At 46.7% G+C, this 72,089-nt stretch overlaps 2 protein-coding genes across 4 annotated transcripts; one reads left to right on the plus strand and one right to left on the minus strand.

Moving 5' to 3' along the window:
• Positions 1–892: 892 nt before the first annotated feature.
• On the plus strand, positions 893–21,859 carry LOC142584947 (dnaJ homolog subfamily B member 9-like). 2 transcript variants are annotated; one of them, XM_075695312.1, is made up of 4 exons: positions 893–1,008; positions 5,072–5,300; positions 9,565–10,008; positions 18,414–21,859. In XM_075695312.1, the coding sequence occupies exons 2-4, from the start codon at positions 5,090–5,092 to the stop codon at positions 18,482–18,484; spliced, it is 726 nt and encodes a 241-aa protein (XP_075551427.1). In that variant the 5' UTR covers positions 893–1,008; positions 5,072–5,089; the 3' UTR covers positions 18,485–21,859. The 2 variants fall into 2 exon arrangements, with proteins under 2 accessions (XP_075551427.1, XP_075551428.1); XM_075695313.1 differs by lacking the exon at positions 893–1,008 and adding an exon at positions 1,303–1,489.
• Positions 21,860–44,238: 22,379 nt separating this feature from the next.
• LOC142584948 (uncharacterized) lies at positions 44,239–68,193 on the minus strand. 2 transcript variants are annotated; one of them, XM_075695315.1, is made up of 7 exons: positions 67,992–68,193; positions 53,952–54,029; positions 51,670–52,092; positions 49,109–49,405; positions 48,163–48,473; positions 46,866–47,093; positions 44,239–44,512 (listed from the first exon to the last, which is right to left on the minus strand). In XM_075695315.1, exons 1-7 carry the CDS (start codon positions 68,004–68,006, stop codon positions 44,392–44,394), a joined length of 1,473 nt encoding a protein of 490 aa, XP_075551430.1. In that variant the 5' UTR covers positions 68,007–68,193; the 3' UTR covers positions 44,239–44,391. The 2 variants fall into 2 exon arrangements, with proteins under 2 accessions (XP_075551430.1, XP_075551429.1); XM_075695314.1 differs by having other exon boundaries at positions 51,670–52,134; positions 67,992–68,192.
• Positions 68,194–72,089: the final 3,896 nt, after the last annotated feature.

Here is a 72,089-nt window from a genome sequence, read left to right on the forward strand (position 1 = left end):
TCTGCCTTGCTTGCGTTTCCTTTCTTGAAAACGCTGCGCCCGCTACTTTCTTGTCGGCAATGCTATGTCATGCTAATAACGCACATGCCGTTCGTTACTGGGAAGTATGCTCGCAGCGTTAAAGAAATTAAGGAAATGCGGACAAGACAGATTACGTTTGTTGTTGTGTGGCAAGATACTACCCAAAGGGTGTAATTTTGTTTTACACTCTTAAAACGGTTGCATCCTTTGGGGTGCATATTTGTCCCACAACGATAATCGTCATCTGCCTTGCTTGCGTTTCCTTTCTTGAAACTCGGCGCTCGCTACTTTCCTGTCGAGAATGCTGCGTCACACTGATAACGCGCATGCCGTTCGTGACTGGGAAGTACCAGGCTCGCAGCGTTAAAGAAAGGAAACGCGGGCAAGACAGATGACGATTATCGTTGTGGGACAAGATACGCCCCAAAGGGTGTACATTTTTCTAAGAGAGTAGTGTGTGTCGTTGTGGGACAAGATAGGCCCCAAATGGTGCGTACAGATAATATCAGGACGCGCAAACAGGATCGACGAAGAAACGCCGGGGGGATGATATCGTGCACCTGTTCGTGCGCATTATTCATGGAATGATATATTCTATGCCCACTACAGTGTAACCTTGCTGAAGATGTTTTGACAACTGATCTGTACTGTGTTTTATACAGATCAGTGGCTCTAGCACATAAAAAGAAAAGAAGAAATGCCGCTTATTTGTTGAGTTACAATCGCAGTAGCTGACCAGCAAACCTCAGTAACTAGAACCAGTTCGCTAGTAAGTGCGAAAGAAATTCATCTATATAAACATTCATTTTACCGTTACAAGTGCTGCCCGCTGAAACTGCAGCCAGCCCGATAACGTCATCGCCATAGGTATCAGCCCCAAAATCGAAACAAAATTTGGTGGCCGCGGCCGCTTTCAGGTTCCCTATTCTGTTTTCCGCGCATGTCGTGGGCCTCTAAATTGTCGAAACAGGAGCTCTGAGTGACTCGGTGAGTTACAACGAAACGCGTTTTCTGGCGCACAACTTTCTTGCAGCTGTTTTGTGACTGAATCCCCGTGTCGTTCGTGCCCTGCCCACCCAATTAAGGCGCCTCAGGGTTTTCGCGCCAGTCGCCCCAATAAGCACGCTACGACGGCCCGCACTGGACCAAGAGACGTGGACAACAAAAATCGAGCGCCATTTCGGGCGTTGTTTTGGTTTTGTGCGCCCGAGTCGCCGCGCCGGCCTATATTTCCCTCTTCTCCTCACCGCTTCTCTCGACCGAGGCGTAGGCCAATGGGAAAAGACTTCGTGTCCCAAGGCTTCTTGGCAGCGCGGATATCACCTGTTCTGCTGTGAGTCCGCGAGTCGTTTGGCATTCCGGTCGAAGACGCTCGTTCCGGGAATACCTGCGCGTGCCTGCTACTTACTGTTTGGTATTCAGCGATTGTCGCTGTGGTAGCCCCGATAGTTGTCATCGCACTGTCAAGGTGAGACCGACGCGCGCGTCGTTTGAGTGTGCATCCCCAGCGCTTTCAAGATCTCTTGAGAGCGCGCCGCCGTTTTGTAATTTCTCCAAGCTTTATTTATGCGCATGTGCTTGCTTTATCCTACGAGTAACACGTCAACTTTGCAAGATTCTCTTCGCGTTATGTTTTTTTGTTCTGCTGTAGAGCACATGTATTAAATGTCACTGCTGCAAAACAATCCGTGCGTGTAGTAACGAGAGCTACTACAGTTTTGGGTGATCAGTGTTTCCGCGCAGGATGGGGCGCAGTGCTATATATCAAGCGCCCCTTCTCTTATCCCAGAGACAGTCATCCCCACCTGCGACTGACAACGGTGTCGTTTTATGGGGTGCGCTGATCGTATTAGCCCATTCAGTGGACGCGCCTGACGCAATCAACATCCCAGCTGTACCGTCAGCTGTGACCAGATTCAGACTCGAGTCCATTAAGTAGTACGTACGTGGCGTAAGCCGCGCAAGTAACGCAGGCGCCTTAAAAAAAAGAAATACGATGTAGAGCATTTCTCTCTCGATCGAAGGCTGGGTTTGTATTACTCTGTAATAATATTACAGCAAACGACTGGTACTGACCGAATAATATTCTAGTAATAATAATAATAAAAAGAAAAGAAAAGTGGCTCGTGTGACGAATATGTGTTTTAACTATTAGTATTTCTATATACCACAAAATCCTTTCTGTGGGAGGCCTGCGACCTTTGTTTGCAGTTTATCAGAAGGTTGTGCTATAAATAATCTTGACTTCGCCAGGTTGCGGCAAAAAAATAGCAAAAATTCACACTTACCTTAATGAGCCATTCACCGATTATCTCACACCTATTGTGTAAGGGTTTAAGTGCTGAAGTGATGCAAAGTGATAGATCCTTTGGGTTTATGTAGCACATTTAAGCATGAATTGAACTTTACTGTGGGTTTTTCGCTTGCCATTCCAATTTGTATTTTCATTTTGGGTGCAATGGAAATGTTAAACTTCGTTCTTTGTGCATGACAGGTAATAACTTGTGTGCATAAATTTTATGTTAGCTTATGATGCCAGTTTGTGCCACTCATCATTTGTGGCCTTCTTTAATGTCCATTTCACATTTCTGTAATTTTGCTTTCAACACCTTTTTATTTTTAAATATTATGGTAGCCCATATGTTAAGCAGAATTTTGGCTGTGAGGTTAGTTTGGCGATTGTGCAATGGGAATTGACATTCATAAGTAAATATTACAGTGATGTAATGAATATTCTGATGAAGACGCCTCATGTAATCCTCATCTCATCTTTCATCTCTGGGACCTTTGAGGTATAATAAATATATAAATTAAATAATTTTGGGCAAACAATCATTCCTTGGTGCACAAGAAGTTTCGTGTAAAGAAAAGCACTAGACCTTGTTCTTTTAACTGTAACTTCAAATCACGGAAATCTGGCAGATAGGTATGTGTTAGTCTAATTAGACGACATTCTGCTTGACAATCCTTCATTTGTGCTGAGACACAGTTTCACTTTTCGTGCACTTCCGGGACTGACCCATTAAATCTTGCATCAGCAGCGGTGGTTGTAGCTGGGCAACCTCTTAAGCGGCTATAAATAGGTCGTCTCATAAAAAGTGGGCCGGGCCTGCGGAGACAGGAAAGTGCTTTGGGCACGTGTGGACGGCTGTATATCATTTATACACTCAGTGCTTGCTGGCTATATGCACAAAAAGAAAAAACAACTTTCATTTAGCTTTAAATTAAACTGCTATCTCACAGCACAAGTAACTTTAAAATTGATAACTTGCAACTAATGTAGCAGTCATTTAGAGATGTGTATTGTGCAGTCTGTATTGTCAGTTTTATATTCACCTTTAGCGTTATTTTTTGTTTTTTTAACTCTGCACACGAAAAAGATGCCTCCCTATGTCTCATAATTGTTTCAATAACTATTCATTTCAGTTGTCAGTCAATCTGGCTTGAAGAAATTGCAGTTTGTGTTAGTAAACATACATAAACCATTCTGTATGTCAAACTAAGTTAACAATGACCAGAGTGCGAATTAAGAGTGTGAAACTACATAATAGTGATATGTTGATTATATGTAATGCTTATTAAGCGGCACAAATTAAATGTTAGTCCTGTGTGACTTTGTTCCAATCAGGAACTCTCACCTCCAGACCTGAAGCATGCTGCACTCAAGATTCATCGGGAAAGCCCAGTTATATACTGCTGGTCTGCATTGTATAGCTAAAGTTGTACTTCCTTACTTTAATAACCATTAACCTGTGAATGTAATTCTGTTGCTGACCATTGTGTGCTGTACACGCCCTATCAGTTACCATTTCATACTTTACCTTGATGGATAATCACTGATGCATGCAAGTCATTATCCAGTGCAACATTCAAGTTGCAGCATGCTTTACTTGAAGTGTTAGTATCTAAAACAGCACACGAGCAATCATGCATTTTTATTATGACCTTTCCATCAAATCTTCATATGGTGGCTATCTGTAAAACCAAAGTTTATTCTTCCCAATTCTCAAGTGTCTAAAACCACCCTTCAGAGGGAGGAGTCAGAATGATTTGTTACTCTTACTGTCAGCTTGTCAGTTGCAGCGCTGAGTATCGCAATGTTTGCCTCTTGATCGCCAATCACTTGTGCAAATATTTTTCTGTTGCCATTGCATCTTTCATATGCTACAGTGAAGCACCCGTACTTGGCAGGAGGCACATAATTGTTTCAAGTTATCTGGTGTTAGAATTGAACGAAGTGCTTAAAATGGATGGGTGCTTGATGAGACGTTGAACACAGTTGAAATAAATAAAAAGGGTAGTTTGAATTGACTGGTGCCAAATTGTAAAAAGTTCACTGCACAAGTTTTTGTCTTGGACTTGACTGCGTCTTGGTATTGGTATTGTCATTGGTATTGGTATTGGTGTCTGTCATGGCATGTTGCACCATCCGCCTGCTCTAGTGCATGAGAGTCATGAATAATGATTTATGAGAACTTCCACTGGTCATTTGAAAGGAGCCACTTAAGTCAGCAAGTGAGTGTGCAGGTGACTTTATGCATGTGGAAACTTTCAATTGAATTTCTACCTCAATGGTGGAGCAAAGAGGGAGTGATATATCTCGGAGCAATTTAGTCTGGAACGGTGAGAAATATGAATCTGCTCTGACATGACCAGCGTAGAACAAATTCTCAGCCGCAGTGCTAATGTATTCTGCTCCATGCTGGCTGGCGGCATTTAGCTTTAGTGAAGCAGACAAACACCTGCCGCAGTAGCTCAGTGGCTGTGGTGTTGCGCTGCTAAGCACAAGACCGTGAGTTTGACTCTAGCCGTGGCAGTTGCATTTCGGGGGGGTTGAAATGCAAAAACACTCATGTGCCATGCTTTGGGTGCTTGCTGAAGTGGGCCAGCTGGTTAAAATTAATCTGGAGCCCTCCACTACAATGTCTCTCATATCCCATTGTGCGTTTCCGGGATGTTAAACAGCTCAATTTAATTTTGAGTAGGTAGGCAGCAAACTGACAAATGCGTTTGTGACAAGGCACTTTCCTTTTCACTGACATTCTTGCAGATCCATTCTGCACGTACCATGAAGTGGTGGCCGGTGCTTCTTTTGGCGTGGGCGGCAGTCTTAGCGGTGAGCGCGGCTGAGGAGGAGGACTACTACAAGCTGTTGGGTGTCAAGCGCACAGCCACTGAACGGGAGATCAAGAAGGCATTCCGCAAGCTGGCCCTCAAGTACCACCCAGACAAGAACAAGGAGCCAGGCGCGGAGGAGAAGTTCAAGAATATTGCGCAGGGCAAGTGGACCACGGACTTTGTCTCGTTGTTTTGTTTCACTTCGTTCACAATTCTCATAGTGCAGATAAAGCAGGGGGGTACTTGTAATGGTTGGCCCAGTAATCAAGGCTCAAAGATGTTATAGAGGGGAGCCGTAGAACTCGGAAATTTAGTAAGAGAAAATTTAAAATTACTGGTTATCTAATACTAGCTAGTAATTCATGAAAATGAATGTCTTGCATATATGTAATTGATCGTGGAATGCTGTTCAAATCCTCCAAAGTTTGTCGGACGATTGAGTACAAGCAAACTTTTGTGTGACGTGTTAGTACCGAGTTTAATACTGAAATCGATACGGCAAGAAACAAAGGGTGGGGAAATCAGATCTAGGTGGAGCTGTAGGATTTGATAATAGATTTTGTGAAAATAAAGAAAGCCTGCAGTGTATGTGGTAGGATGCAACAGGGGGCACTTCAAGGGTGCTTTTTATGTACATGACAGCAGCTGTGCGGTTATAGATGTTAAAAACAAGTCTGTCTGCAATATTTTGAACAAAATCACTTGTACCTAAAAATGGCATCTTGTTACTAGGAAATGAATTCCATGTAGAAGCCGCACATGCAAGTTTCGTTCCGAAGTAGTAGCTTATGGTATTCTGCTGTGTACGAGGGCACAGGTTCGATTCACAGTTGCTGCGGCTGCATTTTGTTGGAGGCGGCATGCGAGAACATTCATGGAAGTAGGTTTATGTGCATAGTTAAAGAATGCAGCTAGTGAAAAAAAATCTGGAGCCTTCCAGCACGGTGTCTGTCAGAGCTCAGGTGTTGCTTTGCAATGTTAAACCTAAATCAGTCAATTCAACCGCCATCATAGAATGGGCGATAGAAAAGAACAATACAGTAGGTACGTTTGAAAACTGTTCCCAACTAACTTCGCAGTCTACAGTGTGGTCTACTGTTTAAGGGAACATTAAATTAATATTTCGGGACCACTTACAGCTCACTTGAGACATGCAAGGTTAGTAGTTTTATCGGCTGCATAAACTGTAGTAAAGATTCATTTATTTACTAAATTTACAGCCATGGTGTCACGCATGAACAGGCAAACATAAACAAATCTCACTCAATGGCCATGGATGCTCGCCGTCAGAACATTACCGTGAGGAAAAGCGGTGACAGCGGGGGAACGAACGCTTCTTACTGCCTTTAGCCTCGACATGGCTTCGAAACTTGAGATTAGACGACCTCCAACACTAGGTGCGCACACAAAGCCACAAGCCAACTTGCCTTTGTACCTGCCGCAGATTACCTACAAAATGTGGCCTGCATGGTTGTGCTCATCCGCGCCATGCGCAGCGATAGCCTGGCTAGTGTGCTCACGTGCCACCCTCCCTCCCCCTTAGTGCGCACTCCGTCATCCCTTTTCGCTTTCGTGCACAACAACAGGTAAGCAGGAAGACAGCACCTGTCAAGTGACCATCCTTCTGTGCTCGCCCTCTCACGACTTCCCTCATGCCTACCGCAAACAGCGTAGCCTTTGCAGTAATGCTTTACCTACAAAGATCTACCTAACTTCCTGCATCAAGCACATCTTTGCTATGAAGTTGGGCACTACTTCTGCTGTGTTGTTCACTGGAGCACAGATTAGGTGTTCTCACATTGCTGCACCCTGTACCAAACTGTGTTATTTGCACCACGCAAGTGCTCGAAAAGTGGCATCCTGCTTTGGTGAATGTGTACAAACTGCCGTATTGTTTCTGACCGCCCATATTCGAGCAAATTGACAGTCTGGTGTGTTGGTGTTGCAAAAAAAGTTGCAGTTTTGGCGAAGCATTGATTGCGATAGCAAACTAGTGAACAGCTAGCTATACGAAGTAAGAATAGTAGTCTTATCGGCCGTATGAACTTGTAAACATAGGCACACTAAATAAATTAACAAGCATGGTGCCATGCACACCCAAGCAAATATGAACACATCTCGCTCGACTATAGAAACTCGTCAAAATGCTGGAGTGAGGAAACGCGGCAGCAGCAGTGAGCGAGTTGACTTTTGTGCTGCGTCTTGCATCAACACGAACTAAGCTGTGAAAACACAGCGCGAGGCATACTTTGTCCCTGTCACAGATGGCTTTCCAGATATAGCGGCCCGGGCGGGTGCAGGTGGCTGCACGGGCTATCTGTAGTAGTATGCCTGCTCCCTACCTTACTGCCGGAGCGTTGCGTGCGACGGAAGACGGCACGCTTCCTCCCCGCTTTCCTCACCTGTGTGCATGAGGTTGAGCCATGATTGCCGGCACGCCCTAGCACACTTTCACTCGCATGTGGAGCACATGGTGCGCGGAAAAAGTTTTATCGCCTTTGGACTTTATACAGAACCTCATAGCAATGGCAGAAATACACCTGGAATGTCTGTACAATTGCTGTCTCAGTAAAACAGCAATATAGTGTGTAGGCACAGGTACATAGCCTTATGCATACCTATACTGTAAATTAGTCCATAACAGGCTTTTCTTGTGCATCCTGATTGCAAAAATTATTACTAATGGCAAGATATTGTGCTATTGATGAAAGATCTGAACTTCTCAATCGGGTATCAGTGCAAGGCAGCATGCCTTCCTTCTGCATTCTGTGTAGAAAGAAGGATTAAGGTGCTCAGATTGAATAAGCAGTCATTTAACCAGGACATTATGTCCGTGTGCAAGGTTGTGAAATTCTAGCAATGCTAAAATCTGGTTATCATAACTAGTACAGTGGAACCTTGGTAAAAAAAATTAATGAGGCGAAATTGCTGCTTAAACGGAGCAGCAGCCTCTAAATTGCTTGGTTTTGTAAAGAGGCAATGCAAGAAAAAAAGAAAAAATTTGTAAATCGGAACCATAATTCTTTAACTTTCTGTAACTGGAAAGCCAAATGCAAGCTCTAAAGGATTTTCGCACAGAACCAGGACCTGAATTTCTTTTCTTTTTTTTTTTTTGTGACACCTGTCGTCTGTGAAGAAAGGCACCCTTAAAGAGAGGTAGTAAGAAGTGATACATTGTTCATTCAAGCATATACTGTACATGTCGATTTGTACTGTGGGTAATGAAATAAAGGAAACTAGAGTGTGGCTGACATCTCTTCGACAGGAGATGGAGATCTGGTGCATACATTTACCGTAGTTTCGTCTATCTGTAACACTAGCATGGCAATGGTCGAAGTACGGGCTGACCAAGTCATATGTGCATGCAGGAGTTTCTTTTACTACTCTTCTTTGTTTTAGAGATGGGGCTCACTTCAAGAATAATGTTGCCTATGTTCTGGTGAATTAATTTCTTCAGACTTCCGTTTATTAATTCTTGTATGCAGTTCCCACTGAGTCACAATTATTGGTCAGTGACTGTATTGGTTCCACATTAAACTTTTAAAGGCACTTTGTCATTTTCTTTTCTTTTTGTAAAGAACTTGCTGCCAGATTCACTTCTTGAGCCTTGACATTTCTGAAAGCTATGTTAACCAGGTGTACAACATATAGTGCTTACACTGCTGTACACATCTGTACATATTTCTCAGTAAGTGTTAATTGGAGAATATTTCTCCAGTCTCTTGAGGTTTTGCTTGACAAGGTCCTCCTGTAGGCCGTTATATGTGTTGTCTGTATTGCAGCCAAATTTTCATGATACAATTCATGGTTGTCACAAATTTCAGAGTGATAAGATTTTGAAAAGTCCTTGCAAGAATGCATTAGGTGCAGTACTTTCAGTTTCGGGATAACTTAAGCGCTCTTCCAGTTTACAGTGGATTATAGACATTTCTGAGCCACCACAGGGTCTCTCTTGTTCAGAGGAGTACATTTCTGAAGCCGGCATTCGAAATCGTTATCTTTCGGGATCTTAGCAGGGTCCAGCTCACTTGAAAAGCGCTGACTCGGGCATGCAGCAACTACTGGCAACACAGAAAAAGGCATGAACATAAAATTTTGCATTCTACAAGTGTGTTCAGTGCACAGACAACATTGCGGGAATAAAGATTCAGAAAGCCATCAGAGACTTTTCTAACTAAAGATATAAACATAAATGTAGGAAACCCATCTCACCTTCAATTTTATGCTGCAACAAACCTTTGTTACGGACTGTACAAGTTTTGGATGATACAAATAAATTACGAGGCCTCGAGAATATCGTATTATTGGAATTTTTCTGTAGTTTTTGTGGCCATATAACATCTTCATTGTTTTCCTGAAATGGAAAGTACCTTTCAAGCCTGTGTTAACATTCTTTATTTTTTTTTATTTCCCTCGCCTGAACAGCTTACGAGGTCCTGTCGGATACCGAGAAGCGCCAGAAGTACGACCAGTTTGGAAGCTCTGCCTTCAAGCAAGGCGGTGACGGGGGCGGCAGGACGCAGTTCCATGACTTCGACATGCACGACTTCTTCCGTCACTTCGACGATGCCTTCAACTTCCACCAGCAGCAGCACGGCCAAGCGCATTTCCACAATGGCCCTCCCAACTTTGGTCAGCAAAAGCCACACCAACACCATCACCACGGAGGCCAACGCTCTTTCTTTGGCAATGCATTCAACATGGAGGACCTGTTTTCTGACTTTGACGATGAGCGTGAGGACTGGATGGGCGGTGGCGGGGGCGGACCCTTTGGTGAAGTCTTCGGCTCAGGCGACTCCTTTGCACGGTCACACTTCTCACGTCACGCGCAGAACCACCGGGCCAACATGTTTCACCAGCATAGTGATGGTACGTACTCACCCAAGTGGTATACAGTCAAAGCTTAGCGTGATGATAGTCATGATCCAATTAAGAGGCACTGGAGAGCTGTGAAATTGTCAACGAAAGTTAGATTGGCAGATTGTGCTTATAGAATACCAAACGTGTGACTGTTACCACGGCTAACTTCTTTCTGTTTGGTGCCGGTTTATTACTGGCTGATACGCTGTAGTACACACCACAAGCACTTTCTCGTGAGACAATGCTGCTTGGAGCTTTGGAATATAATATGCAAAGTAGTGGTGTCAAACATGGGCATTAACTGCAAATAAATGTTTACCCTGTAAAGGTAGATTCTGCAGGTTTCATCCTTTTCTGATTGCAAGATTGCGAGGTATGCTTAATTGGTGCATTTGTCTTGTTAGAAAATCAGATGCACATTGTTTTCCAATGCCAACCCTTAAGAACTCTATGCACAATATAATTGGGTAAATAATATTGCAAAATAAAGTGGTTGTGTGTTTGAATGCTTATTCAGATTATTCTTTTAATTCGACCCACTGGATAATTCCGTTCCATTGTTCACATCAAGGTCAGCTTAATGGAAGTCGACCGTTTATTTCAAGTTTGGCATGGCATGGGCTACTACAGCAATATTCTGTGGCACCACTGTGAATGCCAGTGAAGGACTGTTACACAACAGCTAGCGATGAAATATGTTGGGTGCTAAGAGATAACTTAGGAATACAGCAATACTTGTGGTCACTTGGCATGTGAATAAGAAAATAAACTTTGTTAAAAAGAATGGTCCGGCAGTTTTGGTTGTAATGGCCTCAGGTGGTGGCATGTAAGACAGACAGAGAACTTTAATTTGATGGCATGTGTACTTCTTTTAATACCATGGCCAGAATGTTCCTTGGGCCTTGCAGGAATAGTTGTGCGATTGCCAGCAATGGCCAGCTTTGAAATCTTTCTATTCTTTTAGTGAACAACAAAGAAATATGATTCGCATAAGGCGTCTGGTGTGTTGACATCACTTTCTTTCTCGCAGAAAAGCGGTTCTCATCAGAAGGGACACTTCATAAATTCCGTAGCAATAAATTTATCTCTAGCTTGACCAAAGAAGGCCAGCTTACCTTTGAACTATGTAAAAAGCCTAGTTTCAGCTAGCGCAGATGACAGTGCAGCTTGCGTACAAAATTTAATGCTAGAAATAAAAGTCATGAAAAGCTTGTAAAAACTGATGGTCTTGATTCTTAAAGTTAAAGAAATGTGGCCATTACTGCTTATCGGAAGCGACGCACCACCCAGAACATTGAGAACCAGCACAGCTCTTCTGCGTGATGGCATGGCCTGTGATATCAGGCAGTGCCCACAGCATACCAGCAATCTCGGAAGCGACATCCTTTAATTTGCGTTATACATTCGCTAACCATCAGGTGCATACATTGTGTGCTCAAATGCTATTGAAAGGCTGTTGACAAGAAGATTGAATGAATACCAACCCTACAGGATTGCCTAGATTGCTTCTTTAGTGTATACTACTCATAGATAACCATCTTAGACAGAGCGAAATTTCTTTGCATTTGGCCTTTAGTTTCCCTCTAATTTAAGGCCTTGTGCGCAATGTGAGAAACAAGCCAGCATTCCATTGATGCCCAAAACGACAATATAAAACTAACTTAATTTTAATACTGCTATATATGTTGTAGGAATTCAGTGTCAAGTGGGTAAAAGTGAACAGCCCGGGTGGCATTCTGCGGCATGGAGGAAAAGGAAGAACGCTATGGTTCTGGTCGGGTCCAGCTGCCCCGGTCTTTGGTGCTGTCACTTCCCCACAATGTGCATATTGAATCGGCAAAACTAAAGCTTACATTGTATAACGGGTTATCTATTTTAGTAGAAACACACTTATCGAATTTCACTAATCTCTATGCGTAATAATCATTGTAAACCACATGGCCCGATTGTAGATTGAAGCCAAGCAGTTATGGAGGGCTTAGGCTTGGTAATATCGATTAACAATTAATTGGTTAAAGGTATCCCGTAAAATTATTAATCTACATCAATGTCCACCTTTCGTTTAATCGATTTAACCAATTAGACACATTTAATTAACCGTTTCTGGGAGTTCGACAAGAGGGGTGCGAAAATTTTGAAATTTCACTAGAATGCAGCTGTGTTAGAGCGACTGTCACTTGTTCTTCCGAGGCCCGACTGATGGCAGGCTGAGCGCTTCCCCTCCTCTTTCTCCCTCTCCCCCGCCACCTATTACGCACACCGCCAGAAGCTTGAAATGCACCCGTAATTCAAGGCATACTATGGCAGCCTAGTCATTGATCGTTGATTTGCACCAGTTTGGAGCATGTATTTGACATAGCGATGGAGTTCATGTCAATTCCAGCGAATCTATAGCTTCCGAGCATCTATACTTGCCTGCTGGTTGTGTGGCCATTTGAAGATGTCAGTTTCACCCACACATCCCAGCCAATTCACATTCCTTCACTCTGTAGGAAAGAGCATGTCGCTTGAAACCCTAAACCAGTAATTTTCTTGTTTCTTGTGATTTTCATATTGCAATTTCTTGCACATTTTATTCGAACTTCACCCTTCATTTTTGCCACTTTTCTTATTTCGTGTTTAAGCGTACATTCTACAGGGATTCCCTAGTGCCATGCATCTTGTTTAATTCTGCTCTAAGTGCCATTTTATAACATATAGTGTTTATCGTTCCATAGGCCACTAGTGCGAACTCTATTTAATCTTGGTCCTGTGTGGAACGCTGCCTTTTTGTCTCTGAGAATTTACAGCTACTTTGTGGGAGACGCCACTCCCTTAACTACGGCGATGGACGTGGAGTCGCCTGGAGAGGTTCCTGGTCCCTCTACGTCAACAGCGACCGCACCGAGAAAGCGGTCTAGTCGCCCGAGTGACACCTACAGCGAGGACACTGTGATCTACTCAGGGACCAGTGATGAAACCTCGGATGACAGCGACTTCGTGCCCGTAGCGAAGCACAAAGCAAAGAGAAGGCTCGTCAGGACGTCTCCTTCCACAAGTAAGGCAACTGTGATCCCGACGCGAAAGCCATCAGACCTCACCATTTTATATGTGCCTGTGGCTGCTAGCGACAATCTGAACCGGATCAACCGCCAAGCCACATCTGTATCGCTCGAGGCACTTGTTCCGGGTCAGATCAAAGATATAAGGATCAACGGCCGTAAGAACATCCTCGCTATAGATGTCACAAACCGCAGCGCGCTAGACATCCTGAGCAACGTTAAGGTGCTGGATAGCATCAACGTACGCTGCTATAAACAAGACCATCATGACTCTACGGCCGGCGTTGTGTATGACGTAGATAATTCCATAAGCGATGCTGACCTGCATATACTCATCAAGCCGGCGACAGAGGGAATTGCCATATTGCAAGCCCGCCGCCTGGGAAACTCGCAGTGTGTCAAGTTAACTTTCAAAGGAGACAGCCTACCGTCCCACGTCAAGGTCGGTCACTTCCGACACATTGTACGGCCTTTTGTGCCAAAGCCGCTTCAGTGCAGGAAGTGTCAAAGGATAGGGCACGTTAGTGCGGTTTGCACAAACGCTGCCGTATGCTCACGGTGCTCTGGTTCGCACAGCTCCGACGCCTGTCGTGCAGAAAACCAAAAGTGCGCAAATTGTCAGGGCTCTCACGATGCAACTTCGAAGAATTGCCCACATGTGAAAAATGAGGCGAAAGTCTTGAGGCAAATGGTCAGGGATGGTTCCTCGCACAGGGAGGCTGCCACTAAGGTGCGACGTCGACGTTCACGTCGCCGGAGATCTAGGAAACCCACTGCTATTGCTAAGGATGCACCGCGTCCACTGACAGTCCAGCAACTTCTGCATACAACTAGCAATAGCAGCACTGAGATTCCTCAGCAGAATGTCTCCCATATCATTGCCTCAAGCGAGGAGTGGCCGCCATTGCCACGGCTAGATCCACCAGCGGAGCGACAAGATGTAGCACGCTCGCCGAATCATGCTTCACCTTCTGGCAGCAACCAAGACAACGACAAACAAGTTGTCACCATGATAAGGGCCCTTATGAACACGCTACGAGCACTGCTGACCGCCATACACACTCCGGCGGCTCGAGGCGCACTTCAAATACTGGATGCCCTGTATCCGGTACTGTCCGGTCTTGAGAAGCACCATGGCTGCTCCTCTACATTCGTTCCTTAAAGAGGTCAAGGAAGCGTCTATCTTCCAATGGAATGTCAGAGGCATTAAATCGCGTATTTCGGACTTTCGTCCGTTTGTTTTTAAGAACAAATTTACAATCATCGTCATTTGTGAACCCAACGTTGAGAGCGCCATCCGCCTATCAGGATATGAAGCTTTCATGTCTGCCACCTGTACCGACCGCAGCAAAGTCATCGTTTATATCAGATGCGATTTCACATATGTTTTACACCCAGTGGCACCTGATGACGACAATCAGTATGTGTGTTTGACTATAAAATGCAAGAACGTCGCACTCACGCTCATAGGTGCCTACATTTCACCTAATAGTCGATTTGACAACGCACGACTGGGTGCAATTTTAACAGCGACACCTGGACCATGGGTTATTACCGGCGACTTCAATGCGCATCATCCGCTATGGGGAAGCTTAAAGATGGACTGTCGAGGCAGACGTGTACTATCCTTCGCGTCGGACCATGAGCTCTGCTGCCTAAATGATGGCAGTCCCACTTTTCTGCGGGGATTCACATACAGCAGCTGCCTGGACTTGACATTTGTTTCAAGATGCCTCAGTGCCAGTGTGAAATGGTTCACGGACAACGAAACGCATGGTAGTGACCACGTTCCAACATATGTCAAAATCGACGGCATACGCAAGTCACACTCTACTACAGTTCTTCATCACATCGACTGGCCTAAATACACATTGCTCATGGAGAAGAATTGCCAAGAGATCCAGGACTGTCTGCCTGGCAACATCGAGAAGCTAATTAACGCTGCTGCTCAAGAAGCCACAAGATCTTTCAGGCCTATTCCTAAATTTTCTGAATTCGAAGCAGAATTGGAGCGGCTTCGAGCAATCCGCCGTCGCGCGGAAAGAAGGTACAGGCGCACCAAGTCCATCTACGACCTACGGGAGGCGAGACGCATACAGAAGAAGATCCAGCGTCGGATCAACTCCCTGCAGTCTCTAAGATGGAAGACCTTCTGTGATACCCTTGATCCACGTAAACCCCTGTCACATATATGGAGAACAGTGCGTGGTCTTCGAACATCACCGCAACAACGCCACCCCTTCAAATGCCTGGCTCTCTACCAAGGTCGCAGAGAGATCGACGTAGCGGAGGACTTCTGTTTCAAAGTTGCTGGTTTACCGCCATCGTTCGCTATACGTGATCCCCGTGATGTTCCAATCTCGCGGGATTCTCGTATGGACAATCTGTTTTCCATCGAGGAGTTGCAGGCGGCGTTGGCAGCGTGCAGACGTTCCTCATCGCCTGGGCCTGACGGGGTGACATACGCAGCTCTTGGAAACCTCGGTCACACAGCCCGGCATGCACTTCTAGACGTGTACAATAATTCATGGCGTGATGGAGAAGTTCCAGCTGCATGGAAGTCCAGCCGCCTTGTGCCTTTGCTCAAGCCAGGTAAATCACCCCTAGATGTGGCGTCTTATCGTCCCATTGCTCTGGCCAGTTGTCTAGGAAAGGTGATGGAGAGGATGGTGCTGACGCGTCTAGAGTGGTATCTAGAACACTACCGGTTATATCCTGACGCTATGGCAGGCTTTCGACGCGGACGCTCTTCTATAGACAACGTTATAGATCTTGTCTCGTCTGTTCAGCACGAAAAAAGCCTCAGGAGACTGTCAGCGGCGATGTTCCTGGATGTCAAAGGCGCATATGACAACGTAACCCATCAAGCCATCCTGGACGCCTTGGGTGAGGTCGGCCTAGGCGGCCTTGTTTTTCGGTGGATATGCAGCTTCTTGAAGGACAGGTCATTCTTTGTGCAAACAGAGGACGGTGCGTCATCACAACGCAACACGTACCGAGGCGTACCACAAGGCGGAGTTTTGAGCCCCACTCTATTTAACCTGGTGCTCATCGACCTGGTCCATACCCTTCCGGAATCCGTCCATGTGTCGATCTATGCAGACGATATATGCATTTGGTCATCAGGAGCGACGCGTCCTCAGGTGCGCGCCAGACTTCAAAAAGCGGCCACACTAACATCAGGTTATCTTCGAGCACGAGGTCTGGAGCTGTCCTGCGAGAAGTGCTCTATAGTCGCTTTCACGCGTAAAGCAATGAAACCGTACGTTATCAGAATTAATGGACAGCCAATTGCCTACGAGAAGACGCACCGGTTTCTAGGAGTGATAATAGATCGCGACCTTTCCTGGAGTCCTCAAATATCCTACCTAAAAAGGAAATTAGTCATGATAACCCACGTGCTCAGATTTCTTGCGGGCAAGTCATGGGGTGCGTCTGTGAGTGCGATGCTCCAACTCTATAACGCACTGTTCCTCGGTCTCCTGCGCTATAGCTTACCTGTACTGGGTGGGACCGGCAAGACCAACCTCCGTGCCCTCCAATCTGTACAAGCGCAAGCTCTGCGAATTTGCCTTGGTCTTCCCAGATGTGCGTCCACGGCAGCAACAATAGCCATCGCGCATGACCACCCCATCAACACGTATCTTCAAGTCGACACTTTAAGGATGCATATCAGGCACTTCGCCCGCCTTCCATCGCATCATCTCGCCTCCCTTCCTGCCGCTCGACCTCGTTCAGCGTTTAGCAAGATTATTGCCGCCAACCATGGAATTTTACCGTCAAACTTCACGCCTGCAGCACGACCACCTCAACCGCTGTGGTGCCTCCATCCACTCCAGGCTCTTCTTGCTATTCCCGGTATCAAAAGGAAAACGGAGATGTCCACTATCGCCCTCAAACAAACCGTGCTTTCAGTGCTACATGAACAGCACAGAGGACGCATCCATGTTTACACAGACGGTTCTGTATCCTCTAATAGTTCAGCTGGAGCAGTGGTGATTCCCGCAGAGTGCGTCACCCTCAAGTTCAAGACATCTCACATTACGTCATCGACGGCTGCAGAACTCGCAGCTATCCGTGCTGCTCTGGAGTTTATAGTTCACAAATCATCACATTCATGGTCCATCTTATGTGACTCAAAGGCAGCTCTTCAGTGTCTGATGTCTCCTTTCAACCATGGACCAAATGAGCACCTAGTCGCAGACATCCGACTGCTCCACCATCACGCAATCAACAAGGGACACAACATCATCTACCAGTGGATACCGGGACACTGTGGAATTTCAGGAAATGACAGTGCGGATGACGCTGCCCGGTCGGCTCATGATGGTGCCCAGATTATACCCATACCGCTGTCAAGAACAGATGCAGCCACAAGTCTTCGTTCCCTCGCCCGCGAGCTTACGCAGAATCTGTGGAACACCAGTGATTTCACGAACGCACGTCTCCACAAATTGGATCCACGTCTGCAACTCCGCCTACCACCAGGGTTGCCACGAGCGGAAGCAACACTTCTGTGCCGCCTGTGGCTCGGCGTGGCATTCACGAACTCATATTCATTCCGCATTGGCATGGCCGACAGCCCTACTTGTGACACCTGCGGCTGCGAGGAGACGATTCAACACCTCCTATGTGACTGTTCCCGTTACGCAGTGCGAAGAAAAGTGCTCGTGACCGCTCTCGCAAAACTGGACAATCGCCCCTTTACAGAGGAAAAAGCTCTAGGACATTGGTCCAGACGGGCTTCGGCACTCAAGGCCTTAAGGGCTTTGTTGAAGTTTTTAAGGAACTGCGAATTGTGCGACCACCTTTGAACGTTGTAGCGCGTAGTTTCGCTTTACTGTGTGAATTTTCTCTTTTTTTTCCATTTTTTCCCTTTTCTTCTTTCTCCTTTTATTCCCTTTACCCCTTTCCCCAGCACAGGGTAGCCAGCCGGTACTTACACTGGCTAACCTCCCTGTCTTTCCTCTCCTTTGTCTCCTCCTCCTCCTATTTAATCTTTAACAAATTTAAGATTATTCTTTATCATACATTATACACTCGTATTTTTAACTTGGTTACATGTCTCAAACATTAATATTGGGTCCCACAAAAGTAGATACCTGTGTTTCAACCTTTTTGAAGTGCCTGGCCAAAATTTTCATTAATCAAGTAATTGATAATAAATCCTGCATCGAAAGCAATTAATTGATTAAAGGCTAAATGAATGATTAATTGTTAATTGAATTAAAAAATTAATTGACCATCCCCAGGATTGCTGATAAGTCTTAACAAGAACATCAAGGCATTTAACCATGTATATTGAGGATTTATCTCACGAAGGAGACACTATCCTTACTAAAATGTATTGTCTTCCTTTTTTCTTGTTTTTAGGGCAAGGCCACTGCAAGACAGTCACACAGAGAGTCGGCAACATGGTGACAACTTATACTCAGTGCTCGTAGGAACCAAAGAAGCTTCGAGTGTGGGTCTCCCTGCCTTGAGTGAAAAGCTGGAACTGTAAATTCAAGGTGCACAGGTCGTGCTTGTAAAAAGCAGACTAACTGTAGCACCGTGCTCTGATCTGTGATGTTTGGGCGCGAGCCCACACTTTTCTGCAGCATGCTGCAATCCGGTTAAGGATTTGTTGTTGTTTTATGTTGTGTACATACTCAAGTCTCTCCTTACTTTTTTTTTTCTTCTTGTAAATTGTCTGCCTATTGAAGGTTGTGACTGGCCAAAGTAGACCCAGAAGCTTTGTAGTCAGGGAATTTGTATGGTGTGTGTGAGAAATGGAAGTACTGAAACCCTTTGTGAAACCTCCACAGGCACTAATCAACCAGTGCCACATAAACAGGTAGTAGTATTGAGCAGACTACACAGCGTTTCTATACTGAAGTACTTCAGCCATTGGGTGGGATAAAAAATAATGTTGCACTGGGCTGGAAGTAGCCAATGAAAAATTACCGCCAAATGTAATAGCATTTCACTGTGCCTGGGTATATGTGCTTATTGAGCCAGATTACATTTATACTGGTCATCCATTTTAATAGAAGCAAACTTCAATATTAAAGATTTTCTGTAGTGGATAACAGTTCTGTCACATCACCTGGATTACTTGAACAGGCAGGCACTACTTGCCACGCAAACTGCAGGGTGATGCAGGGCTGATGAAAATATTTTCACGGCGTTGTGCCTCTGTGAGAAAGGTTTGTAAACTGCTTTACCCAATGTGGGGAGCTTTGATAGCGATGGCACAGGTCTGATAAATACTTTCTGGCAATTGTTACTGTTTCATTTCTGTGACTTCGCATCATGCGTGGAGAGGTGCTAGGTAAGCATGCAAGAACATAATTTATTGTTGGCTATGGCTCTGTGCTTGGCAATGATTGGCCACTGCTTTTCATCGCATGTTACTTGCAACTGCGCATAGCCTAAAAACAAGTGTTGTGGTTCACTGCATTTAATTTGCACAGTGTTCAACATAAATATAGGCCACAACATGTTGGCATGACAGAGACATGACGGTGACTGGTAGGGCACATGGTGTGACGACAACACACGCTATGCAAGAGACAGTCGTGCCAGTGGAAGCTGCTATTTCTTTTCACCAGCTCCCGCACATTTGGTGTTGCGTGAGTTGTGTCGTCATATTTATTGTTTTACTCTAGGTCTGTATTTTTTAATGATCCACTTCACTTCTCATTCCTTTTCACTCCTTGTCATGGGCTTGGGACGCGGATGCTGCTGTTATCACTGCCGTTGTCAACTCGGCACAACATGCGACAAGATGAGAAGAATGGAAAATGAAATGGAATGTTACATAGTACGAGTACTGCATTCTATTTTGCGCGAGAGATATATATCAAAGTACTGGCTTGTTTTGCCATTTTGCCCAAATTTATTGGTTTCTTTACAAATGCGAATTCCGCAGTATTATTTATTTATTTACACTAGATGACTCTTGAATGCTTTTTGTCATCTTGGGGATTCGGTGTGGCAGTGGATGTTTGTTGAGGTACTTCTCTGCTTTTTTTGTGTGTGTTTAGAAAGTGTTGTACACTTCATAACAGCTCTGTATAGTAAGCATTCATTGTAGATATCTGTAAATAGCCTTAGATTTTTAAAAAGTCGGCCTCCATTCCACCCTGTGAAAGTATATGTACAGTGAAGCTGTTGCCGCCGTTACATGCCACCACCACAAGCGACGTACATCACGCCCGCACGCATGTGTCCGAAAGTGCAACAAGGATCCTCATTCTTCTAGGCCTTCCACCAACTGCACGTGCATTATTGAGCTAAATGAATTTTTCAAAGTAAAATGCGTTGGAAAAGTAAGACTTACACACAAGCTACAGACATGATAGCTTCGGATTGTTCAAATAAATGGTGGAGCCGTTAGCACAGCATACGTGCTCATTCTTGTAGGCCCTCTGCCTCGTGCAAGTGCATTATTGAACTAATTGAATTTTTCAAAGTAAACTGCATCAGAAAATTAGTGAAATACGACTTGCACACAACCTGCAGACATGATAGCATCGGAGTGTATTATTCGAATGTACGGAAAACATAGTTCTGTTATGCAGAAACTCGAACACAGAGCCTCCAGCTGCCGCTTGTTCTTGTGCTAGTAAGACCTTGCACGTGGACACAAAACGTCCCGACCAACTAGAGGCTAACAGCTTCACTGTAAAACTCGCTGAACTGTATAGTAGCCCTGTTGGCCTGAAATATTGAACCATGTTTTGATGCTGGTTGCATTGCTACTAGACCAAAAAAAAAAAGAAGTTAGCCAAATGAACGAAGGCCTTTTGCAATTATCATCTGCTTGACAAAGTTCAGAGGTTCATTAGTAAGTGAACTTCCGTGTTGAAAGGTTTTTCACCACATGATCACGGTTAGTTGTAGGGCCACTCATTATTTACTGTGCAGTTGTTGGTGTTTCATTGACATCTTGCCAAGCTTTATTAGCTTTTGAACACCACATTCAGTACAAGCAATGCTCAGAGACTATCAAGTCTCTGAGCACATGTCCTCATCAGTTGTCACATTCAAATGGTGGCAGAATTTTTTTTGATATGTGGACCGAGGTTTCAGTGCACATAAAAGAACTCCATGCAGTCAAAATAATCTGGAGCCCTTCACAGTTGCATGTCTCATATTAATTGTGTTGCTTTGGGATGCTAAGACTTGTCAATCCTATAGTAACAAGATGGGACAAGTTACGTTCATGAAAGTGTAGGTGGCAGTGCCAATAAAATTTGATGTGTAGGTCAACGGCTTAGCTAGTCTTGGCACTAAAGATAGCTGTTACAACTCTAAGTATAGTGGCAAGGTGTTCAAAATGGTTGGCAACCATGACATTTACTGAGGCCACTTGTACGGCCTACTATTGTGGTGAGATTGGTCTGTGTTCAGTCAAGCACCTTTAAAGATATGCAAAGATTTTAGAGCAAATATCTTGTACTTTGCACAGTAAGCGCTAGTGAACGAGATTAGTCTATTGTATCCGAGAGGTTCCTGTACGCCAAGCAAGATAGTAAAATCGAAAGGACAACCCATTTTTCAATACCGGTGCATTTATTCTGCCACAGTGTGCAACTTTGAATCATACTTTTAAACAATATGACATTCAAAATTCGGCAACCCAATACAACGAGCCATTGAGAGCAGTTCTTTCAGTAATGTATACTGTACTTTACTGTTCTTGTTGTGCATTGCTATGATTCTCAAGTTTCTTGGATTGTAAAGGTGATACTACCAACTGTGCAGTGTATTGTGATTGTTGGCACCTGCTGTTAAACTTGAAATGGCAGCAATAAAATGTTTATGGCTCGTTATTCTGCTTCTGTCGAGGCCTGGTGCAATGAGCGATGCGACAGTGCGAGCACCTGTTGTGTGGCTCGCTCTTCGCATTTGGTCTCCTTAGATTACACTGCACTCTGACCATCTTTCCGCTGTTTCAAACAGCATGCTCCTTTAAACCTGTGTGCATTCATTATAACAGTCCATAATTTGTGGTGCTCTATATCACAGGGGTGAATTTCTGTTGCACATTCTTTAACGTACTCGTGCAGCTTTGAGAAAATGCATTCTGCTTACTAATTAAAAAAAAATGTGAATGTTCTGTGTATTCATGGAACACACGCTGTTACTGTTGGAAGTTCTAGTAATGTGATGGTCTAGTTAATAAAACATCACGATTTGACGCACTGTTTTGTAGCCTGGCACACCGTACCGATAGACGCGCAAGTGAGCTATCCATCATCACTGGCATATTTTTATATCCGCTGCAGGATGAAGGCCTCTCCCAGCGACCTCCAATTACCCCTCTCTTCTGCTAGCTGATTCCAAGTTAAGCTTGAAATTTCCTAATTTTAAACACACCAACTAATTCTCTGCCATCCTCGACTACACTTCCCTTCACACCCATTCTGTAACTCTTAAGAAACCACTGGTTACCTACCCTACATTTACATGACCTCTCCAGCTCCATTTTTTTCTCTTAAAGGGACACTAAAGCTAAACAATAAATCAGTTTAGACTAATGAAGCATTGTTTGAGAACCCTGCAGGCAGTCATTTAAAAAAAATTGTTTGATTATTAGATGAGAAAATGAAGGTCCAAGCATCAGTATTTGAATTTCGCGTCGAAACCCCAGCGCCGGTACATCAGCGTGATGTCAAGGATTCCAAAGTATGTTTTCGCACTTGGGCCGCGTTGGCTGAAACTTGCGATATTTAATATTTGGTTCCTTTAGAACGCAATGTAGTCAATCTGTACCTCTATAATTAATTATTTATTAGTAGTAGGCCCTAGAAGATCCATCAAAATCCAAGACGTCACAGCCCCCTGGTGCGGGAACTAGGCGTCGCCACCCATGTTTCGTTCTTGCTCTTTTTCTGGCTTACCAAATGTCTTATCGTTGTAGGAGTGGTGTTTTTGGTGTTGTAGAACGGTAATTTACTGATGCATAAGAAATCATTTTTCTCTTTAGTGTCCCTTTAATGTCAGCTGGAATATCGGCTACTCCTGTTTGCTCTCTGATCCACACCGTTGTCTTCCTGTTTCTTAATGTTATACTTTACTATACATGCAACATATTGTGCAGATACATTTGGCCTTTTAACGTAGCTAAAGACTTGCTGAATGGTGCCGCTAATCCAAAAATGCTCCTTGCATGTCTCTTTTACCCTTTGCCACTTTATACATCGCCTAATTAGCATGCCTGCACCTTTCCTTGAACCAGTCATTCTGATGCACACGTACAAGATTCTCAGTAACAGGCGGCTGCTCCAAATCTCATAGATAACATTTCGGTCAAGGTGAACACACCAATACCTTCGTCATTCAGATGTGTTTGAATTTCCAGCCATTTTTCCTGCTTGCAAACACCGGGCATGTTTATGTAACAAATTTTATCATTTCTATACTTACACAGTCAGGGTTGCGATTCCTGCACCAAATGCGCCATTACGATTCCAATGCTAATTTCTGTGCCAGGCAGCGCCAAACAAATAAAATTAAAGGAAATTGCGCCACGCTGCGCCAGAACGGCTTCGGCACATGTGCTCTGGCAGTGGCCACAAACAGCGAGCGGACTCATTCTCCGAAAAAGAGTGCAACTGTTGACATTCCGCACACGATTAAACGCGCCTCCCGCACAGTTCCTCTTCATTTTCGCGCTTGTAACACTGGACCCATGGAGGAAGGAAACTGAGGAGAGGCCCTACCTCATGACTGGACCTTTCGGTGCCCCTGGCAAGGGGCCGGCGCGCGCTGCCACTCCCGGCTGTCGTCGCTGCTGTCGGTACGGCCAGGGCTGTATTTAGAGCTGATTTAGAGTGTACCAGAATATAGTTGGAGTGGGCCGAGCGGCGCGGCGCTACCTAGCTGAAGCTAAAAAAAAAAAGTAGACTGATGGCGCTGCGAGCGAACTAGAACCTTTTAAAACGAAGCTTTCTTTGCCTCTTCCCTCGACTTTTCTACTGCTGCTGTTGCTGTGGCTGCTGCTGTCTGGCACACCGCATAGGGGGCAGTTCAGAGCGTGTGTAGACATGACAGGAGCGAGTCGGAGAGAAAAGGCGACGCGAGAAACTCGTTTGGACCCCAATGCGTCGAATGTGCACCCTCTGGAGGTCCCTGGGCGTCGCCACATTCGCCTCTTGACACCTGTAATTATCAGCGACTCCCCTCAAAAACATCTTAAGAAGCCAAGAAACAAAGACACCAAGGACAACACAAGGTGTCTCTGTTTGTTGGCTTCTTATTGATTAATAAAAATCGGGCCCCTCGGTTAACCCCCTTTCTTCTCGTGCTCCTCGAAAGCATTGCAGAAACTACAGCGCTTCCATTTCTACTAACGTGCGAGTCCAGAGGAGGCGTATATGTAGAGAGGAGGGAGTAGAAGAAGCAGTTCCCACACAAGGGACCCGGGGGGGGGGAAGAAGGAAAGGAAACCCCACCACTATAGGACAGCGGTTGCGGGGAAACTGAATAGGCTTAAGTCCTAGGTGCGGTACAGTACGTTCCTGGTATTTCTGAGAAATAAACACCTTGCAAATATGTCAAGCGGACAAATTACGCAGGGCGTGCAGAAGCAGAGCCGCATTAATTAAAGCGCACCGCATGGTCCAGGCGACACTACAGAAGCGGGCGACCGTCAACTCAACAGTTCTGTGCCCGCCACGGTAGCTGCGGCTATGGCATTGCTAGAAGTCGTGCATTTGATCCCAATCGCGGCAGCCGCATTTCGACGGGGGCGAACTTAGATTTTGTGACACGTTATAAAGAACATCACGATGCCAAAATTAATCCGGAGTCCGCCTCTACGGCGTGCCTCATAATTCAGTTGCGGTTTTGGCATGTACAGCCCTATAACCCCCGTTCAAGTTTAATACTTATTCCACGATTCGATGTGCCATGTGAGGCAATGACAATGCTCAACTCTCCCAGAGGTTATGAAATATGATGCACAATAACACCTCAAGCAAACACCTCTCCCTGTGTGTTCTGTATACTACACAGACAATCACGGCAGTGGTGCACGCAAGGTAAAGTTTAACATCAACTCACCACTCTCGTCTTGTACTAAACGTTGAAGAAAGTAGGGTGCCACCGTCAACATCAACGCTAACTATCGTTAATCAAAACAACCAGCACAGAAAGCTTCGCTTACATCGATTTTACAGCGAAGGTATATACCTCTGCCATCCAAGGAAATTTTCGTGTCGTTGGCGTGGTAAGCAAAAAACTCCCTGTACGTGGGCCGATCCCGAAGATAGTGCAATCCCGGGCCGACCCGCGGCGGAGGTTAAATTTAAGAAAATTAAATATAGGGTTTAACGTGCCAAAACCACTTTCTGATTATGAGGCACGCCGTTATGGAGGACTCCGGAAATTTTGACCACCTGGGGTTCTTTAACGTGCACCTTAATCTAAGTACACGGGAGTTTTCGCATTTCGCCCCGACCGACATGCGGCCGCCGTGGCCGGGATTCGATCCCGCGACCTCGTGCTCAGCAGCCCAGCACCATGGCCACTGAGCAACCGCGACAGGTCGCGGCGGAGGTGAAGCAGGCGTTAAGCACTCCCCTCATGTGGGCCAATCCCAGCCATAATGCAATTCCGGGCCGACCCGCGGCGGACGTGAAGTTAAGCACTCCCCGTACTTGGACCGATCCCGAAGATAGCGCAATGCCGGCCCGATCCGTGGCGGAGGGGAAGCACGCGTCAAGCACTCCCCATACGTGGGCCAATGCCGAAGGTAGTGAAATCCCGGGCTGACCAGCGGCGGAGGTGAAGCAGGCGTTAAGCACTCCCCATACGTGGGCCAATGCCGAAGGTAGTGAAATCCCGGGCTGACCAGCGGCGGAGGTGAAGCAGGCGTCAAGCACTCCCCATACGTGGGCCAATGCCGAAGGTAGTGAAATCCCGGGCTGACCAGCGGCGGAGGTGAAGCAGGCGTTAAGCACTCCCCATACGTGGGCCAATGCCGAAGGTAGTGAAATCCCGGGCTGACCAGCGGCGGAGGTGAAGCAGGCGTCAAGCACTCCCCATACGTGGACCAATGCCGAAGGTAGTGAAATCCCGGGCTGACCAGCGGCGGAGGTGAAGCAGGCGTTAAGCACTCCCCATACGTGGGCCAATGCCGAAGGTAGTGAAATCCCGGGCTGACCAGCGGCGGAGGTGAAGCAGGCGTTAAGCACTCCCCATACGTGGGCCAATGCCGAAGGTAGTGAAATCCCGGGCTGACCAGCGGCGGAGGTGAAGCAGGCGTCAAGCACTCCCCATACGTGGGCCAATGCCGAAGGTAGTGAAATCCCGGGCTGACCAGCGGCGGAGGTGAAGCAGGCGTTAAGCACTCCCCATACGTGGGCCAATGCCGAAGGTAGTGAAATCCCGGGCTGACCAGCGGCGGAGGGGAAGCACGCGTCAAGCACTCCCCATACGTGGGCCAATGCCGAAGGTAGTGAAATCCCGGGCTGACCAGCGGCGGAGGTGAAGCAGGCGTTAAGCACTCCCCATACGTGGGCCAATGCCGAAGGTAGTGAAATCCCGGGCTGACCAGCGGCGGAGGTGAAGCAGGCGTCAAGCACTCCCCATACGTGGGCCAATGCCGAAGGTAGTGAAATCCCGGGCTGACCAGCGGCGGAGGTGAAGCAGGCGTTAAGCACTCCCCATACGTGGGCCAATGCCGAAGGTAGTGAAATCCCGGGCTGACCAGCGGCGGAGGTGAAGCAGGCGTCAAGCACTCCCCATACGTGGACCAATGCCGAAGGTAGTGAAATCCCGGGCTGACCAGCGGCGGAGGTGAAGCAGGCGTTAAGCACTCCCCATACGTGGGCCAATGCCGAAGGTAGTGAAATCCCGGGCTGACCAGCGGCGGAGGTGAAGCAGGCGTTAAGCACTCCCCATACGTGGGCCAATGCCGAAGGTAGTGAAATCCCGGGCTGACCAGCGGCGGAGGTGAAGCAGGCGTCAAGCACTCCCCATACGTGGGCCAATGCCGAAGGTAGTGAAATCCCGGGCTGACCAGCGGCGGAGGTGAAGCAGGCGTCAAGCACTCCCCATACGTGGGCCAATGCCGAAGGTAGTGAAATCCCGGGCTGACCAGCGGCGGAGGTGAAGCAGGCGTTAAGCACTCCCCATACGTGGGCCAATGCCGAAGGTAGTGAAATCCCGGGCTGACCAGCGGCGGAGGTGAAGCAGGCGTTAAGCACTCCCCATACGTGGGCCAATGCCGAAGGTAGTGAAATCCCGGGCTGACCAGCGGCGGAGGTGAAGCAGGCGTTAAGCACTCCCCATACGTGGGCCAATGCCGAAGGTAGTGAAATCCCGGGCTGACCAGCGGCGGAGGTGAAGCAGGCGTTAAGCACTCCCCATACGTGGGCCAATGCCGAAGGTAGTGAAATCCCGGGCTGACCAGCGGCGGAGGTGAAGCAGGCGTTAAGCACTCCCCATACGTGGGCCAATGCCGAATACAGTGAAATCCCGGGCTGACCAGCAGCGGAGGTGAAGCACGCGTCAAGCACTCCCTATACGTGGGCCAATGCCGAAGGTAGTGAAATCCCGGGCTGACCAGCGGCGGAGGTGAAGCAGGCGTTAAGCACTCCCCATACGTGGGCCAATGCCGAATACAGTGAAATCCCGGGCTGACCAGCAGCGGAGGTGAAGCACGCGTCAAGCACTCCCTATACGTGGGCCAATGCCGAAGGTAGTGAAATCCCGGGCTGACCAGCGGCGGAGGTGAAGCAGGCGCTAAGCACTCCCCATACGTGGGCCAATGCCGAATACAGTGAAATCCCGGGCTGACCAGCAGCGGAGGTGAAGCAGGCGTTAAGCACTCCCTATACGTGGGCCAATGCCGAATACAGTGAAATCCCGGGCTGACCAGCAGCGGAGGTGAAGCAGGCGTTAAGCACTCCCTATACGTGGGCCAATGCCGAAGGTAGTGAAATCCCGGGCTGACCAGCGGCGGAGGTGAAGCAGGCGTTAAGCACTCCCTATACGTGGGCCAATGCCGAAGGTAGTGAAATCCCGGGCTGACCAGCGGCGGAGGTGAAGCAGGCGTTAAGCACTCCCCATACGTGGGCCAATGCCGAATACAGTGAAATCCCGGGCTGACCAGCAGCGGAGGTGAAGCAGGCGTTAAGCACTCCCTATACGTGGGCCAATGCCGAATACAGTGAAATCCCGGGCTGACCAGCAGCGGAGGTGAAGCAGGCGTTAAGCACTCCCTATACGTGGGCCAATGCCGAAGGTAGTGAAATCCCGGGCTGACCAGCGGCGGAGGTGAAGCAGGCGTTAAGCACTCCCTATACGTGGGCCAATGCCGAAGGTAGTGAAATCCCGGGCTGACCAGCGGCGGAGGTGAAGCAGGCGTTAAGCACTCCCCATACGTGGGCCAATGCCGAATACAGTGAAATCCCGGGCTGACCAGCAGCGGAGGTGAAGCAGGCGTTAAGCACTCCCTATACGTGGGCCAATGCCGAATACAGTGAAATCCCGGGCTGACCAGCAGCGGAGGTGAAGCAGGCGTTAAGCACTCCCTATACGTGGGCCAATGCCGAAGGTAGTGAAATCCCGGGCTGACCAGCGGCGGAGGTGAAGCAGGCGTTAAGCACTCCCCATACGTGGGCCAATGCCGAATACAGTGAAATCCCGGGCTGACCAGCAGCGGAGGTGAAGCAGGCGTTAAGCACTCCCTATACGTGGGCCAATGCCGAATACAGTGAAATCCCGGGCTGACCAGCAGCGGAGGTGAAGCAGGCGTTAAGCACTCCCTATACGTGGGCCAATGCCGAAGGTAGTGAAATCCCGGGCTGACCAGCGGCGGAGGTGAAGCAGGCGTTAAGCACTCCCTATACGTGGGCCAATGCCGAATACAGTGAAATCCCGGGCTGACCAGCGGCGGAGGTGAAGCAGGCGTTAAGCACTCCCCATACGTGGGCCAATGCCGAATACAGTGAAATCCCGGGCTGACCAGCAGCGGAGGTGAAGCACGCGTCAAGCACTCCCTATACGTGGGCCAATGCCGAAGGTAGTGAAATCCCGGGCTGACCAGCGGCGGAGGTGAAGCAGGCGTTAAGCACTCCCTATACGTGGGCCAATGCCGAAGGTAGTGAAATCCCGGGCTGACCAGCGGCGGAGGTGAAGCAGGCGTTAAGCACTCCCCATACGTGGGCCAATGCCGAATACAGTGAAATCCCGGGCTGACCAGCAGCGGAGGTGAAGCAGGCATTAAGCACTCCCTATACGTGGGCCAATGCCGAATACAGTGAAATCCCGGGCTGACCAGCAGCGGAGGTGAAGCAGGCGTTAAGCACTCCCTATACGTGGGCCAATGCCGAAGGTAGTGAAATCCCGGGCTGACCAGCGGCGGAGGTGAAGCAGGCGTTAAGTACTCCCCATACGTGGGCCGATCCGGAAGATACTGCAATGTCAGGCCGACCCGCGGCGGAGTTGCAGTTCGCCATTAAGGGGCCCACATACACAACTTCGCTGGTCATCTTTCTTCACAGAGTGGAAGGGCACTGAGTTTTTTAACGGTGTTTCCCACACGTTCAGGGCTTCATTATTTTGTTGCCACTGTGGCTTCTGGTTTTACTCTAGTACCGTTGGCATGATTATAAACGCGTGCCGTAACGAATGCCTTTGGTGTGTAGTTACAGTCAACGACCGCTTTTTTGGACCTGCCCGATAATTCAGTCGCCTTCGCGGAACCGCCATGTACCCCACAGAGTCAATGTTTAAGAACGTCTGGAATTTCGTTCGCAAAACTTCTTGCCGTCTGATTTGCCTGACTTTTTCGTCGTGACTGCAGGTCCGAAACAGCATCAATCGAAGGCACTGTCATTTTGATCATAGCCTCGAACCGGCGCTCTCGCACGACGATTCGCTGGCAGACACTGCCGCGGGAACACTAGGCCTAGCGTCTTCATACATTCGATGCCAAGCTTCTCGCTGTTCGGTGCCGTTATTTTCATTGAAATAATTGGCCGCTGTCAGCAATGGAGCTGAACCCAACTTTGTAATCCCGGCTGATGACTTGGAAGCGCAGAAGGCATGCCACGCTGCATAATGCCGATTCCCGAAAGTCAGCTTCGCCGCAATTACAAGTGTTACGTGGTCGAGCATATGCAACGTGTTGCGGTGAAGCATACCAAGAGTGTAAAGGAGCAACTGTCTCGGGACGCAGGCACCCGCCATCTCCTGTCGAAGTACGAGCTACGATACGCCTAAAAATTGTACTGACAGGCCTTCAGAGCTATTTCGGGCGTGCCTGTGACGATTTGACCTTTTGTGGCAGCAAAGCGCGTGCATTCATTTTTTTCAGATGTTTTCGCGGCCACTAGGAATACCGAAAGATTGGACGTTGACTGGCAGCTAACCAGGAAGCACGCAGCTAGCTGGTAGACATCTACCTTCCAGCTTGATCTAGCTGAGGCCACAGCTAGTAGCCATCTTTTGTAAGCTGTACTCTAGACCTAGACATCTACGAGCCAGCTGGTAGCTCAGCTAATGCTCCCTCCACTTACGGCTAGTAGCCACCTTGCGAAGCACTGCTGTAGTTGCAGTGTAGACATTCAATGCCCAGGCTTGTTTCAGCTTCGCAGATGCTACAGTTAGCTCTGCTTACCGTGTTTACGACCCTGGAAGGTTGAATTCTTATTTTACACGTGACTACAAAAGCGCAAGAAAGGCAACGGCCACATTAAAATTTTCAACTTGGCTCTGTTCTATGTCTTTCTTTTGTCAAGTGTGGGACACTGCCTATGCATGCAGCTTCGAAACGAATAAAACCATTTATAGTTTGCACTCTTTCCGTCTACCTCATTTTCTTTCTGTATTCATCCTTTTATACGCGCAACTCTTCTTAACACCGCCGTGCATGAACTTGCCCAGCAAGAAGTTCTCCCAAAATAGCATAATTACTGAGTTGACAGCTATCCATTCTTGGTATAAAAAAGAGACAAAAATTTTGTGGTACACTCCTAAAAAAACTAATTCCTCTCCCATCAGCACAAACAATGACAAACAAACTTATGATCATTGTTTTAATGTCCAGTTCACATTAGATATTGCAAACTTCGAAAGGGAAAAATTATTTTCCTTACTGACAAATAGCACAACATAAATCTCCCTTTCCTGATGCTGACAGCATTTAAACATTGCAATGTGGCAAGCTAGAGTTCAGACTTATATCTATAACTATATTTAAAAGCTAGCAGTTCCCCACCAATAAATGCATGCATAGCTTATTTTCATATATGCCAGAAAACACAGAATTCTGTGTAGTTAAGGTTAGGTTATGATATAAAATATATAAAATGCATATATAAATAAATGCATATATAAAAATATAAATAAATGCATATATAAAAATATATATGCAATATATAATGCATTGTTAGGGCATAAAATGCATTACATTTACATTTGAAGTCGATGATTCGACGGAAGCCCGTCTGGTTGGGATGAAACACGAAACAATAAAACGACAGACACTGACGAAAAGAAACGCTAAAAATGAATAATTCTTTAAGACGTTTCGTTCTTCGCTACTGAAGCCTTGTTCACAATGGGGTGAAAGAAAGTTCATGGAAGCTTATGTATACTACAGCACGTGTACGACGGGGGGAGGGTTCCCTCACTTCGATTGAGTGTCTGACGTGTTTTTTGTATCTCCAATGACTCCAGATACAGCCGCGATTTCAGGTTTCTTTCTTGGCCGATAATTCTTGAGTTTTCCCAGTCAATCTTGTGGCCAGTTGCATCCGTGTGCTCGGCCAGGGCGTTCTAAACTGTTCGTTTCTTTTCGACATCGTTCTGATGATGCCTCAGCCTCTGTCTAAAGTTGCCCGATTCACCGATGTATGCGTAGTCGCAATCTGCGCAGGGTATCTTGTAGACTACGTAGACTGTAGACTGTAGATTTATCATTTCTTTTGGTCGGTGTCTGTCGTTTTATTGCTTCATGTTTCATTGCAACCAGACAGACTTCCGTCACTTCATCAACCTTCACTGGGCGTATGGATAATCTGTAATCACCGGAATTCGCCGTTATGCTTCCCTCACAACCCGCATTGCTGCGCTTCTCGAACACCTGGAGTTCAACGGCGCCTGCAAATCACGGGGCCTCGACCCGCTCTCATTGCACCTTAACAGGCCAGTGCCTTCCAAGTTCGGCTGTAGTGCCGTCGCAAGGACAGAGAGGCTGTTTCTAGAGGCAAGAATGCTGGACTGCCGTGATGCTATCAGAAAACTTGAAAACGAGGCGTTTTTCGCATGGCCCCGCCTGGAGGACCTCTGCCCGGATCATTTTGCAAGCATCCAGTTACATGCCAACTTCCAAGGCAATGTACGCGCCTGCCAGTCCGAACTGATGCATAGTGTCAAGTTTGACAGACTTTCGGAAAGTGCCAGCCCATAGCGGCCGCGCAGCAGAAGAACTACGGTGTACAACCTTTCATCGCACACTATCGACCCTACCGAGGTCTCCGTCCTGGAGCTAGGTCTGAATGTCTATGTTGCACCTGCCCCGACGTCATAAAGGTTGTGTGTGCGGTGGAGTGCGCGGTTTACCAAGTTGACCCGTCCCGCCGTGACGAGGCTCGCACCCGCGCTATTGATGTCCTTTCTGGACTGCACCGGCGGAAGTTGGTTTCCCCTCTTTCTGCTGAGGAACAGAAGGCTGTCAACCGACTTCAGGCGAACACTGGAATCGTGATTCTTCCCACTGACAAAGGGAATGCAACGGTACTAATTGATACGGATGTCTACAAAAGCAAGATACTGGCCCTGCTTGACGACCGGGGCACTTACGTCCGGCTCACTCGGTACCCCACCGTGAAGGTACAGAGGGACTTTCAGGCTCTCCTGGAGGACGTATCGCGCTTCGTAGCTCCCGAGCACAAGTCTCTGTATTAGAAGCTCCTATGTCATAACGGGGCTGCACCTGCTCTTTATGGCTTGCCGAAAGTTCACAAGCCGAATGTCCCCCTGCGACCAATCGTCGACTACACCCGCTCCACCCTCTACGAATTGTAAGGATACTTGCACCAGGTACTGTCTCCACTCATCAGGAAGAGTTCTACGCATGTGAGCAACTCCTGCGACTTTATTGAAAAAGTTCGTGGCGTGACTCTATATGACGACGAGGTGATGGTTTCTTTCTATGTGGTGTCGCTGTTTACCTCAATTCCGACTGACATAGCTGTGGAAGCATGCGCTTCTGCTCTAGAATTCGACAGGACTTTGCCAGACAGGTCACCCATTGACGTTCCCGATCTCAAGAGGCTCCTGTGCTTTTGCCTTGGAAACACGTACTTCTGATTCCACAAGGTCTTCTACAGGCAAGTCCACGGTACGGCCAATGGATGCCTCCGTCTCTGTTACTGCTGCCAATCGTACAATGGAATGGCTGGGAAGTCGTGCTCTCGCGTCCTTCAGTCCTAGGCCAAGAGTTCTTCTACGCTATGTGGACGACTGTTTTTGCGTGATTCGACGCAGCGCTTTGGCTTCTTTCACTGCGCATTTGAACAGTCGGGAAAATGCCACCCAATTCACAGTTGAGACGGAAGTTGACAGCGGACTCCCATTTTTGGACGTGCTTGTCAACAGATGCAATGGATCGCATTCGTTTAGCGTATGCTGAAAGGACACCCACACTGGCCGCTACCTAAACTTTTAGTCCGTTCACCCTGACGCTCGCAGAAGGTCGTGTGTTGTCTCCGTGTTCAACCGGGCGAATCGCATTTGCTCCAAAGCAGAAGGTCGTTTCACCGACTTGGACCGTGTGGGAGGCGATGTCTCGGCAAGCAGCTATCCTACTTCGATTTTGAGCGCTGTGGAACGCTGCCTGTGCAATTCCGGCTGGCCGGCTAATCCCCGACCAAGAAAACGAACAGCCATACCCTACGTTCCCGGGTAAGCGAAAAAAACCTTGTCTCGCGTTCTGCGCAGTTATGACGTTGAGGTGGCATATGTGCCTGTGTGCACGCGCTCGTGGGCGCTAACGACAGGCTTCCGAGAGGTTCGTTTCCTGGCATAGTCTACAAGATACCGTTCGTAGATTGCGACTACGCATACATTGGTGAATCGGGCAACTTTAAACAGACAGGCAACATCAGAACGATGTCAAAAAGAAACCAACAGTTTTGAATGCCCTTGCAGAGCACACGGATACAATACTCGGATACAAGATTGACTGGGAAAGCTCAAGAATTATCGTCCAAGAAAAAAACCTGAAATCGCGGCTGCATCTGGAATCGCTGGCGATACAGAAAACACTTCACACGCTCAATCGAAGAGAGGGAACCCTCTCCCCGTCGTACACGCGCTGCTTACGTCACGTGCTGCAGAATGCACAAGCTTCCATGAAGTTTCCTTCACCTCATTGTGAACAAGGCTTCCGTATATAGCGAAGCCGAAATGTCTAATAGATTTATTCCTTTTTAGTATTTCTTTTGGTCGGTGCCTGTCGTTTTATTGCTTCATTTATATTTGAGGCGCAGATAACGCTCAAGCAGCAGTTTTGTCGGCCGGTGCGCCGCTGTTTCGATAGTTTATATGACAGCATATTGGCTCACGCTGCGTCGTTCCTAGCCACCTCTGAAGTTCAAAAAAGATTGATCAGCTGATGCGGGTAGCACATACTACTTAATTTATAATAGAAAAATAATACAACATTGACTATTAACAGCCTTAAGCTGCACTGGCTTTGAATGTGAATGTGAATTTTGAATGTGATAGTTCGCTATTCAACAAAAATGAACCTTGTTTTAGCCTTGTTTTTTGTCTCAAATTTAGTGTCATTGGTTCTTCTTTGCATCCAAGTGAAGCATACATTAACTTCAACCTCACATTCCATGACAGCTACGAATCACTTCTTCCAAGGTTTTCATCTTCAAGTTTCAAGTTTATTACCACAAATGCAAAATACAATACATACGTGGTAATACATATTCAGGAGGAGGCCCAAAAGTAAGAACTGTGGGAGGGACTACTACCAGAATTGTATGAAGTTATTTGAATAAGCACAGGAATGAATTGACAAAAATATAATAAATGAATCAAAAGAATAGAGCAACATCAGTAGAGACAACACAAAACTAATTATTAGACTAATTAAAGTGACGAAAGCAAATACTTTTTCGAAGACGATCGAAACTGGCTCAACAGCAACATCTTTAAATCAGGTTTTAGACTGTTCCATATGGAAATAGCACTGAAACAGGCAGTTGGTTTACCGTAATTTTTAGCGACTTTTGATAGGAGAAAGTTATGTGACAAAGCCAACCGTGTTGGATTTTTATTAGTGAATCGGTGAATTGTAAAAGCATCGATAGAAACTTGACGGTCGAAGGCTTTATACAAAAGAGCCATCAGACTAGCTTCCTATGTGGAAACAGGATGCACACCCAATTTTAGAAATAGGGGCTTAGACGACGAAGGAGGGGATGTAATTGTTACAATTTTCAATGCCCGTTTTTGGATACTAACCAAGAGAGACATATAAGTATAGTAAGTATTTGTCCAGGCAGTAATGCAATATTTAATGTGTGTTTGGATGAGGGCGTGGTAAAGTGAGATGAACGTATTAATGCTAAAAGCTGAACAAATGTTAATTAATGATCTTATGCCGTACCAATTTTCTTAACAACTGAATCAATGTGAGCGTCAAATTTTAGATTGGAATCTACAGTGACTCAACTTAGCACAACCTATTTGCTCAATTTCAACGTTGCTTAAAAGTATGTGTAAATTAGCTCTCATAGATCTTTGAGGAGGACAGAAAGCTATAAACAGAGACTTATCAGGGTTTATACTTACATAATTTTTACAACACAATTTTCCAGCTGGCGTATATTGTAGTTTATTTTATCTAAAAGTTGAATTGGGTCTATGGCAGATGTTACAACCGTCGTATCACGGGCGTAAAGAAAACACTTGGAATTATATAAATAGCTGGGAAGATCATTAATAAATGTCAAGAATAAGAGCGGACCGAGAACTGATCCCTGTGGCACTCCTTTGGTGATGAGCCTCTGCTGGGAAAAGACGCCATAATGAACACTTTGATATCTGTTAGAAAGATAATTCTTAAGAAGTACCAAAAGTGGCCCAGTAATGCCATAACTACAGTAACTACATAACAGTAATGCCATAACTAAAAAACAAAATTTGATGGTGAATATTGTCAAAGGCACTTTTAATATCGATGAAGACTGAACCTGCTATTAATACAGTGTCTAACTGTGTTATAATCCAGTCAATGAAGCTAGTAACTGCGTGTTCTGTCGAAAGACCCGTGCGAAAACCGAAGTGTGACGAAGACAGCATATTAAATTTAGCGTAATAGCCAGAAATGAGAATCTCAATTAATTTTTCAACTATGTTGCTGAGAAGCGGATGTACAGAAATCGGTTTATAATTATCTACCAGCGAGGGGTCTCCCTTTTTTACTGTAGTAATTACTTTAGGTATATTTAATTGGTTGGGAAATATTCCTGTGGTAAAAATGAGGTTGGTTATATGGTATAGATAGCTACAGCTACAATATATTTGACCGATTTAATATGTATTCAGTCTATGTTGTCTAGGCCAGCGCCTGTATTTTTTAAATGGCTAATGATAGTTAACACTTCTTGAGCTGTACAAGGCCGCAGAAAGCAAGATTGCGGCTGCCTTTCTAGCTGTGGCACATGCAGGACTCAAGTTGATTTCCGAGGAAGAAAAAAAAAACTTTAAAAACACATTACTCATTTCTTCGGGGTTTTGTAAGACCCTGTTTTCGATAGTGATAGCCTTGACGATAGCTGTCTTGTTGTTTCTATTTAGGAACTTATCAATGACATTCCATTTCTGTTTGACGTTTGTACATGCGTCAATTTTACGCTCAAAATAATATTTTTTTTTGCTTGCTTCAGAGCATTGTCTAACTGCGCAGTAATGGTATCGTAACGTACGTACTTTAAGTCGTGTGTTAGACGGTTGCCTTTTCGTTTTTCGATACAGATTATCTTTCTTGCGCAGTGAACCTGAGAAATGTAGATACCCACGGACAACGTTGTGCAAGATATTTCTTGATAGAAAATTCATATTTCGTGCAAGCTTCAACCGTGTTTGCAATCGTAAAGGAAAATTTGCATAACGCTAGTTCCGGATCAGAAAAAGATGGAATGTTAGAAAAGTCGGTACGCCTATTTTCTCAACGTAATCGGACAGGTTAAAGTTCGTCCTGTATAATGTTTTTTTGGGAGAACTGTTGGGTAAATCAAAATAAAGAAATATTGGGTAATGATCGGTAACATGTACTTGCAGAATTCCTGTATGTGGGCGTATATCACGTTGGGGCATTAATGCTTCGCAGCCGAAACCAACAAAGCAGCCGGTGAAGCCAACATGACCAATATAGTTATTGTCTAATAAGTTAATGTTAAGATCACCTAAAATACGCGCATTCTTCTTCTCTCGTAAATTTTTTCTAACGCTGCTGACAATCCAGCACAAAATTCTTTAAATGATGAAGACGATGAGCGGTATAAACCATGCCAATGATCGTTTTTTTTCCCCTGTAATGTGAAGAAAGAAGTTTTCTATTTCGAGCCATACGGATTCACATTTCGGAACATTGATACTTAGATCGGCACATCTTTTGCAACATAAAGGTGGTGATATGAACACAGCCACACCACCATGTGGGCTATCAGCGCGGTGACAGTATTCTGGCACGTATTGTGGAAAAGAATACAAAGTTTCGTCCCCAGCTGAAAGCCAAGTTTCGGTTACGCAAGTGAGTTTAAAAAGATGATCAATGCTACGTAGTAATAGATTAAAATAATCAAAATGCTTTCTTAAGCTTCGGGCATTAACATGAAAAGCAGAAGGGAGTTCACGTGAACCTATTTCATGAGTTAAGTCTTGTGGAGAGAAATAATTGTTCGATTGTGATGAAAGATATGCAAGTCACCCTCGGAAACAATTCAAAAGGCCCTGTTGTACGCATTTTTCCTAGCTTAAATTACGCAGTTTTCTGTCCACAGGTAAAGCCGTCCTTTCTGCGTTTTTTTTTTTTTTGCTCTAGTGCCATAGCAAAGTTTCTTGTTTGATGGCGTCAAGTGCTCGTCGACATATATTGCAGTGTAGAATGCCAAAGTAGAATGCCACATGAACAGTGATAGCTTACACAGAAATTTAAATGAGACTTTCGATCGAGTGAAGATCGGTGCTCCGAAAAAAACATCAACAACTACATATGCTCGGAACAACAAACATGGAAAAAGAAGCAGATTATATTGATTGCACACTAACAACACTGCCACACAGCTGTCTTGACAGTCACATGGGATAGTGGAGCGCAGAAACCGTTTAGTAAAAACAGAATAAAGGCAACTTACGGTTAATGTACCTTACATCAACAAAATTTCAAAAAAATAAATTATATGCATTCAACCAAAACAATAAACGCAAAAGTAATTTCAAGTTCACCACAATTTGCGGATAGGCTTTTTCATATTTCCCAAAGGAACATTGAAAGAGTCACACAGTACTAAATTTCTTAATCTTGAAATATTATAAGTTTCGTCTAGCTAATGGGCAAAGGTGTTTTTTTCTTTGCACTCAGAATAGCAGGCAGCGCTGGTCAAATTTTTTGATCCACCTTAAGTGTTCCGTTTTCATGAAAAGTTACACATGTATGCTTATGAGCTGCTGATGGTTTTCTTTTACTCCCTTGTTGCTGAATTTCCTTGAAACATCATAAAAAGCTTCTGTTCTTTACTGACATCACTGTACAATAGAGGCCTCAGCAGCAGGCGGCCGTTAGCTTCGGCGACGGCGCTTGTTTGCGACCTGCCGTTGGTATTGCTTGCATTGCCTTCATGCCTAATAGTGGAGCGGACACACTTCAGTGAGCTAAATGTGGGGCCTTTAGCAGTTATTTTCGCGATTTGGGAGGACAACGAATGGTGTTGAGGCGACTGTCATGCGATATTTTTGTGGTTTCGCTTATTTTGACTTTTGAGCGTGTCGCCCCACCCCTCCCCCGTTCACTCTATCCATTGGCGACCCCCCCCCCCCTCAAATTCGTTGAGGCTTTCCTAGATCTTTCCTGGCACTGCGTTCAAAATTTTGACACTTTTTCTAAGCAATTGTCTTCACAATGGCTAGAAGCGTATGGCTTGTAGACATCAATTAATGCTAGCCATCTTGAAGATTTCTAAACTATAGCTTGACATAGCTCTATAGCTGCTTCTAGCCTGCTCAAGATATATCAACCTGGCTAGTAGCCAACTTGTGCTACCTGGATATAGTTTCTAAGCACGGAGTAGTGCCATGTGTACATTTCAAAATCTGAATTAAGCCACTGTTGCAAATGTTCTAGTTTCACCTAAACTGGAAATGAAATAACGCATTGTAGTAGTCTCTGAATGTTTTGTTTTTGAGTTTATGCTGATATTGCATTCATGCGATTACTTCCTGCGTAGAGTGAAACCACCTCATCAACACATAGTCACATACATAGAAAGAAGGATAAAGTATGTGACTGTATGGTAGTTAAACAAGTTGGGGGCTAACTAGAACGCATTCTTTCCTATCTGTTTTTGCCAATATCTAATGTCCACATAACTTTGGCTTCAAGCTTAGCGCGGACCCTATGCCACCTTTGTCAACCGGATAATATGCGGCGTGAGGTCATGCTAGTGAGTTATTACTTGAGAAAGGTGTTTTACTTTGTGATTTCTTATCCATATGCCATTTGTTCTTGATGGTATGTCCGCTTACATACAAAGGTGTAGCAGTAGTTACATTATGGAAATGAATTGCTGGCCAAAGCTTTGATTTCGTGGAAAGAAGCCTCCATTAGGGAGGCGTGCACTGCAGCGGGTTCAGCGGGCGGGCGTGTCTGTCCTCAGGGCCGGTATAATGTAAAACTATTCCAATCTGTTTTTGGGCCCATATGGAAGAGGCCCGAGCAATTTGCACCTATCGTGAAGGGCTAATGGTGTATTTGGAATGAAAACAGATTGGAATAGTTTTACGTTATGCCGACCCAGGGTCGATTGCGGCTTTCTGGGCCTGCGGTGACATATACGGTGACCCAGAAATTAGGTTACCGCGTCGAGTGGACTCCCTGACTGGACATTTTCCGCTGTCGTCATGAGCGTCGGCGCGGGAATTATATATTCTTCCCGATGTAGTCGGCTTTACGGGAAAGCGTGCGCCATGCAGTCGTTCGGACTTACTATATTCTAGTACGCCATAGCTACAAAGCGCGATTCCACCGCCCCGCCTTCTGATTGGCTTGCGGCAAGGCGAAGCTATTTCTATTACGTAGAAATGGCTTTCAGTAAACTACAGTCTATAACTCTGGCTTCTCCGTGTGGTCTGTTGGTGAAGCGCATTCCCGGGTACTTCACCCACATTGTCGAGCCATTAAAGAAAAATGTATTTATAAAAAAATGTCTTATGTTCCTTTTGGAAATTTCGAACTCGCTATGTCAGAATGCATGTTCTTGTGGTTGCTACCACTAATTAAAAATCTACAGGCACTATTGCCAAGATCTGCATGCACTAGACGGTTTCAGTATCAAGGTAAGCTACATCAAAATTTAGCTTAAGACGTTGCTTAAAGATGGACTGACAACCAATTTTCGTGGTACCCATCTTTTTTTTTTACTGCAATGGAAAGCCCACCGGTCAGAGTGTCTAATCATGAAGTTCTAGCGCGGAAAACACCGTGGAACATTTTTCATCAGAATTTTTCAATCTGCAGCGGGGATTTAGTTCACTGGAAGCTTGCTGAAAACAGTGATAGGTGAGCGCCATATATAGCGACTATACACCAGCATTAGTGGGAGGCAGACGACAAGCGTGGTCTTAGCTGTAACAAAGTGTGATTTTGTTTATCAAGTCGATGTTCCTGCGATTCATGTTTTCCGAATCGTTAAATTATTTCAGCGATAATAGCGACGTGTTTTCGTGGTTTCCTGTCCAACTGCTTTGGCATTTAACCAGTCAAAGTGGAACCAATCGGATCGAAAGCGATACGACGCCCTTATACGTGATACGGAGTTCAAGGAGCTGGCGTAGCCACGCGTGCGTTTCTGTTTCCGAAGTCTAGAATGATGCGCGAGTGTCTAATACACCAAGTTCCAATTTAAGCAATCATTACGCTGTACTAAATAACAGTAGACTTACGTACAGTAATCCCATAGAATACATGCCAAGTACCAAGATTTCACCACCAGGGTTTCCTTTGCCTATCTAAAATTCTAATTCCTATTTAAATCGCGAACAGCCGTGATGGGTTCCATCACTATGAATCTTGGTAATTTCATTCCCATCAAGGTCTCGCAACACATTCTGGCCATTTGTCAGTCCCTTCAATCAGTACAGCACTCGCGTTGATTTATTGTGTGTTCCGTCGTGGTTTCGAAGTGCGCTGCCATTTTCCATGAATGCACAAAACTTCGGACTGACCTGCTCTAAGTTGCTCCAAAATGAAATTTAGTCTGCTTCAAGCTGCTCCAAAATGCAATTTTGCCTGGTACAAGCTGTTCGAAAACGCAACTTTATTTGCTCCGAAAATTGCTCCAAATTGACTTTAGGCAGTCCCACCCCTGTATCTTTTATGCGTCTTAATTCTTTGTGGTTTAATTCTGCTCTCTTGCTTGCATGTCGCTACATTCAGCACTTAACCTTCCTTCGGTATTGCCTGGGGAGGCCTAAAAAAAAACCGCTGCCCGCGCCGCAAATCGACGTCCAACCAGTGTTGCTACTCTATCGCTAAAATGTATCTCGTCACGCACAACAGCGCGATCGCGGCCTGCTCGGTGCACTTCTCGGTGGACGTCAATGTTAGCAAAATTCATTGCCATAGCTAGCGTCCCGATTTCCCTGTTTACTAAAAGCACTGCCATTGCAATTGCATATCCTTGCCTTTCAACCTAAAAAAAGGAAGAAATTATGGGGTTTAACGTGCTAAAACCACTTTCTGATTATGAGGCCCGCCGTAGTGGAGGACTCCGGAAGTTTCGACCACCTGGGGTTCTTTATAACGTGCACCTAAATGTGAGTACACGGGTGTTTTCGCATTTCGCCGCCATCGAAATGCGGCCGGCGTGGCCGGGATTCGATCCCGCGACCTCGTGCTTAGCAGCCCAACACCATAGCCACTGAGCAACCGCGACGGGTTTTGCCTGTCAACCTCTGGCATCGTGCACAATGCGATTTGCACTTCCTTTGAAACATTACGCTGGACGCGTTAACCCCTTTGGCTTCTCGATCCCTGTCCCCCGACCTTGCTGTACGTCAATCACCCCACCTATTATCACCGCTCCATTGTCACCGCTCTCCTCCATTGTGTCCCACATGTGTTGCTTGCTTATGCAACTCCCAAGATTTTTCGCTACTCTAAGGCAGCAACACTATTCTCCCTTTTCTTCTATATCACAGAACTCATGGGCAGATGGTATAGGAGATAAGAGAGGACCACCATCAAGCTATCGCTAAAGGGCATGAAGTTATATTTCAGTAGCTGGCTGGAAATACTGGCATTGCTGTAGATGGGGCCTCGCCGATGAGGCCGTCCGGTCCGCCCATGTGGGAGCCCGGCCAATTCCAATACCCTTGATCCATCCAACACTTTATCTATCCCTAAAGCCACAGGTGCCATAAATAGTTTTCCGCTCTGAGGTGACATTTTGGAACCACCTCTGGCTCGATGTGGTACTCATAAAAGCGTACTCGTTCAACGTCGGTTATGCGCCCACGTGAGGTTCTTGTGCAACAACAGAAGCTATTCAACGCATTCTATGTATTTGTACCTGGTACGATGTCGAGCGTGAAGCTCTCCGAATAGCATTGAACCGGCTGCAGTATCGACCATTTTCGGAAAGGATGATCCTTAGACCATGGCCGTGCGCTTCGATGACATAGAAAGCCACGAAAGCATTATTGCAGTACCTCAAGTCGACAGGTGTTGGCGACTGTTTGTAGACTCGGTCCGCACCTTCAAATGTGCGTGAAACTGTGCTCTCTCTCTTCAACACATGTCCCCTTTCCCAAGTGCATGGTAGCAAACAGGACGTGCCGTGTGGTTAAACTTCCTACCTCTCACCTCTTTCGTTTCTTTTATCTATACGTAGTGTAGCCTCCCCATAAGCAATAGCAAATTTGTTCGCTCTTAATTTGCTCAACTTCTCTAGTCGCTTGTTTCCTCTTCGACAGCCTTCATAATTGCCCTAGCGTAAGCGAAAGTGGAATAGAAAATGAATGAAAAGAAACGCTGGTGCAACGCGTGGAATGGAATGAATGCAAAGTTCAACGAGAGGTGGATGCCGAAGCACATCAAGCTAACCGCTGGTAACGTTTGTAGCTGACAACGCAGAATTGGTATGAAATCATGCATGTAATCCAGCTCCGTGTGTGATGCTGCTTCCACTAGTACATAAAGTCCTTCGCGACGGATGTTGCGGTGTGTGCGATAGTTTAATTATCTGTTATCTCCTTCCCAAACACCTTTCACGCTGTCCTCGCGTGTCTCGACAGCATTACTCATATCGGACTGCTTCTTATCGACTGATAATATCCTGCAGTAGTTGATAATCAACGCTTTTACGGTGAAGACGTTGAGAGGGAGCTTTAGATCGCGAGATCCTATCTAAATACATGGGAACGGAGAAATAGTTTTTCTCGGCAGACACCACATCGAATTTGACGAAGTTTGTTGCTGTTAACCGAAAAAAGATAAAACTTTAAAACAAAATCGTGAATTCGGCAAATTGCACCGCCGCATACCAGGGCGCGCTGATGCGCAGTTTTATCCAATCATCGCAGCCCCAGTGCTACCCGGCCAGTGCGCACCGGTGCAAATTGCCGAATTCGCCACAAGTAAGGCCGTCGTGAGGCTTACTGACGTCGCTGACAAATAGCTTCGTCTTCACATCAACGCCGGCAACAGTGGTCTGTGCCACTGCGAGGCTTTGTGTACTATGTGGAAGCAGCATCGCGCACGGGGCGCGAGGGCAATATGACGACACACGGTCACGTGTAGCAGGCCGCGACTCTCGTGAAAGTGCACCACCGGTGGCGGAAGTGCAAGAAGTTCCACGTACAGCACACACACACACACGGACGACACACACGTGCGATGGAACAGAGCTTGTTAGCGTAGCGTTGTGAGTGTACACATGACGACGGTCCAGCGGCGTAGAAGCGTTTTCTTTAATTGGCGTTTTCTTTTGTTGGCTTTTATTGAGTTGAAATAGGGAAGAAGGGTAGAGTAGGTGTAGCTGCCTGGTTCGCGAGAGATCCTGCCTTGCCGAGTCGCCAGTCGGGGGCCACTGCGGGAGTTCGAGGGCGCTCAACCGTAGCTGGGCCTCTTGAAGTCGTACGTGTCGTCGTCGTCGTCTTGCAGGTCGTTCTTGGCGTAGCCTCCCTGGGATCGCGACGGGTAGACCGGCTCGGGCGCAGACTCAGCAGGCCTGCACGTGCCAGGTGGTTACAGTTTAGCGGATACGTCGTAGCGCTAGCTTGAAGCGGGGTTAAAGAAACGAGCCGAATGAACGTTGCCTGCGTGGTAGAGCATTCACTGGATGCGCAGATAAGGGTCCAGTTTAACCGAGAGCTTGCGTGCTGGGTCTTTGCGCACCCACACCATTAGATATTTGGCTTGCCCGCAAATGTAGTAGCGTTTTCGGAATACCAGGTTACCGGATCGACATAATCGTTAATGTGGCAGTCCTGTTATATATAGTTTCCCGTCAACGAAAACACTCAAGCGCCACCAAAATTATTCGAACGCAGTCTAGCTGTACAAAGCGTTCTGATATGTAACCCGCTAATGCGCAAATGGTTAGAAGTTTACAAACGAGTTCAAACTTTTTAGTGCTATATATATATATATATATATAATTTCATGGTATTTTCGCGTATTTGGGTCGTTTATGGGCAGGTACAGTTCTATTGAATTTGAAATCAGTGTAATCATAATTTATTTTGTAGACCAGCCCTGAACAAAGAGTAATAATTCGTGACGTTATGAAGAGTCGAGCGGGAATGTGATCGTGGCGATGCTATCCATCCAGCTTTTTTCCTTCCCTGTGAGAGTTAGTGTTCTGTGCCTAGTCAAATCATCTGTCTTGACCTACATTAATTCTCTATATTGTTTCACAAAGAATAGAGACGAGGACGCACGATACCTATGCACGTTGTGCTCAGTTATCAGTTTAATTAGCAAAAAAAGTTAATCTTAGGTTTTTTTTTTATTTTTTGTGAACTCAAGGCACCATGCGCCGATATTTCTGGCGAAGCTTTACCAGCTAGAGGCCACAATTCTGCGTTATTTCTGCGTCAAGCCCGTAAGGTGTCAAGCCCGTAAGATGTACCCCTCAAGCACGGACTCACCGGGCGTCCTTAAAACGGCGTTCTCTCGCTTGTTCTCGCAATACCTAGTTAAGCAAAATGCACCGAGACATCGCCCAGCTACAGTAAATCATAATATACGTTACGAAGTGACTATTCATCGCTTAACCATGGCTCATCAGATTCCCCACAGAAAGCACGTCCTGACTCTTGAAGCGTCGGGCGAAGCCTCGAGGCCTCGAACGGACACCCGGAGTTCGATATAATCAATGCCCCGTTGGCTAAATGAGGGGATAATTTCACATGGGCGTCGCCCAGGACGTTTCACGTGCTCGATATAAAGGGCAGTTATTTTTACTTTGGTTCAATATATTCGCGTTCGACTGTGCTCTAAGCAGGCCAGTGGCTAATGTTGAACAGATCTTGAAGCGTACCGGAACACTGACAACCTACATACCCTCTGTTCTCAATAAAAATTTTCAATTATGAGCGAAGCGCATAGGCTGTCTGCTTTTCTGTAGAATTTTGTCTATCCTTCAGCGTCCTTTAATATTCATTCAATATAAACTTTAACCAACTATAGCATGACTCGCCACCCTCATAATCACAAGAAATCGTCGGTGGCAATGCGCGAGTAGATTTGAAACTTTTTTTGTTGTCTTGTTTGATTGGAAAACGCGCCTGGGCGACAAATCTGTGTACAACTTGGATGTGAGAGCACAGATTTCACTGCATGAGCACACTTGCGGTTAAGCTAAAGATAGCTTAACCAGAAGTCTTCCAATTAACAGCGCTGTGCATTGGTAGTTTCTATGGCTCTCGAAGTAGTGCGACCGGGAATATTTCGAGAAGACGACGAATGGACAAGTTTGTATTATCACATGTATGTGACCGACCCACTTAAGGTGCTTCTAATTTCGTCTTTAGCGAGCGTTTATTCAGCAGTAATTGAAACAGTTGAAAGTGCTGCGTGTGATGTATGCGGCTGCAAAGAGACCGCAGACAATATGCTGTGTCACTATTTCCGGTTTGACATGCAAAGGAAATCAGCGTCCAATGGATTGCGGCGACCAGACGATCGTCCACTGACCGTAGCTGCAGACACTACCGGAACACCGTCCACGCCGCTCATCGGCCCAGAAGGCAGCGAAGGAACTTTGTGCTTTACGAAGACAAGCGGCGTGGGTGAGCTTGGGCGAAGTTGATGTGCAAGCGTCTGCAGCACTCATTAACTGCCTTCTCTCTCTTTCTTTATGTATATTTCCATGTTCCCCTTCTCCCAGAGTAGGATATCCAACCAACAGATTTCCTGGTTAACGTACTCGTTTTATCTCTTTCTTTTCACCCACTCATAAATTCGCAAGGCCCAAGAGCGAGTGCTGCTAAACGCGTTCAGGGGCATGGCGTGTCCGTTGTTTCGGCCAAATCAACTATTAGTGCTGATACAGAGAGCGACGAATCGCCCATATATACCTGTAGTAGTGCGGTCCCGAGGGCGGCGTCGACGGCTGCGCGTGCCGGTAGTAAGGACCGGGCCGGCTGACCACTTCGTCCTGCCACGGGTAGGGGCCTCCGGGACTGCGGGAGATGCTCATCTTGTACGAGACGCCGATCGGAACGTCCCCCTTGGGACGCCACGGCTGCGGCGGCTCGTTATACGTGCGGTACGTCTTGTACGACGACTGAGTCCACGGCTCGTACCTGCGAAGGGCAACCGCGTTTAATTGATTTCTTTTTTTTTTTCATGGATCTCGAGGTGACAGGGTTCAGGAAGCACTGCCGTAGGACATAAAGATGTCGTCGTCTCTGTTGTTCTAGGGCATGGTTTTTGCAACCAAATAATTTTCCTTTATGCTCTCCGATTGCACAGAGGGTACAAGCACCGCACAACGAGCATTGAGCAAACTCCGTTGACGGTAATGTATGTTGTATTATTAGAGATAAAAAGAAAATGAGAGAAAAACACTCGTCGGAAGAGATCGCGACGGAAGCTGGAATTCAGAACAGGACAACGAATACTGTTTCAGTTTCTTCTGAAATGTTGTTTAATTATTGTTTTTGGAAAATGATAACATTTAAAGCAATTATTTTTCAGAGCAATACAGTGTGATCGATAAATGCTTCCATTTGGTTGCGTAGTCGCCTTCAATATGTATATGTGCGCGAAATTAGTTTCATATTGTATACTTAACAGTTCAAAAGAAACGTTCTGCTCTCCGCATAAAGCAAGATTGAAAGTACTTACAATAGGAAAATCAACTCCCCCTTGTACATCGTGCCGCTGACGTTTCTGCTTACTCATTCATTACCACTTCATGTGCAATATGAAAAACTCCCACCACATAGCAAGGCGCAGATACTACCCACCGTCATGAATCCTTTGTTTTCTGACAGCATGCTGTTCTGGCGCCATCTAGCATGTACTCTGAAAATGACCGCTATTGCCACCGCGACTTCAGTGCAAACATTTGTCTATTACCGCCTTTCTCTTGGCCTTTCTTTTTCGCTTGATTATACATATGACACATAAGAGGCTTCAAATAAGACGACACGAACAAATGCAAAGAGGAAGTATATAATTAGCCATCGTAAATAAAACTTTGATTAATTACACATATCGAAGGCACAATAGATTGCGACAAGATGCTTCAACAACCGGTGCAAACTCTTACTTACTATCGCCATTAGGTAAACGACTAAAAGGGCAACCGATAAAAATCGGCTCTTTGATGACGACAGTGCGTCTGTTGCGGTATGCTTGGACAGATACCTTGGCGCGATGTAGGGTCCCCTCCTGACCGAGTAGCTGACGTCCTGCCGTGTGTTGACGTACGAAGGAGGCTCCGGCCGCGGCTCGATGCGCGCCGTCACCTTGGGTCCGCAGTAGCCCGAGCACGAGGAGCCGCGGTACACGGGTCTCGAAGGCACGTAGACCTCCTGCACGGACGCAGGCCTGGGCGGCGTCGGCGGCGTGTCGTAGTACGTCGGCCGCGAAGGGGGCAGCACTTCCTCGCGGGCCGGCTGGTACGACAGGCGGCGAGTCGGTGGTGGACGTCGGCGCGGAGGCTCCACCACCACGGGCTGCGAACACGTTGGGCGCCATCGTGAGAAAACGCGGGAGAGTGCGTGCAAGCGGGAATTCGATGTGCCAGAATCCCCACAAGGATCGCACGCAGACCAAAGTTATCGCGAACTTCGCGTGGCCATCGGGGACGTGTCTTTATGAATGTGCTGGTTCTCTCCAGAACAGCCAAGTTAGAGGAACATTCCAATGCGCTTTATGCCTACAGCGCGCATGACAGGACAAGACGATGTGGACGATAAAATGCGCTTCCGCTTCGCCTTGGCTTATCTTCTGCGTTGTTTCGGACAGTTGAACCATTTGGCTCGGCGACTCCTTGGAACGGAGGCCACCAGGAAAAGCCGAGCGATGGCCCCGCCACCTGCCGCGGAACAGTCCGTGCGTCCTGTTTGAGCGAGGCATGCACACTACTATGTACACTGCATGGAGGCGTTGCCTTCCACTCACCCATGCTTAGCAACCCCCATTTTGAAGTGCTTTTCTTTGTCTCTCCGCCTATCCCTCAGGGGGGTACGATGTACGTACCTACATAAGTAGCACTTTTTGGTTAACGGTGAATCTCGCGGTTCCCCAAGCAGATAAATTATACTCTGTGTCGCATATTCTGAGTAAACAGTATAAACAGGGCACGTACCTGGGACGGGACGTAGTAGGTCTTTGGTGGAGACGGCGGTGGAACGTAGTAGGTCTTGGCAGGTTGCGGGGGAGGTACGTAGTACGTCTTGGCTGGCTGCGGGGGATGTACGTAGTAGGTCTTTACCGGCTCTGGTGGAGGGACGTGGTAGCTGTTGATGGGCTTCTTGACTACCACCTTGCGCACGTAGGGTCGCACGGGGGGCTGCTCGACGTACGTCGGGGGCTCTGGGGGAACGTAGGTCACCCTGCGCGGCGGCGGCGTCACCACGACCTGCTGCACGGGAGGAGGGTACACCTGCGACGATGGGGGGAGGGGGAGAGGTTTCTGTGAGGCTGGCGTTAGAAATAACTTCCTTCTCCACTGTCCGTTAGTATATGCATACTATCGATATATTTAGCTTGTCCGTATACGTGTTACCAATTTACGAAGCACCGTGACATTGGAGACGAGACCAAGGCGTGACCTGCGCTGCTAGTGGCGCCATCTTGCGAGGTTGAGTGGAACTAGAGTGCATAAAACTATTGTTGTTCTTAATGGATACGTCGAACTGAGCTGATGCTGAAAAGGCGTCTGCAGCAACATACTCCTGATCGTAATGTGATTCTTTCACTGTCCACAGATGAGAACAGTATAAAACGCAGAAACTTTTCTAGCGATTTGTGGTTGAACAAAGCATTACAAGATGTCTTTACAAACGCTGCTGCCGCCGTCCATGCCTCATTTGTTGCGACGTTTTGTAAAGTGCAATGAGTTACCGGAAAAGCTGCTAGTGATTGCTGATGTATTCTGTGTAAAGAACTTCCCGGCATTGGTGGTTCAGGGGTTCCGGTGCACTGATGTTTAGTGCGAGGTCGCGGGTAAGATTTCCCGTCGAGACGGACGTATTTTGATTAGAACGGGTTTCAACATCTCTTGCGTGTCGACTCGTATGTTTCGGCGCACAGTAAAAGAAAACAAGAAAGCCTTGGCAGCCAGAATTGATCCAAAGTCTTGCACAACCATGTCTCTCGTAAGGAAAGCGTTCCTTTAGAATATTGAGCCCTATCAGTTTGTTGCCAGGACTTCTTGTGCATTTGCCGTGTTACGCGAAGTATTGAAACTCGCGCAGAAGATCTGCCACATCTCAAAGCTATATGCACGCACTTGTATCTTCGAGTAATGTTGAGTTACTCCAGGAGGAAGATTTGCTGGCACGCTCGCTTTACCAGTCTTCATTTTTTAATGCTGTTACTAGCTTATTCTCGCTGCTTATTGTGAGAGAGAATAATAGCTCTTTAAACGAAGTATTCGAGGCCATCTCTCAACGCGTTGCTTATTCCAATCTCCAACTTCACCATGCTGATCAGAATCGCGGAGAACTTGCTGAAATGGAAATAAATTTCTCGCGAGACGTCCACTGCAACAGACGGTAATTCGCCGCCCTCGCAGCTTCTGCTGTTAAAGGTTGCTCAAAGGCTCTTCGTTGTTGCAATGTGGCCCCGCAGGCCTAGGCGCAAGGGAAGCGCGAAATGTACCGCGGAGGTCGCCCTACGTAGCTCGGCTCAGCCCGCACGATGTTATTTGTATTGAAAATATTATTGGTGCAACGAGCGCGGTCAGATCGAGGAATCCCGATCACCAGTGGATACTTAAAATTCTGATGAAGAACCACGCAAAACGTCGCAAGAAGGCCTCCCTAAGCATTTATACAGAAAATTTCAACTGATCTTAACACTCTTTAACTCTAAAACTAGAACTTCAAGTTTTTGAAACTGAAATCATGGTCACGGTACGGCTGAACGCAAAATGAGTTGATTTTGCGTTCCGGCCGTACTTGTACATTTCATCGTTGCTAATTACTCCTGCACTGCTAGTATCTCCTCACTGAAGCATTTCCATCTCTTCTGTTCTCTACCCCACATGTCTACCCCTCGCCTATCTCCATTGCCTCTTTCGCAGGATAAGAAATAATCACGAGCAACATCCACTGTATTTGTCGCACCTTCGAACATCTCTTTGAGTATCAGTAGTCATTTTCAATCAAGTTTCAAGCTACCATGCGAACTCATGCTATCGTTCCTTCTTCTCGATTTCTACCCAGATGGAAACATCCCCTCCTTGTCTGTATCATTCATGTATCACTTTTCTCTCCGTAACGCCAAAAATGCAATGAGAGTATTCTTCGAATAAGTAAGTAAGTAAATAAGTAAATAAATAAATAAATGAATTGTTACAATTTGGCGGTAAATGCGAGAGAAATGCGTTATCATTACGTTGCACCTCTTTGAGATCTTGGATCCATGATTTAAACCGCGTTCACCACATTGCAAAGTGTTGTTCAGGAGCTCACACGATACACGGCCTGCATGGAGGGGCGAAGTGCAAATGACGGTGGCCCGAAGCATATGTATGAGATACGTATGCATACAGACAGACTCCTACACACATACAAGCTCTCCTAAGCTCTCCCATACCCTCTCTACCTCTACTACGTGATTGGCTTCCCCCACTTTTTCCACTTTGACACTCCTAATGCTAACGCATCGACGAATAAATAGACTGTCGTCTGGATCTCTCACCTTGACAACCGGAGGAGGCACGATGACCTCCTGATGATGCACGGCCGGCGGTGGCACGTAGGCCGGCTTGCGCGCCGGAGGTGGTATGACGACGGGCGGAGACGTCACCAGGATCTGGGTCTGGGCCGGAGGTCCCGCCGGGGGCGGGGGGCTGCCGCAGACGCCCCTGATTGGTCCGCGCGGCACTCCCGCCGTGCCGGGCGCCGTGGAGCGGACGCTGACGTCGGCGGGGTCCTGGTTGTCGGTGCCCGGCTCGTTGGTGTCGACCCAGGCGCGGAACCCGTTCTCGTCGGCCACGTAGCAGACGACCCGCTGGGAGCCTTCGTCCGTGGCCAGCGTGTAGTGTCCCGAGACGCGGCCGTTGGCGTCGCGCGTCTCGTGGCGCGAGTGGCTGCCGTCGTGTCCGCCGGCGAAGTACGAGAACTGGTAGGGCATGGACGCCTTCTCGGTCAGGAACTGTCCGGGCTGGTGCGGCGCACGCAACGACGCAGGGGGGAGAGAGAGGGAAGAGACCACGCGCCTGGTGTCGTCTGCTCTTTCGCATTGCTACTCATCTTTCAGTAGTGGACGGTTAGGGATTATAGTGGGGAGGGGTTTGGGCGCTGGTTACAGGCGGCAGGGCGATCTAGTGCGGGTATCGCGGGGCAAGAGGGAGATGGGCAGTTAGTGGCACTTCTTGCTTGGTGCAGGGGTGAATTTTCCCGGTACGTCTAAGCGATACGTCTAATCGATTCCCACCGCCGTGTGAGCTTTCAGCCTATAGGTTGTCACGAGGCCTGCGCTAGAAGCCAGTGGCAAATTCTTTACGGAAGCACATCCGCCGTCAGATTACAACACATTCACATCGAACGGGATAAAGCTGCCCGGTACAATGTTCCTTATCGCATCTACGCTATGTGGTCGGGTTGGAACGGGGTATCTGGGTATAGCGCCGACGAGTGAGTGTGACCTTTCGTTGGTCACCGGATAGATAGCTTCGTGTTGCCATTTACTTAGGTATCGCAACCTTGACATTGTGCTTGGTTAGATAACACTGTTGAATTCCACAGCTGGCCGAATGAAATTCGTGCACTTCATTATCGGCTAATAGTGCTCCTTTCTCTCTCTCTCCCTTTTTACCTGTACTCTGTTGATTGCGACACTGTAGTCAGCGCTGCAGCAAGCGTAGTTTTCTAATCACAAATGCATTAGGAGGTTCTGAACCATGCTCCCTAAAGGGTTGCAGAAAATAGGGGCTCTTTCTCCTCACAATCTCTCTCTCTCTCTCTCTCTATATATATATATATATATATATATATATATGCATTAGCCTCTAAACTCGCTTGCTCACTAATTTATCCCCGATTAGGCAAATTTAGGTACATAATTATCAAGGTCTCACTACGTGCAGTCTAGAACAAGCAGCATGTCGTCATAACGCTTCCCATACGATCGCTACAGACAAAATTCGGGTGGATACAGATGGTCCCAAAGAAATACGAACATAATGGGGGCGAGTCTGCTACGCTGGTGTTAGAAAATATGTGCATATCCCTGAAGTTATGCTTTTCAAGTTATGTGTCACCTGTGAATGCCTGCGAGCGTCTGTGACCGGCACCCTTCTGCTACAGAAGCGGCTACGACGCTTGTCGCAGATCACTGCGTGCATATTTCGTTACGAACAGTACATGCGTTTATCGTGCAAATAAGCAAAGTACTGTGGGACAGCGCTTGCCCGCGTGGCCTTCTCCGCCTTTTTTGAGCTGTTCTTATACAAAATGAGGGTATATACAAACTCGCCCAACTTTTCACCCCATTCCAGTAGTCATATTCTCGCCTAAAAAATGATTTGAAGTTAAAATCACCGTCCAGGCATTTCTGCCGACGGTAAATACAGTGCCCTGCCAGAATCGCGATGTTGTTAGAGTGCAGAAGATGGTGGAAATGATGTTTTTCTTTTTTTTTTTGGTGAGGTATAGAATAAGCGTGGTAACAGGCTCTCGGAAGTGAGAGCGCAGGTGATGGGATTAACTCTGTAATTTACCTACTGCAATGCAGCGCAAACACAATGCCCCGTTGGCTATTCTGAAATTTCGATTTTTTTTTTAAAACTCGTGACTGAGAAAGATCTGCGACATAGTATGCAGGGGTACACTCCGAATGTCTCTCGCCTAATACGACATGACGAAAGTTAAGGCAATTGAACGTCCGCGCAAAGTGCAGCCTGTTTGTGAATGGGCGTCAGCGGGTGATGGGCGTGCGGGAATTGGCCTGGAAGCGTTGGAGTCAGTATATCCACTCACCGTGCTCTCATGGTTGCTCTGGCCAGCCGCCGGCTCCAGACCGCTTTGCAGCAGCAGGAAAGCGGCCACGAGGATCAGCTGCAATACAAACGAAAGTTCGTTGCAGCCTTAAAATGCTCGCGTCAATGTTTGGTGTCCTTCGCTGGCAATGCGCTGGCTTGCTTTGGCATACACGTGGCGTACGTATGCAGTTGTTTATCGGAAGAATTTGTCAGCGCGGACGTAATAATTTCGTTGCGGAAAGTGGAGGCGCCTAAATTGCGTTATAATCATACTCGTATATCTTTTATTTTTGTACGCGATAGCGGCTGGAAAAAGTTATCAGTGTAAGCCGAACGAGCACGACGCATACGTCGTAAGTGTGTGTATGCCTCCTATTTTGTATCTCGTGTCGTCGTAGAGTTTTCGTCTCGACCATCCCGTTTAGAAGAACAACGATATGAGAAATAAATGAGGATGAATGAATAAATGAGAATTCAGTGACGATTTTACGGCAAATGCGAGATAAATACGTTAGCATTACGTTAGCAGGAAGGGACCGGCTTCCTGCACTTCACACACATACACTGTTTATTGCGATAGCAAGTATGTGGACACTGCAAGCGCGTTTTTACCATCGCCATCGCCGTGGCGTCCCGCATAAAGCGCAAGGGCGATAACAGCGTCGCAGCGCGCCTTATATATGATACTGCACGAAGCGAAAGCGTGCTAGGCAATAAGTCGACGATCGCGGCTCAGTCTCGTGCGCGCAAGGGAGGAAAGTGGGGAGGAAGCCCGTCGTCTTCAGTCGCGCTTTAAGGAACCGGGTGGCCTGGTAAATTAGGGGGGGGGGGGGGGGCTTTGTACTTCGGCAGCAACTGAGTATGGCGCGGCCGCGCGGGATTTATCTAGAAAGCGATCTGCTTTGGGGGGGGGGGGGCAGAGTCTAGGTGCGTCGACGGATCGTAGCTTCGCGTGCGCTGTGTTCTCGGCGCTCCGCTTGCGTTCAAGCGATAGGCAGCACGAAGGTTTCGCTCGCTGCTGCTGACACGTTTCCTCACGCCAGCGTTTTCACAGCTAGTGTGGATCCGCAGTCATCGAGTGTGATGTGTTCATGATTGCTGTGCGCGCTGACACCACGCTTGCTAATTTAGTTAGTACGCGACTGTTTACAAGTTCATACGGCCGATAAAACGAATATGCTTGCTTATCATGACTGTCGACTAATTTGCTATCGCATTCGATACTTCGCCTTTCGGGTGAAACTGCGACTTTCTTTCCCTTTGACACTCCTGTGCAGTAGTGCAGTAGAAGTAGGTGGTTTTTAGGTCTTGGAATATCACAGTAGCGTGCGGTTGTTATCGATACTAGGAAGTGTGTCTGCGCACTGCGTCACGCCGATGCGCATTCAAACGCTCTCCTACGCGCACTTCAACGACTTACGTGGCAAACCGATGTGAACTCCGACATTCATTCTTTTTTACCACGATCACAGCTTTCCGGCTGTGAACGTGAAGTTTAATTTCTCGTTCGCCGTCGCGTAATCTTCAAATCGCTGTCCCTAGGCTTATTCTCAACCATGCAAAGAACGGCCGCTGGTGCAGCTTACATACTTTGTACAGGTAGGACACGTGCCTATGCATATCTCTTTCTATGAACCCAACTCAAGTAACACTATTCACGCCGTATAAAAAGAAGGCGTGAATGAATGGAAACCTTGAGCGTCGTTGCCCACGGGCAGCAGATACATTTGGTGTGTACTCGTGTCGCGTGGGGTCTCAGCGTCATCATTGTTGCGTCCTCTCCCGCAACGGCATTTTCGGTGGTCCCTCTATTCCGCCCTCGTGCTTCATTATGAGATGCGAGCTATTTAAAGCGCTCTCTCCTTTCTCCCGCTACCTGCACAATCTCGTCACGCTTTTCAAGGACGCACCAGCGGGCTCTAAAGGCGTCGCGATCGTGGCGCTGCGATAAAACGACGCAGCACGGCTCACGGCAACGCGGACGGCGGCCGCGGCGGCAAAGTGTGACCACCCCCGACTACGCTCGGAGTCGTGGGCGAGCTCGTGCTGTAGTGCCGTGCCGCTTCGCGTCCTCAGTGCGGGCGCTAGCGGGTGCGTACGCGCGCGTGTGTGTGGGGGTTCGTGAATCGTTAATCTGGGCCGGATGCGAGTGACGTCGTCGCTGGCGACGCTGCGGCGGCGGGACGCGTGAGTTGGCGAGAGTGGCGGAGAAAAAGTCGCGCGCGGATAAAAACGAGATGGATTGAAGTCGGCCGTGGTACCCGACTGGAGACAGCGCTCGTGGCAGCCGGTTATTTTTTTTTTCTCTCTCTCTCTCCTCTCTCTCTCTCTCATCTCTCTCTCTCTCTCTCTCTCTCTCTCTCTCTCGAGTGCAACCCTTTCGCCCACGGTTGTAGAGCGTGGGGTCCACACGCAAACGGCGACGCGCGCGAACGCGGCTTCTGTCGCGAATCGCTTCGAATACTCCTGGTTCGTAGAAATTTCTGATTGTATTCCTTTGCGTACAATATCATGCATGACTTCAACAACAACAACAACAACAATGAACCATGATAGTAATAATAATCTTTTAAGCAAGTCATAATGAGTCAGCTGTGTCTTAAGTATCGCCGGGCTGTGAATCTCTATGTCCAAATGCTCGTGTACAGCGAGACTGATATGTGTGGCCTGCTAATTATTAAGAAGGTAGATGATTAACCATCGGACGCTCCTGGCAAATGGCTGGACGCCCATGTTTAGCTAGCCTTTCGGAGTATTAAGTTCTCTTGTTTTCTTTTTGTATGTTATCTTTCGGCTTGTGAGGCTTTCTTCAATGTCCGAAAAAAAAAAGAGAAGAAAGAAACGTAGAAGCACCTTTGCGACACCGATGGTGTCAAGTGTTTCTAAGCACGCAATCGAATTTTTTTGAAGATACAACTTTCTCTTAAGACCAATGGTAAAAAAGAAAATTTTCAGAACTAATGCTCATAAGGTTGCTACATCTCTCTCTCTTCTCTTTGTTTCCCTCTCTTTCCTCAGCTTTCCCGCTCACCAAGTCGTTGAACAGGCCTCAACCTTAATGTTGGGCAGTTACGATGTAGTATAAAGCCAGGATTTGCTTCTTGTTTTATTGCTGTAGCAATTACATGGACACTCCTGGCGAATTTCCGCCGTCACCATGATGTTCTGTATATATTTATGTATAGTAAGTATGCTATACGTTTATCCATGCCATTTATACATATATATATATATATATATATATATATATATATATATATATATATATATATATATATATATATATATATATATGAATTTCCGCCGTCACCATGATGTTCTGTATATATTTATGTATAGTAAGTATGCTATACGTTTATCCATGCCATTTATACATATATATATATATATATATATATATATATATATATATATATATATATATATATATATATATATATATATATATATATATGAATTTCCGCCGTCACCATGATGTTCTGTATATATTTATGTATAGTAAGTATGCTATACGTTTATCCATGCCATTTATACATATATATATATATATATATATATATATATATATATATATATATATATATATATATTGCCGCATTTTTAAACCACCTAAGTTCCTCCAACAAGGTGTGGTCTTGTAAGTAAGCGGAAATATTCCTCAGAACGTTCGAGAATTGCAGCGCGCGGCAAGAGTCACGAGATATTTCGTTGACAGCGCAATACCTATTGGCGTAAATCGTCTCACACTATCAAAAAGTAAAACAAAACCAAAAAAGGACATAGTGCTCGCGCACAATCCGAAAGTGTTGTAATTTCCCTGGCTCCGCTCTTCATTGGCAGTGCAGTGGCACCTGTGGGACGTCATCACAGGCACTGCTCGACATGTTAAAAGAAAGGGTTTAAGCGTGCCGGGACTTTCGGCGCACCCGCGTATAATCGCACCTGCGTGCGTCCAGAACACCATCCGCGGAGTTCTTGCGCATTGTTAAACCTTGCTATCGTTGTCAGTAATTCGCCCTGCGGGCGAGACTGCCAGTTTTCATTTTTCTCCGCGACTAAAAAATATCCTTCTATTTCCCCAATCCTTAAAGGAGTACTGTCACGACATAACAACGTGCCTTTTTGTGTGCGCTTCTTACAATAGCTTATATTGAATGACCTCCAAAGTGGATCCAGTAAAACGTGGTGGGAGAAAAAAAAAGCAAACTAACGCTAATGAATTGCGCAAGGAAGGTGTTGTCGATCCCGGTAACGCGTTCACAAAATAACTGTTAAGTTTAAATTAATTAATAATTGCACTTCGAAGGAAACAAAATGCAGTTACGCCAAAGCAGTGAAGCATTAACGGCAAAAGCATGATTTAGCGTTGGGCTCCATCCATAGCAGTCAACGCTGTGGAAGCTACGCAAGAAGTTCGGCCAAGAAAAGTTATCACTCCGCGCGTTCCGTCCATGCTTCGCTGCGCGCCAACAGCGTTCGCTCGCGTGAGCACGCACGTTAAGCTCATCGCGAGGGGTCGCAAATAAAGAAACCCGGAAAGAACAAAAAATTAAATATAAGAATGATCTGAAACAACGCATTAGCAGCCGTATACCGAAGTTTCTTTCTTTCTAATGATTAAAACTTGCTTCATTCAGTACTGGGCCTATATAATAACAGTCGCACACAACTGCGGTCAAGAAACATCGAACTATATCCAAGTGCGAACGAAGCCACTGCCAGAAGTCTCTCTAGCCTCCACAGCGTTGACTGCTATGTATGGAACACAGCATAGGACGGGGCTCTGAACATACGCGGTAGGAATGTCTTGCCGCGATGCAGCACGCGACACGACTGCTGCTGCGCCGCAAACAGCTCCCCGGCCTCTGCCAGGCGTCTCACAACGCTGGCGAAATTGTTATACGTTTCCGGCGGTGTTGTACCTATCGATGGGGCGCGAGATGAGAACGCCGGGAAACCATGGAGGAATGAAAAAAGCTAGGAAGGGGCATCGCGCAACGCGATTGATGCCAGGCCTGTCGGCTGAACACGTGATCGCGCGTCAAAGTGCGCGGTTGGTTCTATCGTGTTCCCGCTCTCCAGGCAGAGCCACGGCAGGGCAGCTGAACAAGCGCGCACCGAATGAAAACTACTGGCGTAGCTCTGGGAACCAAACGTCTCAGCTAACCTCGGTTCTTGCTCCGTAATCTCGACGCAAGAGGCCACGTGTCGGGCCACCACTGAGCGAAAGGCTGGCTTCACGGAATGTTTGCTAGCCAAGGCTGGCTGCGTAACGCAATGCTCTCTCCTAACATTTTTCTTTCCTGCACGCGGGAAACCGCCGGTGTTAGTAAGCGCCAGCCACCAGTGAAATATTCGTTAACGTTAGCTTGACGTTTGCTGCCTATTCCGCTTAGATAGATAGATAGATAGATAGATAGATAGATAGATAGATAGATAGATAGATAGATAGATAGATAGATAGATAGATAGATAGATAGATAGATAGATAGATAGATAGATAGATAGATAGAAGTCATAAGGGAAAGGCTGAGCCCGGTGGGCAGTAATACAGTCAAGCGTTCAATGGTGAGTTAGTCAGCAATGCGTACACACAGCAGCTCAGCAGGAACGCTACAGTTGATAGTACGCATGCGCACTACGCTCGTGCCGGCAGCGGAAGGCATAACGCAGCTTTGCTGGCTCCGGCACCGAGGCGACTGAGCGCGTATTAGCGTTGACGGTGCGCTGACTTCGCTTCGTCGTTTTTGCAGACAAACGCACTCCGCGCCTCTGAAGGCCCTCTATACATAGAATTCGACGCACGAACCGTGCATGCGCCGTCGAGCGGTTTGCAGCACGACAGCGTCGGCGCCGACGGCGTATTTTGCGATTCGAGTGTCCGCACAATAAAATTCGGTACTTCAACGCAGAGCTCACCGTCGCCACACTCCGACCTTCGCCGCACGAAATCGGCTTCTAAGCTCCTCTTAACAGTCTTGCTGTAAGATCACGCGATAATGACGCTTTTTCACCAGCCTTCTCGCACGAACTGATATGATAGGCAGGTATAGTTTAGAATACAGGCTGGACAACAGATAAGAATTACGGTGGGAACTTGATTTTTCGTACTCTTGTTTCGTCATGACGAAACAAGAGTACAAAAACAAGGGCGCAAGAGATTTTCTTGTGTGCACACACAATAAAAAAATAAAAAAGAGTTGCGAGATGCTGGCGTAGGGGTAGTAAGACCATGAAACTGCCTGGATGTTGATGTAAGCAACAGTGCCCAACAGCGCGCAACAGGGTAAATGTGTGCGATATCTCTGCTTGAAACACAACCGATAACCGGCAGTTGATTCCGTTTGATAATCTTTTAGTTCGCCTGGAAGTCTGTGAACAAAAATTTAGGCTGTATATAATAATAATAATAATAATAATAATAATAATAATAATAATAATAATAATAATAATAATAATAATAATGATGATGATGATGATGATGATGATGATGATGATGTCGCCATCCTGCAGCTCTCCCCATATTTATTTCAAGAGACATCCGAGTGTGATAGCCATGGGCGTTTTGAGTTGCAGTTATGGCCCGTGCTGTTACTGCACTTCATCTCTTGTGTGTTTCTTTTCCTATTCCCCTTTTTTACTTTTCTATAGGAGGGGGGGGGGGTTGTTGTGTGCCACCGGGCGGAATTTGCCAGCCTACCTTCAAATATTTTGTATCCTTTGGCACATAATAATAACATTTGGAACTCCGAGGGTGTCATGCCCTGTAAAGGAAGGCGCGGTTACTTTCCAGATTTCTTTTTTCGTACAACGTTATTGCGCGTCTACCTACTCATGGACACTATCAGTTCTCCCTTTCTCTTTTCTTACCCGACAGAGGAGGCGATGCCTACCCGCTTGCCAAGATGGCGATCGCTCGTTAACGCGCGTTCCTTCTGCACGTGCAAACAAAATCTCCCGCAACACAAACAAGGTCACGCTTCCGACGTCGTTCTCAGGCAGCTTGGCGAAACAGGACTAAAGTAAAAGCACACACTAAGGCCAGGCGACTGACTTCAGAGTCGAGAGGCGGGAACGAAATAGCGAAAAGTCCGTAGCGGCCGCTTCCCACTTGAAGGCGCGTTTCGCTCGCTTTCCTTCCACCTAACCGGGCCACGACCGCCGGACGACCTTGGCAGCGGCCCCGTGGTGGGTGTCCAAATGGACGCTTCCACACGCTGCATTGGTCCTCTCTAAATAACTCCGGACACCCAGATGCAGCTATTCGTGACTGCCCAATGTGTATTACATCGCTGTTCTCGCCATGTAATCGACGGTTGCGTGGTGCTTGTCCCGATAACCGTGATGCTGGTGCTGCCGAATGCGAGAGCTCGACAAGGCAACGGAATAGCTGAGTTCAAGCATCGACGAATGGCCGGTGCGGTGCTTACCAAACAGAGCAAGGGAAGAAGGGGAAGGGATGCGCTTTAAGTCGTGCGTCTCGGTATTCGCAGAGTCGGCGATGCATGCTGCTGGAAACACCACCACCTCAGCTTGCTGCACCCGCATTCACAAAACGCTCTTACGCCGGAACTGTTCGTAAGAGCGAATTCCAGCTCGTTCCGACATTGGGCATACTATTGGCGATGTAGCCGGCCAGTGTCAGATATCATTTACGAGCGAAAAAAAAAATTGCGAACTTGGCCCCACTTTAGCAAACGGAAAGACCACCACTTGAACTGCCACCCTGATTGACGTGTGTATTTCGGGATTCTCGGTTATTGCACGCCCGATAACGGGAAGTAAAGGCTATTACAGCCGCACCATGGAAGTCGCTATATATATATATATATATATATATATATATATATATATATATATATATATATATATATATATATATATATATATACATGTGTGTGTGTGTGTGTGTGTGTGTGTGTGTGTGTGTGTGTGTGTGCCTGTGTGCCTGTGTGCCTGTGTGTCATCGGGCGAGGGCGAAAGGGCGCGCGGCGAGCGCCTCTCCTCTTCTCTTGCCACCTTACAGAAGAATCTTCAGCAATTCTAACTAGAAGAGGCCACAAAGAAGCACTATTAATTAGAAGCATTCGCCGAAGGACGTTACATTTTTCCATAAGGGGTCATTAAAAAAAAGCATATTTCCACTGTGCAACTTCGCATGCGACACATTAGACAGTGCGACGTGCCTAATTTCCACACCTCCTCGCTCTCCCCTCAATCCAACAACCGCCCATCTAATTTAAATAAATGTATTGTCGCTATCATCATACAATGTTAAAGGACTATTAAAAAATTTCATTCGCTAATGTGTGAAGCGCAGAAGTGTGGTATGAGTCGAGAATTGATACATAGAATTCAAAGGGGGCATTTTTATACGTATACACCGCTGCTTCAACGGACGTTGCCCGTTTGGGCAATAGGTACTGCACGCAAAAACACAATATTAAAACAAAAATAACGTGGCGATACATCGAGCACAAACTTTGCGTATGCGACTGAAATTTATTGAAAGCCATTACAAAATTTGGCACCCATTGACATTCTTTTTTTAAAGACGACCAGCTGGTAAAACCAACAGCCCACTGTTGAGCGTCGTTTTGGCAGCCCAATGACTTTTGGGGGAGGGGGGGGGGCGGAATATGGGCAGTGCGCGTGCATTTGGTTCCTGGCTCAAATGGCCGGGCCAGTTGACGCAAGAAGCACCGTCAGTGGGGCCCACTAACGCCCTACCCTTGGTTAAACCAGCCTGCTTTTGACAATATCAGCTGACTGTTACGTATGAACACCTGACTGAGCGCTCTCGCGATACGTGCGTCAATTTAGAGGGGAGAAAAAAACGGCAAATGGCGTGCAGGTGTCGGGGTCGAACCGGCAGCCGCCACCATGAGACAAAAAAGAACGGCTTCGTGGTTGTAATATCGACCAAGTGGTGACAATATTCGGCCCGTATCGGAACTGCGGCTGCAGCGGCTGGGAAGTCTTACTCGCGACCTCGTGCTTAGTAGCAGGACGCCGTGGCCGCAGAATTGCAACGGCGTGTAAATAAGAGAGAGGTACAGAGATAGAGAAAAGAAAAAAATAAACAAACAATAAGGGTAAGGGGAAGCTTTAGATTGCTAGGGGCCAACCCGAATCTCCTTATTGGTGATGGAATACACCAGAGTTCAACAACCGCGACGCCTATGTCCCAGGAACCCAGATGTGAAATTGCAGCATTTACTTGGTTTCACCCGTCGGGAAGAAACGTTACTGTGCCGCCTGCGAGTAGGAGTTTCTTTGACGAACGCTTACACATTCATAATTTGGAATGACCGGCGGTACCGACTGTAACATACGTGGCACAGAAGAAACGATAAAGAACATCTCCTGATTGACCGCACAACATACGAATATTGAGGGGATTGCCCTTCGGACAGCTTTGGGGCCCTTAGAGCACAGGCCTTTTACAGAAGATATGATAATGGGACCGTGTCCGCGCGCGTCTGCGATGTATAAAGCCACAAAAGCGCTGCTATGGTTCTTGAAAAGCGCCAGCCTTCACGACCGCTTGTGATCGACGTTGAACGCTCGACTGCGTGTGTACAGTGCAAAGTCTGAACTTCTCTCTTCATTCTAACATCTCGGTTTCCTTTTTTTTCTTTCCCCAGTGCAAGGTAGCCTACCGGGCCTTGTTAAGAGCCTGGTTTACCTCCCTGTCTTTCCCTCATGATTTCTGTCTCGCTCACTCTCTCTCAAATATATGTGAAGCGCGCGCATACGCTTCATCGGACAGCAGCTGAACGCATTTGGTAAAATTTGTTGCCGTTTAAGAAAGAAGGTTAAAATGTACCGACTAGTGGAAGAACGGTGTTATTAAATGTTTGCTTTGAATAAATTACCGAAAGTCGGTATACATAGTTAAAAAAATGTTAAACATGTCCAACTGTACATAACTCTGCACCAAACATGAAAATAGTAGTTCTGCACACTCTATAATTTAGGTCTATTCGGTGGGGAATTATGGGTTTAGAGTTCTCGCGAAAGTGGCAAGTAGTTCGTGTAAGTTTGAAAAGTCGTACTAAAAATATTGGTATAATTATGAGGGGAGTATAATTAACCACTTTTGTTCGCTTTATCTGCGCCGATAGACGCAGTTTACAGAATCGCGATATCGCCTTTTCTTATTCACTTTTTAAGAAATGTTTATGCTGAAATTGGAAATAGGTTCGCAGCAGTCGGTAGATCTTTTCTGTATATGCAACAAGCATCTTAAAAATTGGTCCATCGGACGCCAAACAAAGCAATTTTTCCGTTCCGATGTGAAGGATCCGATAAACTAGGGTCCACATTCGGAAAAGCATCTCACGCTATGTAGATTCATAAGAGAAAATTCCGAACAATATATATATATATCATGTATGTATGTATGTATGTATGTATGTATGTATGTATGTATGTATGTATGTATGTATGTATGTATGTATGTATGTATGTATGTATGTATGTATGTATGTATGTATGTATGTATGTATGTATGTATGTATGTATGTATGTATGTATGTATGTATGTATGTACAACATTAAAACTGCCCTGACGTTTAGAGAGTGTTCCACTCTCTAAACTGTTGGCATAAATAAACCTCGAAGTTTTCGTTTGCCACAACGCCTCCATTGCGCCCTCATTTTCTCAAATAACCACTTCACCATTGATCTACTTGCTTCTGATCTCTCTCTCTCTCTCTCTCTCTATATATATATATATATATATATATATATATATATATATATATATAATGTAGCGTAGTTTGCAGTGACTACGCCTCTGTCTTCACCCCCCCCCTCCCCCCAAGACGCTCAGGAAAATTTTGTGGTTCTTCGACTTCAACTGGAGGTTGAAACGCCTTCCAACATTTTTTATCTATTTAAAACTCTCTACCAACTTCCGGTAAACACTGTTAAACACTTGGTATACAATAAAAAGCAACTGTTTTCCTTCATATAAACTTATTAAGCTTAATATTTGTCTTTTTAAACTGTTGTTCATAGCAATTACTGCGTACTTTATGCTATAGGAGATTCCTAAAGACGTGCTCTCGGACCTACTTTTGCATAATCCTTTGCATGTTATTTTCTGTCCTGAACCTAATAAAATTGATAGCGATTCTGAATCACACGATCAATTATTTAGTCAATCAAGAGTTCCGAAAAAGTACTTCAAACACGATTGAAATGTTTTCGGAGGAAGTTCTGAACCAAAAGCAGATTTATATGCTCCATTTGGTTCCCGTTTTCTTTTTGCTGTTATACTGTGCGAGTCGCTGTGTTTCGTTTTACTTGTCGAGATTCGTGTTGAATACAAATATTTCCACATTGGTTCAGTGACTGAACGCACTGTGCATTATAATGGTATTTCACCGTATTGATTGTGTAATGTGTGTTGCGATCCTTGCCAGTGATTAACGGCGCATCGAAGCTGTTGCTCCCTGTGTGTGACTGAGCACTGCATAGATAAGTTGTTTAAGAATGCTTGTTACGGATAAATAGTGCCGCATGAATGTGTGAAACAACTTCCGCTGAGCGCGAAAGTGTAACATTTATGGTTAATACGCTGCACAGTTAAAAGCAAATGCACAAAAACTGGCCGCGTCGCACGCCGGAAGTGATAAGCGGCGCCCTAAAATGAGTTGCTGCCAATAAAAATTTCGAGAATAAAAAAAAGAACCTCAGAAAGAAACTGAGCACCAGGCAGGCAACGGAAAAGTAACACAAACGGACATGACAGTCGTAAAGCTAAGTGATAAAAACCGATGGTGTGGATTAGAACACCGGTATAGGGCATATTCTAGTGAGGATTTGAGAGGAAGTAATTGAATCGGTCAAGTCGTGTTATTCGCAGAAAAGATAATCTGGGATGTATTAGTGGCAGCAGGAAAGGTGCCAGGGGGAGAAAACGCACTCGAGAATGACAGAGGACAATCCGGTGCAGTTGTGAAATTGGGAGGCGTTGGCAGCTATTGGAGTCTGACGCGGCGAGGCAAGGGTTGTTGGAGAGCGATGGGAGAGGCCGTCCTGCAGTGAACGTGAAAAGAGGCTGACCATGCGGATGAATGGAAGCAGCACCATTACGACCCAAGCGTTTGAAGAAGAGACACGTTATGAGGGTCGCGCGCACGCTCAGATTTTCAAGGTACTTCCTTTTGATGTCGAGACAATTATTAGGAACATCTTTAATTTGGTATGCATTCTTACATTGTATGACCCATTATCCATATTGTTACACTAACTTTTTTTTGTCACCGATTCACTAAGTGAATTCGATGCGCTACCTGAAGATCAGGGTTTAAAAGAAGAACGCAACTGCACGAAAGGCAATCTCGTTTTGTGCTCTATATAGGTGTCCTTCTTGCCTCAACTACAAATTTCATCTACAAGCTCAGTGACCTACTACGGTCATAGCCAGTGAACCACTATACCACCGGAAAACGGGAAAAAGAAAGTATGCAGTTTCTTCCGAACGGCGAATCATTGACAGCGATAGCAAGATTTAGCGTTGTGCTGGAGCTCCTCAGACGGTGTTCTCAGAAGACGCGGGGACGACGTGCCTATGGCGACACGGCGCACGGGTCAACTTCTCCTGCGCAGCAGAGACAGCGCCCTGGCAGCTATCAGGCGTCTCACAATGCTGGCGCGATGAGGAGCGCCGACCGCCGCCGGCGCTGCAATAGTCCCACCTCGACGTTGCATGAGATAAGAAGGAAGAGAAGGATAGGACAGCAATGAGGAAGAGAAATCGTCAGCGTTTGCAGCTTGAAGCGTGTGCTGTCCGTTCTGTTGAGTAAGATCATCGGTGTTTGGGCGTCAAACGCTCATTACAGCAGTGGGCGGCACAACGCTGCCTTGGCTGTGTGGCAGAGTCGATTGGGCGGAGCACGAGGACTTCCTCGTTTTTTTGCAGCGTTAACACATTAAGTACCGTGCGTCTCTCGGGTCTCTGGAGACCTCCTCACACTCTGCGTGAGGACTGCGCGCGCGCGCGACGATATCGTGACAGCATGACGACAGCAAAGCCGACTGCGCTTGCGCACCTCGAGCATTCATGTGATTGCCATTGAAAAAAAAAAGAATGAAAAGAAAAGAAGAGGAAGAAGAAGAAGAAGAAGAAGAAGAAAGAAAGAAAGAAAGAAAGAAAGAAAGAAAGAAAGAAAGAAAGAAAGAAAGACAAGAAGGAACAACGAAACCAGTTCTAGATCTGCGGCGTTAGCTCGGGAGCTTCTGTCTAAACACGTGGGAAGGGAGGAATCGGAGAAACCACTGCACGTGCTATTCTAATCAGATTTGTTGCATTGAAAAAGATCAGGATCTAGTATGTGTATTAACTGAATATTCAATTTGATGCGATCAGTTCTTGAAAGAAAGTCTCGGAAATTGCACTATACTTGAAAAAGCTCAAGCATGGAAGTTTAAAGCTTGGTAAATCTGAAGTAAAAGGTGGTGTCCGCATTTTATAGGCGCGACTTATTATTACACCTAAAGTGGACAAAACTGATATATTGTATGCTGCTCTGAAATACACCGCTACTAATTTGTGAGTAGGACTTTTTCAAAACTCCCTTAAACATTATAACACTTTCTCGTACGTTGTAAATTGATATGTCAAATTTGACCTCTTTATAGGTGGTTAACAGATGCAGTTTACGGAACTGCGATTTATTCGAGTTACGGATTTGTAAACTTCGTGTTTCTATCCTTTTGGAAACTCATTGATTTTCGGCAGTATTTGCAAAAAAGACATCGAAGTCCTAAATTAACATTGTCTTTCCTAGAGAGTCCTGACCCCCTATTTCTTGGCAGCGCCTTATTCTTCACCGTCACAACAACGTGACAATACTCGGCATCACCATTTTATGTAAACGTTTCTGAGGTAACATCCAAAATTACTGGAGACGACGTGCATCGCAACGTGCAGCGGATGTCCCACGAGAATATTCTTCGAAGTGTATACATAGGACCGGCGTCGCAACACACTGTATAGTGCCGGCGTCGTGGAATCGGGACTCACCCTGTTCTCTCGCATGGTGCGGCCGTCGCTGCTCGTCGCCGTTCGCCGATCGAGCCCCGCGCGCCTTCTGAAATCCTGTGCGCGCCGATCGTGCGCGCTGCCGTGGACTCGAGTGAGGCAGTCGGAGGAGTGTCTCTTGTCCCCACGGCCGCCCCGACGCCTTTGGACACGCCAACACGCTCCTGAGTCGGCGTCGAGAGCGCGGGCGTCCCCCCCGCCGCGCACTCACGCTCCTTATACGAGAGTGGCCTTCGGTAGCAAAAGGTAGAGAGCGGGGAAGGGGGGGTCGGAAACCACCGAATCCTGCCTGCCTGTGCGAGTGCACCACCACCCTCGCTCGGCCGCAACTCCTGTCGTGTCATCGCGGTGACGACGATTTCTTCTGTCGGGAAGAACTCCCCCCCCCGCCCCCGCGTATTCGCTTTCTCAAGTTCGGGCGTTTCCTCGGCGCTAATGGCAGTCGGAAGCTCTGCTCGTTAATTGGACTCGATGATGAGCTTCACCGTTTTTGTTAACCTTCCTTCGCCTGACTACTTAATAAGGGTTGTCGGCTGCGCCGCCACGCAAACGCGGGTAGAGCAAGAGGGTAAGAGATTACCTCACCTAGCCGCGTGCGGTATATTAAGCGACTGGCTGACTGATATGGACTTTATATTCTAAGAGGCAGCAATTAGATGATCAAGGCTGTGAGGTTAAGCGAAACTACTGGTTTGCTACCCACCACTAGGAAAGAAGGCAGCACACACACGAATTTACGCATAGATACACAAACACACGCACACAGACACGCACATACACCCACCCGCACACATACACGCACACGCATACATATATACACGCACGCCCACGCACACATGCGCACGCACGCACACACATGCACACGCACACAGACACACGCACAAGACACACACACTCACAGGCGCACACGCACGCACACACGCACACACGCACATAGACACGCACACACACATACACGTGCACGCACGCGCACACACCATATTTTAAAGAAGAGGAGCAGTGCTTCCAACTTTTTCAGTGAGGATGTAGTCTGCAAACGAAAGCCTCCGTATTCGTATACAGTGCATGGCTGCCGATGTTATAGCGAGCATTGCAGTGCGCATCTATCTGCATGTCAAGTCGAGGACACTCACTGGCCCGCTGCGCGATTGTTTCCTCTAGGCCATACACATTGCACGGGGAGCCGTGAGCACTGCCAATGCAAACTGTGCATGCATTTGTGTACGCACGCATCCTGTGGACGGCGTGAAAGTGCTGATTCGCTCAACGGCAACCCTGACGGGAGGAAAAGTAGTAACTAGGTAACCAGAAGAATGCATCCGGGTACTATTCAAGTTCCTAGTGCTCCATTGAACCAACGTATGTCGAGATGCGGGCTTGTGATGTCTACCTGCAACATACGTCCTTGAAATACAGATTGAGGAAAGCCATGGGCAGAACTACATATAGTCGGTGTCAACCTAAGAATTACAAACTAACTTCTCCCAGGAAAACGTAGTGGACCTGCCCTTTACCTCTTAGAGAAACCCGAGCCCGTTGGATTTCGCTCAAAGCTTAATGAATTTGCTTCTGCTAATCTATATGCTAGAGTTAATTGGAAAATAAAAGCTAATTGTTCCCAGCTGAAGTGCTAGATATGGCTCTGTAGTGATGTCAAGATGACCCATAAAATTTGCCCTAGACGTTCAGGCTTCATCCTGAAACCAGTGACAGAAAGACCCATCTGTATATAAAAAAAAATAAAGGAAAAGTGAACAGTTGCAAACGCGCCAAACCACCTGACATCAGGTCAATAGGCGAATCTAATTGGCTGGCGCATTTGTGAAAATTGTGTTCGAGTTGTGCAGGGTAAGTATGACCTAGTAATTCTTAGGTTGTCACCGACCTTACCTGCTTCCTCTAGGTGTGGACATTTATAGTGTTTCTATACTCACCTGAGAGCCTCTTGAAGAGTATATGTTGTGAGCATTTGAGTCTTCCTGGTCGTGAACGTATCTGATATCATAAACGAGTTGATCGCTGGGCTTGCGGCACAGGCAAAGCGCGACATCGCTGCAGCACTAACTTCGAGTCACAAGAGGGATTCCATGCTTTTGCATAATCGTGATAAAAATTATGGAATCACAGCACGGTAGGCTGCGAGTTCCGCGGCTCTTAATGACGTGGTATAGGTTACACGCCCCATGCAGGACTACTAAGCAACGCAACACTGCAGCAGTGCATCGTCATTGCTGCCGTAGCGATCAACACCGTGGCTACAAAGTCCTTTGGCCATTCTCAAAAAGGCCATTCTCAAAAGGCCATTCTCAAAAGGGCATTCTCAAAAGGGAAGATAACCGATGGTCATTAAGGGTTACAGACTGGATTCCAAGGGAAGGGAAGCGTAGCAGGGGGCGGCAGAAAGTTAGGTGGGCGGATGAGATTAAGAAGTTTGCAGGGACGAAATGGCCACAATTAGTACATGACCGGGGTAGTTGGAGAAGTATAGGAGAGGCCTTTGCCCGGCAGTGGACTTAAAATGGATGATGATGATGATGATGATGATGATGATGAAAAGGGCATTCAATAAGGCCCTCCCTAATGCTCACAGACTTTCTAACTCCGTCCTTCCCTTGACCTCTCTCTGTGAGGCTGAGGGCAGATGAAGATCAGGGCGCCCTCGTGAGGGTGGCAACGTCAGGTGCCGAGTGGCGACTCATTTTCGGATAATCTTTTGGCGCGCACTCGAGCTGTCTATACATGGCGCGGATGTATTCTTGTTCTCGTGTCTGGTGCGTAAACTCCGCGCGTAGTCCCCCAAGCTTGAGAACAGCGCATGCTCGCCCTCACCCTCTCTCGCCGCCTTTTATTATCATTACTTTTTTTATTTTTAACTCTTTAGCGTCAACAGCTGTCCCAGTGATGTGTCTTGGTATATCCATTCCGTTACTTCATCAGCTGATTGTCGCTGGGCCGTTTCACCTAATGCGGCGCTTTTTTTTTTAAATTTGATGAGTACGCTGGCACCATTCATGCTTACGTGCCGCGAACGCGAACTGAAGAACGCGCCTACGAGCGTGCAGAGCGCGCTACGTACGTGACTCTATTCATAGTTTTTGCGAGAGCGCGCTTCGCCAAGTGGTTTGCCGGAATCGCGAAGGCCGCCGCCTACTCGTGGCGTTGGTCTCTCACGCACCATTCACGCCCGTCGGCGACACTCTACCGGAACAAAGGCGCCGCTCCGGAGCAACTCCTTGCGCGGTGCATGTCCTTTTCCGAGTTTGACAGATCTGTTCGCTGGGTCACAGACCGCATTGTCGCCGCTTTTGCCCATTAATAGTCTCCTACGCACGTGACCCACTGCATGTTCAGTTTAAAAAACAGCTTGATTCGTCCTATATATGCTAAAGACAGCCGTGTGAACGCCTCTTTAGTCCTGTAGTTTATAGAATGGACTATAAATCACATTTTCAGCTTAAAAACAATGTTAGCGCCTTCGATTGCGTTAGAAGAGAACTCCCCCTCTCCACCACCCAAAAAAAAAAGAAGAATAGGCGGGAAGCCTTATCGCGTATTCAGGTGTTAAGCTTTCATCATCTTGAGATGTTAGCATGGTTTAAGGCAGGAACTTGGCCCACTGCATAAAACAGTCTGGACATTACAGCGTTACAAACATTGACATCCATGGAGCCATAACCCGAATCTGCGACTTCTTGCTTCGCAGCGGAACACATCAGCTTCTGAGAGTTGAGCTAGATCATTAGAACATACATTTAGAAATATGCGCCAATGAGCTTTTGGGGAGCGGCTATGGTGTTGGCACCAGCTATCGACTTAAAGCTTCTTCGGGCCCGAACTTGCGGTTAAAGCGTCAGTGGCGCAGATGATCACACGCACGCAAGCACGCACGCATCGTTCGAATTGAAGGAATTAAAAAAAAAAGTTGCCAAGACGGGATGTTCCGAGTCCTAGCTAGCATTGGTGAATATAAGCGCGTGCTCTATCACGAATATCGCCCAACAGACAAGTTTTCGTCGCCCACTTGAGTTCAGTTACAACACATTCGCTTCACGCCACTCTTCTTGTGGGCCCTGCAGGAGA

This window comes from Dermacentor variabilis, chromosome 6 (genome assembly GCF_050947875.1).
Source record: "Dermacentor variabilis isolate Ectoservices chromosome 6, ASM5094787v1, whole genome shotgun sequence".
NCBI lineage: Eukaryota > Metazoa > Arthropoda > Arachnida > Ixodida > Ixodidae > Dermacentor > Dermacentor variabilis.

Excerpts from the sequence above, each read along its gene's own strand:
- LOC142584948 (XM_075695314.1), bottom strand. Across the intron at positions 49,406-51,669 it reads TGCCTCCTCCGGTTGTCAAG|GTGTACCCTCCTCCCGTGCA; the intron begins GTGAGAGATCCA and ends CCATCGTCGCAG. Across the intron at positions 47,094-48,162 it reads GGACCCTACATCGCGCCAAG|GTACGAGCCGTGGACTCAGT; the intron begins GTATCTGTCCAA and ends TGCCCTTCGCAG.
- LOC142584947 (XM_075695312.1), top strand. The coding sequence starts at position 5,090 with ATGAAGTGGTGGCCGGTGCTTCTTTTGGCGTGGGCGGCAGTCTTAGCG. Across the intron at positions 5,301-9,564 it reads GTTCAAGAATATTGCGCAGG|CTTACGAGGTCCTGTCGGAT; the intron begins GCAAGTGGACCA and ends TCGCCTGAACAG. Across the intron at positions 10,009-18,413 it reads GTTTCACCAGCATAGTGATG|GGCAAGGCCACTGCAAGACA; the intron begins GTACGTACTCAC and ends TCTTGTTTTTAG.